Below are 72,089 nucleotides of genomic sequence, written 5' to 3'. Positions count from 1 at the left end.
ATACAGCATTATGCCTGGTGATGTATTGCACCGGTGCCATAACAGTACAGCCAGAAATGAGATGGTCCAACGTCTCTAATGCCGAATCACACATTCTGCACTGGTCGTTCTCCACCTGTTCTTTCATGATGAGCTTTTTATAAGCTCGGGTGGCGACCACGCCCTCCTGAATGGCACACATGAACCCCTCCGTTTCAGCAAAGAGCTCCCCAGCACACAGCCATCTGTTGGACAGATGCAAATCGACAAATGGCTCCCAAAGACAATTCACGTGTTTACCGTGCATTGCCTTGGACTTCCATTCATCGATCCGCTCTTGGTCCGATTTAAAGATCGATCCGTCAAGTTAATTAGAGTCAGCCCACAGCCTGCCTTACAGACAGCCGCATGCAACCACGCCCCTACCTCCGATGTCACGAGGCAGGTTCATCCGCTCCACAGCAGACTTTGGATGATGCATTCGGAATTTGGACATAGTTGTCCGTATCTGTCGCTGGACGTTTTCCAGATCGGTCTTCGTTCACGGCAATATTCCGAATGCATAGGCCAGTGAAGGGATAGCGAATACATTCAACGCGCTTATTTTATTCTTCCCCGAGAGATGCGATTTCAGCACCAGCTTTACATGTCGCAGGAATTCGGACAGCAGAGCATCCCTTAGATCACCAACTCGAGCATGAGTTCCTTGTAGAATTCCTAGGTACTTGTAGAAGTCTGTCTCGGTCATTGCTTCGATGTGGAGGTGATCAATGCTATGTCCGGCATGCGATTCGTGATGACCTTTGCGGATGGCTTGGATTCGACACTTGTCTAATCCAAACTCCATCCGAATATTACGGCTGAACATGTCTATTATTCGCAACAGACTTCTAAGATGGTTGTCAGTGCCAGCATACAGCTTGATGTCATCTAGGTATATCAAGTGTGTCAGCTCGCACTTAGCACGTAGGCCATATTTTATTGCAAAACCATGCCCTCTAGCATCATTCAGTAGCCATGAAAGGGGATTCAGTGCCATAAAAAACCAAAGGGGACTCAATGAATCCCCCTGGAAGATGCCCCGCCGTATACGGATGGGCTCTGAGGTATTAGCACTCTCAGATGTACGGACTGATAAGGTGGTATGCCACCCTTCCATGACTGTCGCCAAAAACTTTATTAGTTTCGGATCAATGTGATACAGATGTAGGATGTCGATTAGCCAGGTGTGCAGAACGCTATCAAAAGCCTTGGCATAATCGATATAGCAACTGAAGAGGTTTCTTTGGCCTCTAGTTGCTTGTCCTACAACTACCGAGTCGATAATGAGTTGCTCTTTGCAACCCCTTGACCCAACTCGGCAGCCCTTCTGCTCCTCGGACAGAATGTTGTTGGTCTCGAGGTGCGCATTGATCCTTCCACTAATAATGGACGTGATGAATTTGTAGAGGGTTGGTAACCAAGTAATCGGCCTTGTGTCTGCGGAGTTCTGCACCGTGTCCTTCTTAGGGATAAGGTAGGTAATCCCCGCAGTGAGGAAGGGTGGAAATTCCTCCGGCCGACTCATGACCGCATTTATATTGCGTGCCAACCGACTGTGTATGCAGGTAAATTTCTTATACCAGAAATTCTGCACCCGGCCCAGCCCTAGGGCCCTCCAGTTCTTCGAGCTGTTTATGGCTCGTCGAACTTCCTCTTCGGTAACATCCACAAAATTCATGCCAGGCGTATTGGCATGGCGGGTGCCTTCGGCGGTGATCCACTCAGCATGCTGGGCAGGTAACCCCCAAAGTCCACCCCAATACTCTTTCGCTTCCGTCACCGAGAACTGTATTGTCTGGACGCTCTGCTGGGATTCGTTAAGAGATCTGAAAAAGCTCCGCTGGTTCCTCGCGTATCTTGCATTCTGGACACGTCCGGAGTGACTTTCGCCATATCGTCGTAACCGACTGCCTATGACAGAAAGTTCCTGTTTTAGTGTGTCCAGAATTTCAACTACGGGTGTCTCAATGGGTATGGCATAGTTCCGGTAAACCCTCTGCACTTTATTTCTCACCCGTCTGCTAGCATTGCCAGTGCTGATCTGAATCAATCTAGCAATGTCCTGCTTTAGTGAGTCCCGCCGACGTTCCAAACGAATTTTCCATGGTGGATCTCTTTGGTCACTCAAACCAATAACACGAAAGCGAATCTTTTGACCGTGCAATCTGATAGCTGAAACGGCACAACAATACACACGTGATTGTAGTTGCAGCAGCGACATATCAGCACACAGCCGAGATGCAATCTCATCATCACCATTGATTTGAGATAGACTTCCCGGAGTTGCTGGAGATGCATAGAGCCTGGGAATACCTGGTCTATGCAAAGGATCCATATTCGAGAATTCTATACACGCTCTTTGGAATTCGTCCCGAACCTCAGCGGAAACCTCAGCTGGACGGTGGAGAAGAGTGCTTCGGCGAGTACTGAAACTATTGCCTGCAGTGCGGCGTGGTGTTGTCGATGCCGCCGCCTCTGCCCTCATTGACTCTCGGTCACGAGTTTCTCCGATGACCTCAAGTCGAATATGCTCCCTGATGATGGCCGGGATTGTGTCGCTGCGACTAATAAAGCGGTACTGGTCTGCGACTCGCTGCACAGTCACGTGCGCAAATTGCGGGAAACGCTCGACGAATCTCTGGTGCAACAAGGGGCGATAAGATGTTGTACCCGCCCCCGCCGTTATTTCGTAGTAGGAGCGGATGATGAAGAGGTTCATTTCTTCAATCCATTTCATCCGTTGCCTACGCGAACCTGCTGAAGTGGTCGCCAGAGATTGTGGCGAAACAGCTGCAGCAGGCGGAGCTGTGCTCCTGGTCGTCGTGGCCCCTAGACGTTGAACCGAATTATTTGTTTCATTATTAGATAATAACACTCGTACAGTGTACACAATTCTAAGAAGTATTCAGAAAAGGAGCAAAAGTAATTGTATATTTTTTTTAAAAAAAGTAATGTACAGCCTGTTGGATGCAATGCAAAGAAAATTAATGAAAAAGGATAAAATAAAACCCTTATCCTGGGTGCAATTTGAAACCCAGTGTGACGCAGGAAAGTAGGAGCTGAAATTTATCGAAACTTGTCAAATAATTTACGGGATGCCGGTTTATATATACGACGACGGCGCGATGGTTGTCTCAATCTCGCTGCTCTGAGTTCGAATCCCAGTCGTCATGGGTGTCTGTGTTGCTGCTGGGAGCTTATCACTGGTACAGTGTTAAATGTGATGATAGTGAAACTAATGTCTAACTGGGTGGATGCCCTATACTCCCCAAGGAGTGAACAGGAAACACTACTACTACTGTTTATATACATATCATGATTGTTTTCTAAGTTAGAATCTGATTTCTATCATGAATACTGAAAAAATGCAACAATATCTCCAAGAAGCTTTAAGAAAAGCAATTATTAAAAAAAAAAAAAAATTATGGCTGAGGACGAAATTTCTAATGTTGTATTACATCACCCTGCATGCGAACAGTCGCTGTTGCATTCGTTTCCTCGCTTCATAAAAAGTCACGGTGGGTCACGTCACCTTACCAAACTCCGCCTGAACTTGCGTGTGGCCTTACTGAGGGTGAATTACAAAAGAAACTGTATTTTCGTAGGCAAAATCCGAGCAGGACTAAAAAAAGTAATAATGGCATTCAAAACTCAAAACAAGTCGAATTACCAAAAACTCGCGCTTCGGATATAAAGGTTTTGTGTTCATCTTATGCGAGAAACTTCTACGTACATTTTCCCATCCGTATATAGCCACAAGTCCATAGATATTATCCTCACCCTAAACGAACAAACTGCCTATTATCGAATACTGTACGTATACATGCACGCATATAAATTTATCGTACCCATATAAACATCATTCCAAACATTTATGGCTTAAATAATATTAGCACAATATTTTATGTTGCAAAGTGTATACTTGGGGCAAACAGAATAATAAAATAAATATTGACAAAAAGCTAACTTTGAAAGGTGTGGTAAGCTAACAGGGTTATAGTTAAAAATTAATTACTATGCATTTTGGATGGGCCACTTTAGATACTTTTAGCTTAACTGAGAATTTTTCATAAAATATATAATAAATTTTTTTTTTCGATTTTCTACCAAAATTTTGGCAATTTCGACCATTGCAGTATGGCGACTTTTACCATCATATACGGCCTTCATCCATAGTGGCATGGATTCGGCCAAGCCCTCGACATATTCGGTTGAATTTTTTTCTCCATTCGTACCATCAAGTATTTGTTGCTCGAAATGCGATCTTTGCGAAGCCTATCGTCGACATAATTCCGCAGATTGTCAACAATATTGTAGTCCGAAGATTGTGGAGAAGTTTTTCAGCTTTGTTCGGATTTCAATTTTGCCTACGAAAATACAATTTCTTTTGTAATTCATCCTCAGTGAAGGTTTTATACTATCTTTTTTCGTTAATTTTCTTCGCATTGTATCCAACATTATGCACATTATGTTCTTATACAAAACACATACGACTCCTTTTAGCTCTCTCTCATTTTTGTCACTATATAATAGTTTTAATGGAATCACAATTCCTAAAATTGGCCCATAGGCTACATCCAATTGCAAACAATAACCGAATAATAAAAAATTAACTGAAGTTCACAGTCCTACGTTTCCCTTACAACAAAACTTTTATTTCGCTCTTACAAAACAACTTTATACAAAACATAATTTATTACTCTTAAAATTACTTTTAGGTACATATATGTTAATCAATAATTATAGGCTATATTTCCTATATAAACAATAATTTATCTATATTCGATATTATACTGAATTATATTCTTAATGGAGTCTTCTAGAGAAACAAAAATTAAAAAAAAAAATCACATCCTGGGTAGTTAATTTCTTTGTATCTTAGGAAAATCGGTTTTAAATTATCATAAATGTTGGTGGCTGATTTGATTACTTAAACGGATTTCTAAAAACAAACCTTTGAAGCTATATTATTCTCCAAGAAAAAGTCAAAAGGATGATATCCTCAAATAGCACGATAATATCTGTGGCTCCTCTCGCGACAATCGAGGTCAGAGCTAGCGGAAAATTCTCAACTTATTGTGATTATCTGAATGAAGTTCATGCATCCAAACTAAAGATATCCTTTTTGTATTCGACACGGTAAAATCAGCTCAGACTTGCAGATCAATTAATATAATATCTACGGAATTAGTTCCGGTTGTCGCTCGATATTTTCGATATCATCCAATCATATGATAAACACTAATACGACTTTAAATTTAAGAATCATATATAAAATATTGCGAGAAGGAAAAGTGGATTATCGATTACGGACATGATTTCGGGGATTTGTAACGACGAAATACAAGCGACAAAATTTAATTCTCCCTTGTCTCGGTGAAAATTGCGATTGCTTTCGTGTGTGAAAATTGCTATAAACGAACAATTTGAAAGCTTTCATTTATAAGATGTAATTTGTTTGCCACCAAATATTTTAAAAATAAACAGATCATAGTCGAAATTAATTTTTGAACAAATTATATAGGAAAAGCCATTTTATAGACTTTCAACAATTCCTTCGAAATTGATTAGCTATGTTCTTATTTTTGTCCTCATGTAAAGATTGCTGCTGATGTTGGTTTGTGCCGAGGTAAATATTCGATGTATTCGGTTGTTGATTACTCGTCACTTGCACTATAGGAGCCTGCTGAGTTTGTATGGTTGGTATGATGACTTGCTGAGCTGGCGACGTATTCGCACCGTTACCGAGTCCCATTCGCAACAGATTAAGTTGATTAGGTGTAATTGTAATCTGAAATAAAAATTCAAGTAATATGAATGATGAAATAAAGGGAAACAATACCGATTCGAACAAAAATTTTAACTCAGATATGTCTATGTGTATACGAAGATAGTTTCTATTTCGTTGAAGAAAATACGTGTGCGTATGTTCTATGAAAAGTAATTTTAATCAAATGAGCGCCTTGACCGAACTCCATGTTCAAACTTGTTGAAACATATTGATACACAGAAGGCGCCAAAATTAAAGAAAAAATGTATTTATCGATGATGATGTTTCCGAATGCTGGTGGAGCAAAGTGCACACGATTAGCCACCTAATGTCCAATAATACAAAAAGTTTTAATGATTTTCAAGTGCTGCTCAGCCAGGAAACAATTATTTCGTTCCGATGATGACAAAGCTGGAGCTTCTTGTGATAATAGGCAACCACTGCCCTGATAGCAATCACAAGAACGAAGGAGTTTTATGATTCATGCAAATTTGACTCACAGAAGTAAACTATTACATTTTAATCATCATAAAAGTTGAAATGTCTTCATGCCGAACAAAAACTATTTTGTTCTATGGACACCTGAATTACAATCAGAAATACGGTATAGAAAATTTGGGTATTGTCGCGATTTATTCTGATGAGCTTAATATTTGATATTGCATAAACAACTCGTCTCCGCCCCGAAGAAGCGTCGTGTCCGCTTTGTGGATTGACGGTGAACGAAGTTCCGGGATCAGTCGCCGAAACCCACCCCTAGGTTTCATCTGGGGGCGGAGTGATGTGGCGCGGCAGGATTCGCAGCATTCGAAATTTGTTTCGGAGATAGTGTGCCATGAGTTGGGGGCAGGAAAAAACACATGAAGAGAAATCGTTCTCTTCTGCCTCCAGCCTGGAATAACGTCGGATCTCTCGCGCTGTTAAAAGTGTCTCTATTATTCCTTTCGTAAATTAAGTTTGATCGTTTAAATAAAAGTTCAATTCATAACGACGTCATTTGAAATTTATGATTAATCCGTGCTCTGGTCTCTTCGTGTTTTTCCTTTCAAATAGATTGGAATTACACTGGGAAATCGTTAAGCAGTCTAGTGCAAATAGCACACAACTATTTCCAAATTTCGAATGCATCATCCAAAGTCTGCCGTGGAGCGGATAGACCTGCCTCGTGAGATCGGAGGTAGGAGCGTGGTTGACGTGGCGGCACAATATCATCGACAAGTCGACTCGCTGCGCGCTTATTTTTACAGCAAAGAGCAGGCGAGTCCCTTGCATGCGGCTGTCTGTAAGGCAGACTATGGACTGACTCCAATTAACTTGAAGGATAGATCTTTCAATCCTCTGAGTGGGGTGAAGTCGGACCAAGAGCGGATCGATGAATGGAAGTCGAAAGCAATGCACGGTAAACACATGAATTGTCTTTGGCAATCATTTGTCGAACAGATGGCTGTGTGTTTGGGAGCTCTTTGCTGAGACGGAGCGGTTCATGTGTGCCATTCAGGAGGGCGTGGTCGCCACCCGAGCTTATAAAAAGCTCATCATGAAAGAACAGGTGGAGAACGACCAGTGCAGAATGTGTGATTCGGCATTAGAGACGTTGGACCATCTCATTTCTGGCTGTACTGTTATGGCACCGGTGCAATACATCACCAGGCATAATGCTGAATGTAAGGTTATCCATCAAAACCTTGCATACAAGCATGGGCTGATCACGGGAACATGTCCGGTTTACCGATATGAGCCGCAAGCAGTAGTTGATAGCTCTGCTTACAGCATGTATTGGGACCGGCAAGTTGTGACTGATCGCCATATTGCACACAACAAACCTGACGTACTGTTAGTTGACAAGACAGGTCGCTCCGCGTATATTATTGATGTTGCTATCCTCCATAATAGCAACATTGAACGCTAATACGTGGAGAAAAAGGTGACCTATGAGCCATTGGCTCTTGGCGTCTCGAGCGGGTGGTTTTAGTTCCCATAATATTGCCAGCTACAGGTATTGTACCTAAATCCCTCACGGCTTCTCTTGATGTCCTTTTGCACAGTCTGGTTCAAACCATGCAGAAGTACACCATTCTGCATACGTGCTCGATGTTGCGGGGAGTACTCGACGGATTCTTTCACTGGCCACCACCACCAGCACCCCTTTAGTTTTTAAGTAGGTAGGATCGTCCGAGCCTAAATGGTTCGCACTTAGTGCTAGTATTAGGTAAAATCAGGCATCTGCCGAGATTGTGATAACTCGGAAATAATAATCGTTGGCACAACAATCCATATTGGATCAGGGCCTTGAAGTGTGTTAGAACACTTCATTCAAGATCGTAACGGTACACTACAGAACACTGCAGGAGGCAATGTGGTCAGCATTACACTTGCCCGAGATTATTACCCTGATTTGACCCAGGTACTCATTCACAGCTGAGTCGACTGGTATCCGACGTCAAATCACAATACAAACCCCACTGCCGCCAGCGAGATTTGAACCGCGACCTTCCGTACGACAGCCTTGTGCTCTAACCACTCAGCTATCCGGACACACACTATTAAAATTATGGTTGGTAGAAAATAACTGAATTTACAAGAAGAGACCTATTGAACGATAGAAATGAAAATATCAAACAAACAAGTGGAAATACGAACGAAAATCAGAATATGAACATGAATTGAGGAAATAAAAATCCAAGATTCTATGAGGTTCCGATGAAATGCAGACCTGACTGTAACCTCAAAGCACACGATCGATTTACTGTCAGCCTGTCTATCATACGCACTTTTCCCGAAAATAGCTATTCGCTTTTCCGATTTGACTATCGTTCTACAGTATCTACAAGTGTTTTGAATAATAATCGTTGGCGCGACAGTTCAATTGGATCAGTGCCTTGACTCGTGAAGTTGAGGCATTGGCAACAAACGATTGAATGTTTATTTGAAACAGACATTCGTCTGGAAAAGGGCAGAAATATTTGTCTAATAGTGTTTTTAATACGCATATCGTCCCAGTATACCTGGCAATATTCTGTCAAGCCGTACCGTTCTGAGTGGATGGTAGCCTCAACATACCAAAAGGAACCTACAAAATAATGGTCCAAACCAATCCCAAAAGTAAAAATGTTTCATCTATAGTGATTCAAGGTCCCTCAAAGCTGTCTGGCGTGCTGACCTACGCCATCGCTCCATCTCAGGCAGGGACTGCCTCCTCTTCTTTTTCTTACATAAATATTTCCCTTATAAACTTCTCGGGCAATATCATCCTCTTACTCGCCCACCGCAACCTGTTAAGCCGGGTTTTATCAACGACCAGACAGTCGTGGTATCGGTCATAGAATTTTCGTTATGTAGGTTAACAAAGTTATAGGTCAAAATTGCCTCTTTCGCGTTAAATTACTTCTCCTTAAGAGATAAAATGTCGGCTCCACATCGAATTGAATATCGGGTATATTCAATTTATGTCCACAACGAGCTATGTAGAAGTGAAATCATCGTGTACCCAAATATTCCCAAAATCAACAAAAGCTTCCATACCTGAAGCACTGAGCTTCCGGTTTCCAATCTAAAAATGTTGATAATTTTCCATAAAATAAACTCAAAAAATTTCAATTTGAAATACGAAATGGTTTTGAAGATTTAGCCTTGAAGGAGTCTGTCCCTCTATTAAAGGGATAGTGCCGACCTCCCCATATTCTCTCACATTCTGATTCCTTTTGGACGAATAAGTTATATCCGTAGATACATATGCACACAATTAGTGTACAGGTATATACCGACCTTGACGAGAAAAGAGTATGGGGTTGGAATCGCTGAAAAGCAGTGAGTCTTTACAATCAAAACACTAACTTGAAGTTAGGGTGCTAGATAACTCAAAAAAAAAAAAAACTTTTTTGATCTTGTTGAAATGTTCTGCATATTTTGTGTATACTAGTATCTACTAGTTGACCCTAAAAACGTGAAATATTATTAAAAGAAAATATTTTTCCAAGACATAATATTCTCACTTTCTTTATTACACTAAATTGTAGCATATTTGATTGTTTCAGATAAAAATTAATGACCTTAGGTTGCACCCCGATTGTGACGTCATTGGAGCAAAAGCAAATATTGCCGACATTATGTTTTTTAAAAGTAAAATAAAAATGAAAAATTTCATCTGAATGCATTCAATTCATCTTATTGAATAAGCAACCCCATATCGATTGCGGATATCCTTATTTCGGATGTGATAATGGCGTGTTACGCCACTGATCCAACACAATATCTTCGTTTCCATTACCGCAAGACGCCGTTCATTGTTTTTATAGTCCGCCGACACTTACAACCATTAATGACACTGACGACAGACGACATTGCAGTAAATTTTTGATTTGAGACGTTCATTCATACGTCGATCACAAAGAAATGCCACCGCTACTAAAATTTCATAACGGATAGCATTAACCCGAGATATTTAAATCGCTCAGTTCTAGGCAGGTTGCTGCCATTGACGGTGATTACGACTGGTTCATGGGAATCGGCCGGCAAAAGCTCTGTTTTATTCAGATTCAATATGAGACCGTGATGCATGTGGCGATCATTCCATTTTTGGGCAAGTTGCTGGAGATCATTTTGGATGTGGCATTGGATACCCCGCGTTAGTGTCCATAACAAGGACCAGGATGACCAGTGAGAGGTGCATCCATGATGAACACGGACCACCATATTGAAACGGTTGTGATTTCTTGCCAGTCAATTGGTGTTCTATCTTTCTCAGTAACCCAAATGAAGAAGAACTCACTAAGCCACAGTGTTATGTCCAAGCTCTTTGCTTTGCGTAGCTCAGATGCGACGTCGTCAGGTCTTGTTACTTTCCCCAATTTCATTCGTTTTATTGTTTCGTTCATTTCAGTTGTGCTGACAGATAGAATTGCTCCAAATGTCAGCAGTTCTGGTAAAAGTGGTAGATGAACAAATTCTTCCGATGAAATCTGTTCGAAATATTCTCGCCATATATCCATCGTAGCTTGTCGGTCGGTAAGTTAAGTACGGTTCTTGTCGTTAAATGAACAGAAATGTTCGATATCCTGTGAACCTTGGCGACGGATTTTGACAAGTCGATACGGATCTCTCTCTGTCTCTGTCCAGTTTATAGTAAAGGCCTTTGTAATGGACCGCACGGATAACAACGATCATTTTTCTTTTCCTCGTTCGCATTCTTGCAAATTCACCAGTTGCCCAGTATTTTATCTTTGAGGAACGTATGGTAGAGGCGTTTTGTTTTCACGGAGCTTTATTTGGACATCGTCATTCCAAAGCCAAGGATCTTGGTTGATAAACTACTTGCCAGGCTTGGTGACTTCAATGCGTTCCTCACGCCGTTTTATCGGTGGCTTGATTCGCAAGATGGCGATCAACGCGTTTGCGCTGTGTCGCAGATTTTACGCGAGATCATCGAGTTTCTTCTAGAGTGCAAATATCAATACATCTTTTCCGAAATGATTTTCTCCCGTCTAACCCGTGGGGGTGCCAACATTTAGCGTGCAGACACGTATTTGTTTTGCCCGAACTAATTTACTTTTGTCCTGATGCCGTATTATTTCAAATATTTAAAACATAAAGGGAAAAATCCTGAAACTTAGCTTATTTTTGGCAATTTACATGTATCTCAGCCCTTAATAACCACAGTTTATTTCTTTATTCTTACCGGTACATGCGTAATTTCTCCAGTGGATGTCACTACCTGCTGCAGAAATTGAATGGGCTGTGTTGACTGAATATTTCCCACAACAGGACTTGATGAAGTTGTAGTATTTCCAGTAGTTAAAATGATGTTTTGCGGGGTGGTTGCCGTGTGCGCTACTGAAACACTAGTATTACTAGCTACCGGTAGAGACTGGTTGATCATACCAGTTGATTGTGATGTTCCCTGTAAGGCTTGTTGTTGTGCTAACTGAAAGTAATAGTGCACTTGATCCGTTGATGACGATGAAGGTTTCGGAATATCCGATTCCTTGCGCGCCGGTTTACTAGTTTCTTCACGTGGGACTATATCTATCAAAAAATCAAATTGATCACATTTCGATATAGCAGTAGCGATATCACTTTTTTGTAAAGTTCTTCGCTTATTGCCTTGTGTATGAATCCAGGCACGTAACGTCAATTCCTGGATGAATATTTCTGCTGCTTTTGCAAAAAGTAACGGTGCCTCCGCTGCTATCATTTTGGCATTTTCATCCAATTTCATTATCTTTTTTATTCGAGCGAGGGGCAGAACTTGAGTTTTTGCATCTACTTGCTTTATATTTTTAACCTCCAGTTGAACATTAGGCCAAAATATTTCTAATTGATCTTCACTTAGTTTTTGGCCCTTATCGATCCCATTTTTGGCATCGTCGTCTATGTCTATTATGCTGTCTCTAAAAAGAAAAGGAAAATTAAAATATAAATGGAGGAAAAACATACTATCACTAGAAGGAAGATCTAGAACCGTTGTGTCATCGACCGTATCTTAGATTGTAGAATGCGATTATTAATTAGCGAATCTATAGAAATACATTGAAAAATTATGAACCACAATATAAAAAATGAATAAAACTTCATATAATATTTTTCAGGAATTCTTGGACAAACCTTACTACTCACTACGGTCCCTCATTTGAGAATCAAGGTTGAGAGGGGGACGAAGATGTTATTCCTTCTGCGACTCGGGGTTTTCCGGAATAAGGACATACAACGAAACTAGCTAAAAGGATAGATTGGGTCCCGCTTAATCCTCACTCCACAGACATCATCATCATCAACGGCGCAACAACCGGTATCCGGTCTAGGCCTGCCTTAATAAGGAACTCCAGACATCCCGGTTTTGCGCCGAAGTCCACCAATTCGATATCCCTAAAAGCTGTCTGGCGTCCTGACCCACGCCATCGCTCCATCTTAGGCAGGGTCTGCCTCGTCTTCTTTTCCTACCATAGATCAGACAAGCTCAATTTTAGGTAGGTTATTGACACGGACACTGTTCGTTCCACTTTCATTGGTGTCGGCGGTCAGAAACTCACTTTTAGGTTTAGTCATAGACCGCGCTGATCCTTAGCAGCTTGTCCAAAACAGCACGATCTGCGGCTGAATTTTAACAAAACAGTTTTAGACGATTGACCCCAATGAGACAGGCGCTACCACTGTCAATGACAGCGACCTGGTCAGAACTAAACGACTTAAGTTTCACAGATCAATGTTATCAGCCAACGATGAACTACGCTGTGAAATTGATTCACGCATCTGCGTGATCTGGATAATGAGACGTTGTATTTATTTATTTATTGTTCTATTCTATTGATCTTTGTAATCGATGAATCAACGAACATACCACGGTGTCTCGTGGTAATATGGACTAAGATGTTCTTTTGGATAAGTCGCGTTACCTTGCCACGACCACGTCCGAAATAAAGACATCCGCGATCGATATGTAATTGCACTTATCCGACAAAAGTTGCGAGAAAAGGCGTCTCCTATGATATAGTTATGTAAATCGCGCTGACCAGAATTAATTAGCTTAGATGGAAAACCACTAAAACGCCAAATGAAACAGCGATGGCATGATACGCTAGGTGGTCGATTTGAGACCGCCTGACTGCACCTGGACCAATCCTATGAACGAGAAAAGTGAAGAGCTCAATATAGATGAGTCGACACTGCTACAAAACGAGACAAACACTAAAGAAGAAAACCGTTAGACAAGGTAAAAAATTGATTAATTAAGATCCTGAATCCTCAAAACCATCCCTGTTATTTTCACGAATTCTCTTTTATACCTAAGCCCTCACAATGTTGATCTCTGCTTTCCCAGAACTATAATTTTGCGAAGTGGTGGTTTTGTCAACGTAACTTTCTCGGATAAAGTGCGTTCTACAGTTCTCAGTCAGTCTCAAATCCAAAATTGTCTCAAATCCAAAATTCGCCGTGTCACTCCCTCTAGTTCCAAGAGCTAACCAACTACCAAAAGTAGTAAACTCCGTGTTGCGACAATGCTGATGTTGCTTCGGGTCAGGGACATTACCTGCCATTCCTATCCTAGAAACACCTAAAGGCAAACTCAAATGACGATGGCTTGATCCCATAAACAGAGATTTAAGATCTATTCCACCAGAACTAAGCCTATCACCGTAGAAAGTGGCGAAGTCGATCTAAACGAACCGACCCTGCTAACGAATGGAACAGTTTAAAATAAAGGAGATAAAATTATGAACATAATTCTGTCCATGTTGGATTTGAGGAATAAGGTTATTTCACTAATAGAGAACTTTAATATATTCTCAACACCTATTGAAGTTATCAATGGCGTAAGATGGATTCTTGATCGTAACTTCCACAAGAATAACACTGAACAACCTTCTATTTGTAGTTAAGTATAAAATTGATAGACCAGTGGCTTACTTCAAACTACAATTTTATTTTATTGTGTATATATATATTTCGGGAGCAACTTACTCCCTTCATCAGTACAAAGCTACTGAACAACCAGCACCAAGAACCGCACAATTAGACCACGTTTTCGATGTGTCGGCCTTTTTAATAGAAAATGTGGAAAGAGGGAATTTCTCTCGAACCCGGATTTTTTTCGGAGGCCCGAAAAAAACAAAATAACAGATGGGCTCACATAATTTTCGGACTTGATTTTTTCGTATAATTTTCACTCAACGGCCTCGGTCTCAAGTTAAATGTTTGAAGGTCGGTTCGACTGTTCACGTTGAATTTGATAATACTCAAACCAGAAAAGACAAACCAATACAAATAAAACATAAATAATGGTAAAAATATCAACTATTGAGAATGATTGCATCCTGTGTTGATGGGATAAGGGCTACTCATACTAATAGCATTCACGGTTAAGGCTGGCTGAAGGTGCCCCGCTGAGGTAGTAGTGTCCCTATGATTTGGGGAACACGAACTGATTCCGCATCATCTCAAATTAGTGGCTACATGCAAGTAGACGGTAAGTCTGGGAGTTCCTCGAACGTTCGCATGGCATTTTGTTATTGCGAATATCATTAGTCCCACATTAGGCGCAGACTTTCTAGGCCACTATGGATCGCTGATTGATTTGCAGAAAAGCTTTCTTATAGATCCGTCACTTCGCTTAAACCTTCAAGAAAACTTACCATCTACTCTACTGTCAGTCCTTCCCTCATTTTTAAAGAAGTAGCCGACCCTCGCATTCGCGCGCTTCTTCAAAAATACAGCAACATAACTACCGCATAAAGCACCACATCCGCACTGCTGGCTCTCATATCTTCTCGCAGTTGCAAAGGAAGAGTTCGACACAATTTTAAAGCAGGGTATTTGCAGACCATCAAATAGCTGCTGGTCTTCTCCACTGCACATGGTTCCAAAGTCCAACGACAAATGAAGACCACGTGGCGATTACAGACGTCTGAATGCTCATTATTCCAGACTGTTACCCTATACCATTCATCCATGACTTTGGGTATAATCTCGCTAACTGCCGTGTTTTCACGACCTTGGACATAGCCAAGGCGTACCATCAAATCCGTGTAGCTCCAGAAGACTTCCGAAAACGGCAATGTGCTGACCTTTCGAACTGTTCGAGTTCACGCGTACACCTTTTGGTCTGTGCAATGCGGCGCAAACTTTTCAGTAGTTCATCCACTCTGTCATGCGAGTGTTGCGTGTACTTGGAGAATTTGAGCATTTAAAACATCTCGAATGGATTTTTCAACGTCTCTTTGAGGCAGGTTCTCAACGTTGGAAAGTGTAAATTCCCTCAACGGCAAGTGAATCGGATTTAGACAAGGTTTGGCCATCACAGACTTCCAACAGCTTAAAACGGCCAAGGATCTGCAAAGGTTTTTGAGCATGTTAAACTTTTATCATCGTTTCTTGCCTAAAGCTTTCCCTCAAACAGATGCCTCCCTAGTCGTATTCGTTTATGTCTCAGACATCGCAGTATTTGCTGCCCTTCACCGGCAGCTTCTTTTCCAAGAAATTCAATACAGTTCAACAGAACCGCAGCACCTACGATCGTGAGCTGTTAGCCGCGTACTGGCAATAAAGTACTACCGATATTCATTAGAAGGCAGATCATTCACATTGTTCACGGACCAGAAGCCTCTTACCTTCACTTTTAGGCAGAAGCCCGACAAAGCGTCCCCTCGCCAACTCCTGTACTCCTAAGCCAGTTTACTTCGGATATCCAGCACGTAGATTATGTAGTTGCAGACGCTTTTTCACGCATTTCAGAGGTTAAAATCCTTGCCACGGTCGATTTTTCGGCAATCGCCGAGGCACAGAATGATGATGCAGTGCTTCAAAACCTCAGTGACCACTCCAAATACAAATTTCGAGAGTTTCTCCGTCTCGACTCAACCTCCGAAATACTCTGCAAGACCATATATTCCGGCTACTTTCCGCAAGAAATTATTCCATGCAGTACACGATCTTGCGCACCCAGGCATTCGGACAATGAATCGGCTTATGTTAACTCTTGGGCTAAATAGTGCATCGCGTCCCATAAGTGTAAAGTCACCAAGCACGTGCAGAAGGAAGTAGGCTCATTCTGCTCGTCCACAAAGCGCTTTCATACGATCCACACCAGCACTATTGATCCCTTACGAAATTAGCATGGCTTCAAACATTGCCTCACAATCATCGATAGGTTCACCCCGTGGCCTGAAGCAATACCTCTGGCCGACTTTTCCGCATAATGGTGCACCAAAGCGCTTTGTCGGGAATGACCCCAACGCTTTGGAGTTCCGGCCGAAGTCATTACTGACCAGGGAATGCATTTCGAGTCTACCCTGTTCTCGAAGTTGGACAAACTTCTGGGCTTCAAACGCCACCGAACGACGGAGTACCACCCGCAATCCAATGGGATGCCGGAACGCTGGCATAGGACACTGAAGGCCGCTGTAATGTCACACTAAGCTTTACTTTTTTTTCTGTTGATTCTGTTCTTCCTCATGTACTACAACACCACATTATTCTGCAAAATGAAACTTTACTATTCTCAGCGGACTTACAAGATTTTTTCTATGATGAAAATGTTTACTGGAGGAAGAAAATCAACAAATATTATTTACTCATGAGGAGGATTCTACTGATGTAGTTTTATTACTTTACCCCCTTTTACCATTCCGCAGACGACTTCACTATGAACAAGTCGGGAAACCGGAAGCTAGACGCTTCAGGTATGAAAGGTTTCGTATATTTCTTCATAAAGACATTTGAGTGTGCATTTCTGTCATTAGTAAGTAGCGCGTAATATATTAAGTGAAAATATCCACTTTCGTGTGATATTGACATTCAAAGTCTTGAATTTGCACAGAAGCGACAAATTTGACCTATTGACCTTTGTTAGTGATAGTGCAATTTGCAAGCTCATGCTTTATGTTATATCCTACATTGTTGCAAAATTTCGTGGTGCTAGAATGAACTTAAGGGAATTTTCCGGTCAATTACTAAAAATTATAGTAATATAATATTATTAACTTTATTTGAGCAGATATCGGCATATGGCTACCATATAGTGGCAGCCTCATGATTTTTTTCAGATATTTCAGTTGGTCAGTTTCTGAGAATGGGTATCTTAAAGAAATGATCACTTTCAATCCTCCGCACTCTCCACCTTTCCAACAAATGTCAACAATACCGGATTCAGAAAGTACTAGCCGAGTCCTTTCATTTTATACCCCTCTTTTGTATGTATGGGGACCCCCCTTAAATTCGATGTAGAATTATGTAACTCACTGTATTCGTCAGTGTTCACAGTTCCCACCTTTTCACCAAATTTGGTGTCAATCACCACAACCATCTCTGAGGAAAATGGATGTGACGGACAGACTGACAGTAAACCGATTTTAATAAGGTTTTGTTTTACACAAAACCCTAATATACTACGTACGAGTATGTACAATGCCTGGGACACTTATATCTAATATGGCGGTGACTTCATAATACCCATTGAATGCCATACAATGCAGTTCTAGGAAAAATTGATCTGCGTTGTAATTATGTTTTCGACTTGCTACAACCCACATTTCAACTTATAATTCTTTACACATACAACATTAAAATGCTGAGTCGGCACACTTACATCAATGCAATGGACTGATTAGCAGAATTAGTTGCCCATTTGTACCAGCGGTGTCAAGATGTTTGCAGATGATATTGTTCATTGAACTCTCCACGTCGTCCAGCCAAGGCAGTAAGAAGTGAAGACGACACGATGAAAGTTGCAGAAATCTACATCCATTCATCATTTTTGTTACGATCATCAAAGCTATGACTCCACAAAACATGTCCGAGCAGTGCTGTCGGAACCAACTTTGGCATTCAGATCATCCATCATGATCACAATGTCGCCGTAGGAGCTTCTCCTGAACAGCCTAGAAAACTGCTCTCATTTATCCAAATATTCCTATTGATTCTTTCTTTTCCGCCGACTTTGCGTTTATGCTCCTTCCTGTTGTCTTACTTGTTAAAGACTGCGTCGGATTTAACGCAAACATATGATGGGAGACAAATATTCATAATCAAAACTTCCATACCGGTGCGTTGCTCAAGTTGGCTGAGCGTCAGCCTCTCGATCTTGTTGTCCCGAGTTCGAGTTCCGGTCGTCATGGATGTTTGTCTTCGTCTCTATGTTCTCCCGCTGTTATAAGCTTATCACCTGCACAGCATTGAGTGTCATGATAATGAAACTCAGTTTCATTGAAAATCAAATAGGGAAATAACAATAAAACAAGTTAAGAAACTAGAAACCATACAATTCTAACACGAAAGGATTTAGTTATATGAACAACTTTCAATATACTTTCTTCCATTTTTACATGGCTTCAAATTCAAAAGATTCCTACATGGGATCTCGTAATCTCAGACGGTTCACTTGGTGGTGGCTATACATATAGAATATGTTCTACGTATAATGCTTTGGAGGACACTAGTGTCACAAGAAATAGAAAACTTTGTTAATAATGCTTCGATTTCCTTCACCCATACATCTTTGGGTTCACAAATATGCTGATTTTTGAATCTGAAATATTAGCGAAACATTTGTTCTTATCCAAAGATACTTAACTTAGATTGTAATATTGATGGAATTACGTTATGACGATCGACTAAAAATATTACTTTTATAACTACTTTCTCAAAATAGGCTACTTTCAGATAATAATAATCGTCGATGCGACAATCCGTTGGGATCAAAGTCCTAGAGCGTGTTAGATCACTTCATTCAAGACCGTAATGGTACAATGCCCCTGCATTATAGCCCTCTATTTTACACGGTAAGAGGCAATGAGGTCACATTAGCATTGCACTCACCCACGATTATTACCTTGATTTGGCTCTCGTACTTCACAGCTGAATAAACTGGTATCAGATATCCACTCACGATACAAAGCTGCCACGGGTGAGTTTTGTACCGTGACTTCTCGCTGTGATAGCCTAGCGCTCTATCAATTAAGCCATCTAGATAGGTCATACTAGTTTCGCGCAAAAATCTTTCACAGTACTTGATAAACCTAATTTTCAAGCTTAAAACCTTTTTATTATCCATTAGAGGTGAAGATGTTTTCAAATTCCTGTTTGCAACAAATTATTGTCTAATTCACCCCAAGTAAACAAAATTGAAGTTTTAAACTCTTAAATTGTTGGGGTTTGAAGATAATTAGCGTACACAAGTTTAACAAGGATGACAAAATTCTCCCCAATGGGATTTAGATCAGAAACTACGCATGTTAATTTAATAACCCCATGCCATTATCCTGCTGAAAGCCAAATGAAATAGTATTCCCCTAAGAGTGTTAGTAAGGCATCATCGAAAAGGTCCTAGCATGCGCACTTGCCTATTCGAGTCGGAGGAAAACCAGTCGAACTATATAAGGCATACGACCAGCAGGCCAAATGATAAGACTGTCACTACAGACGTTACAATCCGAAAATATCCTTCGACAACTCACGGCAACAATCTTTAAATCCATCTGTTCCATCCTGGGGGCGGTGGCGCCGCAGCTGGCACTGTCGTAAATTCAGTTATGAACTAGGCGACTGGGAGGGGGCATGTAGCAAAGCTCGCTGCTGGCAAGATCTGGTCGACGACGTGAATGGGAATCCGTGGGGGCTCGGTTACAAACTGGTAACCCGAAAAATTGGGGCTCTGCGGAAACCCTGTTCACTTAAGGCCGATCAGATGGACTCTATAAAAGAGTTGGAACAGACAGTCCTCTCTATGAAAAACAAGAAGGCGCCAGGACCCAATGGTATTCCAGCAGAGGTCTACAAACTGGTATTCCAACACCGGCCAGACCTACTGCTCGGCGCATTCAACGCTTGCTTGAAAGAGGGCATTTTCCCTGCTCGTTGGAAGGTGGCGAGGCTCGTGCTGATCCATAAGGGGAAAGGCGACCCCGAATTGCCGTCTTCATCCCGCCCACTATGTACGCTTGATACTGCTGGGAAAGTGCTCGAAAAGCTCATCAGAAGTAGACTCGTTGAACCGATACGCGCTACCGGAGATTTTAGAGCAGACAGATCCACAATTGATGCTGTCATGCAAGTCGTGGATGCCGTTCGACGAGCAAAGGCATATAGCCGCCGAACTCGACTCGTAACACTTGAAGTCAGAAACGCCTTTAATTCCGTAAGACATTCTAGGCACACTAGACAATATTTTCAACGTGCCGAACTATCTCTTACGGATATTGAGGGACTATCTGAGGAACCGCTCCCTGCTCTATGAAACACTAGAGGATCAAAGGAGGATGGAGGTCACGTCGGGGGTAGCATCCTAGGGCCGGACCTCTGGAACGCTACCTATGGCAGTCTACATAAACTCGACATGCCAGAAGAGTCGCGCCTGGTCGGCTGGTCGGCGATTGCTGGACGCACTGTCGAACAGGCGCAAAGCAGAATCGGCATATTGATGCGGCGGGTAAGCGGATGAATGACTACTCATAGTTTGAACCTTGCACTGGAAAAAACCGAAGTAGTCGTGCCGACTAAGAAGATATTTTCGACCCTGCGTCCCATATCGTTCGGCGAGTCGATAATCGAGTCAAAATCAGCTGGAAAATACCTCGGGTTAACTATTGACTCAAAGATGAGCTTTTTTGAGCAAATCAAACCAGCATAAAACAAGGCTGCAGCTGGAGTTTCAGCGTTAAGTAGGCTAATGGCAAACATTGGGGGTTCTACGTCTAGCAGGCGACGTCTCCTGATGAGTTCAACGCAGTCGGGAGTGATCACCGTTGCCCTTCTTGCTAAGGAGCGTCAAGTCATATACGAGCGCAAGGGAGGTGGTTGCTCGCGAAGAACGACAACACACCCTAGACGAATGGCAGCTCTCGTGGCAAAATGAAGCTGGAGGCAGATGGACTGCGCGGCTCATCGGCAGCTTAGGTGCCTGGCTGAATCGGAAGCATGGTGAGATTGACTATTTCCTTACCCCATTTTTAAGTGGGCATGGAAGTTTTCAGTCTTACCTGCACAAGATTGGAAAGCCGGGATTTCCGGATTGTGTGTTTTGCAATGGAGTTTTGGACGACGCCCACCACCCTTTTTTTCTTGTGGAAGGTGGAAAGGTGTTCGTCAGCAGCTCTATTTAAACACATAGGATCTCTCTCCAGACAACATTGTCGAAGAGATGCTGAGGAGTGCTGGCAGGTGGAGTCGTGTTGCCCATACGGTCGGGCCCTTCTCGTTGCTAAGAAGATAGAACTCGACCGGTGGAGAAGCCGGATGGCAGGGGGTTCCTTGAACTGACAGTTCACTTCCTCCTCTCCCCTCCCGTTGGTGAAAGGAATTCCCTGATTTGAAGGCTCCGCAAGGCGGGAGAGTTCGGGGACTAGCCCGAAGTAATGTGACAAACGGTTCCAGGCTAGCTCTCTGACGATGGGGACGTGTCTAGTTGGAAGTCCGACGACGTACCGAACCGGGAGTCCAACATTGTGCGTAAATGCATTCACCTACACTACAAAAAAAAACTCTGTCCCATCCAGAATCTATAATATCTGCTATCACCTGACTAAGTAATCTAATTAGTGAAAACTACAAGTAACCCTCAAAATTACATTTAAAAAAATTCGCAGATTCTCGCAAATTCTATGTTGTCTTCTCTAAGCTTCCTTTTCATTAGTTAACGCAGGAGCTTTCAGCATTTTAAATGTTTCGATAATCATGCTATAGCAATTCGTTTGTCTTATAGGGTCCATACACTGTCAAACAATTTACGCAACGGGACTATGCGCAACGTTCCGTTGTGCAATTGCATTTCCCATGCACTTAGTGAAATTTTGTTCAAATATTAGTTACAAGATGGAAACGATACGAGTAACATGCCATTAAAATGGTATTGCATCTGCCTGTATTGTTATCGGGAGGGTAGGAAGGTAAGGGAGTGGCCCCCCTCTGTAGGTCTCTTCCACATTGGGACGATAATTACTCTAACAGTTATTTTGATTTGAAACTCTCCCTTTTTCGGAGTGCCGTATCTTAAAGAGAAGTGAAAAGGAGGGACATTTTTTTTTCCTTCTATATATTCTCTTTACAGTCTTGCTCTCCGGGGGTAAGGTTGGCAAACCCAACTTTACCATGATGATATCAAAATACTCCTCATGGGCATGCTGATGTAAAAGGAACCCCACCTTGAATATTGCGCAACGAAGCACAATATGCCCATACACAACACATCGCGTTGCGCAAAAGTTTGAAATTCGTCAAAAATTTGCGTGATGCATCAAACGTGCCCATACATTAGCAAATTGTCGCGCAACAGCCTGCGTTGTTTGTTGTGTTTGATAGTATATGGGCCCTATTATAGTCTCAGTAAGCATATTGTGTTCGGTATTGGCATTAATTTCGTTACAGCGAGTTGTCGAATTTGACTTTATGTCCATAATGCAATATTTATCGCATCTTCGATGCTGACTTAATGCTTTTTGAACGATTGGATTGCGCATATTTAGGATAACCAAAAATTTTAGCTTTCTCAACGCCACTAAGAGATTTACGCCGATCCATCTTATGCAGGACGAAAGGATATTTTCCCTTTAGGCAACACTGACACAGTACAGTACAAAACAGGAAGTTGAAAGGCAATTCAACCCATATACCTTAAGCACGAAAAACAGTGTGTACGTATCATTTTTTGGAGGTCATTTTTACAATTATCTCTGTAAATCAATATCGAGTATTAATTTTGCTTTATGCACTAGTAATCACCAAAAATCCTCAAGAAATTAAAATTTGTTAAAAAGTTTCGAACAATAAGAGTGGATGAATAATATTGTGGAAGGGTGTACATAAAATTATGGAAACGAACCAAAGGCGGGCCGAAACAGCGATGGTTGGAAAAACGATCGAAATGAAGTCCTTATTGTACCCTCTATTTTTATGCCTACTTAATGAACCCTACATACGTATAACAAGTCGGGAAACCGGCAGCTAGACGCTTCAGGTATGAAAGGTTTTGTGTATTTCTTTTATATAGAGATTTGAGTGTGCATTTGTCCCATTAGTATGTAGCACGTAATATATGCATATACCTACTTACAAGTAATATTGACATTCACAGTCTTGAATTTGCACTGAAACGACAGCTTTGACCTATTATAACTTTGTTAGTAATAGTTCGATTTTCACAAAATTTGGTAGGATCATGCTCTATGATGTAGCCTACATTATCGCATTATTTTGTGATTCTAGGGTAAACTTAAGGGGGGTTTTCCTGCCAATTACTAAAAATTATAGTAATGTACTATTATTAACTTTGTTTGAACAGGTATCGGTATGGAGGGTATTTCGGAGCCTAGGCACCATTTAGTGGCAACCCCCTGATTTTTTTCAGATTTTTCGGTTAAGTAGTTTCTGAGAATGGGTTCGTTAAAAAAATGATCAATTTGAACCCCCCGCACTCCCCACATTTCTAACAAACGTCAAAACTAAGATCGGCTTCGAAAAGTACTAATCGAGACCTTTCATTTGATACCCCACATGACTATATTTAATGAAAAAAAAATGTACACCCCCCTTTTGCATGTATGGGAACACCCCCTTAAATTCGACGTAAAAGGATGTAACTCACTATATGCGTGAGCGTTCACAGTTCCCATCTTTCTACCAAATTTGGTGTGAATCGCTATAACCGTCTCCGAGAAAAATGCGTGTGACGGACAGACAGACAGTTAACCGATTTTAATAAGGTTTTGTGTTTACACAAAACCTTAAAAACTAACTAAAACCCCGTTTTCGTCATTCTTTCGGAGGTTACCGGAAATTTGAAGACAGTTTTATTTAAAGAGCCGCCAATAAAAAGCAAGGACAAGCTGGATGGAGTTATCGTGATAAGAACAAAACTACCCCTTTAGCATGACCTAAAATGGCCCAACAGAACTACCGGAACTGTTTTGCGGATGACTAAGAAATCGGCCTTAAATTGAGGGTATCTAAGCAGAAAAGGCAATGATAAGCATTAATAAACGGCGTAAATTCGTTTACAGGAGACCATCAAACCAATACCATATTTTGTAAAAAATAGAGTTGCTTTGAATCGATGAACAGCAACTCATCATGTCTAAACCATTCCCAGTCTCGTAGTTGTAATGTAGCTTACTTTTAAGGACGCGTACGTTGGCTACATTAAACGAAAACGTGCGAAATATGCGGTTGTTTACCTTGTGAGAGGATCGAATTGTATTCACCTGATATTACCTATGATCGGAACGACACACTTGGGCTTCCCATGATTATTTGAAGATTTTTCTAGTCTAGGGAATCAGAGTGCATCCCCACTTCACTTCCAGCGTCTTGAACTCACCCTCATTCCGTAGATGTTTTGGTAAGTTTGCTTAAATTTGGGGTGACTCGCAGCGCCTAAGTTAGTCGCTCTATTTACGTAGAGCGATCCCGTAAATCAGGCATATACAATGCTCAATTACTGACTTCTTACTTACATACTTCTGACATATCCTGACTTCTAAATACACTTCTCTCCAAGCCTAAGTCGTCTTTACGATACTAGAAAGCGAAATAGTGCCATCTAGTATTCGATAGCAATTGTCAAAAACCATATAGCCTAACGTCGCATTCCACATTCAACTCAGGCCTACACAAAGCGACACATTACCGACTCCTGCTTACCCGTTGACGTAGAGCATCTTCTAAGCGTGCGTTCTCCCACGGTTTGGCAGGGTTTAAACTAGATGTTCCTCTCTAAGCCGGTCATATGCAATCGCAACACTTGATATTTAATTTTCATTTTAAACGAGCAACTCATTGCACCATGTCATACTCTTCAATTGATAAACGAAATGGACTAATACCTCACTATCATTGAATAAGGCTATTGCCTTAACTTTATTAAGTTTCACTGTCCGACATACAACTGCCGCCTTTTATCCAATTTCTCACTCACGAAATATTTCAACTGAAACTGCAGACCGTAAACAACTGCACGTGCTATTTTTTGGGGTTCAAACAGTCGCCCAATTGCAGGGTGACCAAAACAAGTGGGCAAAGCAGCCTGAGACCAATAAGCGAATTTGTCAAAAGCGTCCAATCTCCAATGAAATTGCTTTGTTGGCCGCCATTGATCTTGATTGGCTGACGGCTTATATCGCGTCCATTCACGTCCCATTCACAGTTATTCATTCACATTAGGCTTGCCCGATTCCTATTTTCGGAGTGTCAACTTGGGGCGCTAGTTTCGAAATTTTCAGATTGTAAAAGATTGTCAAACATACTTGTTAGAAATTTATGTTATTCCACATTAAATGAGTTTCATTTATAGGCAACATTCATTTCAGCCACCAAGTCATATTTTAAACATTTAACCTTATCGGAATAAAACCGCCCGGAAAGAAGCAATACAACCAGTCACTTGACGCCAATAGCACTCGGCGAAATTAATTTCGGGAATTATTCTATTATAGTTTCCACTTAACCCTTAACTGGTGTCGAGACTTTTAGTCACGTTGTTGGAGTCGTCGGTTCAAATTGACTCCAATTGGGAAGAAGCAAATAAATAGTGATACAATGTTTCTGAAAAGTTTTCTATTCTCTTTTTGAAATGTGTAAAGAAATACCAAACGTTTAATATGTTTTTTGTGAATAAATGCCAAATCCTAGCTGATCTTTCTTGGTGACGGCATCGAAGGTCGTTAGAAACAAGATGATCGGATCGAGTAACAAGCCTCGGAAAAATGCTAGAAAGTCCACCTCAGTCGACACGACAGGATGGGCCCCGGTGCTGTCGAGAAATGGGCAAGGGCTCTTGACGCATCAAGACGTAAGTTAGTCCGAGCAAAACAAATACATGTCTACACGCTAACTATTGGCACCCTAATTGGAAACACCGAGGAACTTGCAAGAGCCCTTCGGAAAAAGTGCATTCCGCTCTGCAAGAAACCCGATGGTCTGGTGCCAAAAGCAGCGACATTGAAGGTGAACACGGTAAAAATGGCTATAAACTTCTCTATTTTGGTAGCCCACACACTCATTACGGTGTTGGCCTTGCCAACTCAGAAGGTTTCCATGATGTCAACAAAACGGGTATATGATCAGCTGATGAAGCTCACCATTATATCAACTGATCATACTATTCACTTCTTCATTGCGTAGGCACCACAGACAGGTCGATCTGATACCGAGAAACATTCCTTCTGGCAACTTCTAGATGGAAAGACCTACAACGTGCCTGCTGATAACTGTATCATCATTGCCGACGGCCAAGGGTAGTATAGGTCCCAGGGCGAAAAGTGAATTGGTACCCACAACGGAGCATACAACCTGGGAAACGCCTATGGAACCAACGCTAACAGTTCTACTACCAAACCTTATCTCCGCATTTTCCCATGGAACGTGCGCTCCCCGTACAGATCGAGTGCTGCTGAACAGCTAACCGATACCCTGTCCCAATATAAGGCTGATGTAACAGCGTTGCAACAGATGCGCTGGATAGGGACCAGTTTCCTAGAGAAGAGCCATTACACCATATATTATATCGGCCATCCAGTAAACCATGTGTTCGGAGTAGGTTTCTTAGTCAGCAAAAAATTACTGTTGAGCGGACCCTCGAAGCCCTCCCCAAGTATGATAGCAAAACCATACTTGGAGGTTTTAACAGTCAAGTAGGGACGGAGCCCGTATTCAGGTGATACGTCGGCTCCTGTAGCTTACATAGGGATACCAATGATAACGGACTACGAATTATTCAGTCAGCAATATCGCATGAAATGGTTGTTGGAAGTACCTGGTTTGTGCGGAAAGTGGTCCAAAAACATACGTTGGCCTCTCAGAAGGGACCACTTTCAACCAAATTGACCACGTGCTGATCGAACGCCGCCACCTCTCAGCCTTGATAAATGTAATAACATATAGGGGGCTAATATAGACTCGGATCACTATCTCGTTGGCATAGTGCTCCGAGCTCGAATTACGACACTACATACAATCCCCTCTGACAATCAGGTGAGAGTGAATACCGAAGCCATTCATAACACAGCCCTCCGTAAAACCTAGAGGGGGGAAGTGGATACCACAATAACCGCAGTCAACAGATGTCCTGGAGATGAAGCATCAACAAATGATCTTCACAACCACCACCACCAAAGATACTTGGCCCCAACCGCAAGAAAAGTCTGAACGGTTGGTTCGACCATGAATGTAAGCTAGCAGCGGAACGGAATAATGCTGCAAAACGAGTAACGCTGCATTGTAAAAGAACGGGGGCACGCGCAGAGACTTATCACGAACTCCATCGAGCGGAGAAGCGACTTCACAGACGGAAGGAGGAAGCAAGGGAGAGCCAACAGGTCTGTGAACTCGAAAAGTACACGAAGCAACCGCACCAGGCGCAGAAGTTAACCAACAAGTCAGCAGGATGCAGCCTTATACACCACGATGCTCATCCTGCTGAGATAAAGAGGAAAATCTTATTTCCGACAGAATGGGCATAGTGGAGCGATGGGTTGAGTATTTTGATGAACTGCTCAACAACCACAATATCCGCGAGTTGGAGGTCCCATTAACTGAAGACGACGGACGAAATTGATAATACTGCCCAGGCTGGCCCTGACCAATCTGCGAGGTCGGATAAAAGCAGCAGGATCCCTCTCGAGACCATTCAACATCAACAACGGTCTAAGACAAGGGGATGCCCTATCATGCGTCCCCTTTAACCTTGCCCTGGAGAAAGTGATTCGCGATGCAAATGTAAATGCGAGAGGCACCATCCTCTTCAAGTCCACCCAACTACTGGCCTACGAGCTGCACGTTAATGAAAGCAAGACGAAGTACATGGTGGCAACGTCAGCGCCAAAAACCAAAAAATCAAGAACAAGGAATCCCACTGGTCAAACGAAAACAATGAAGATAGGAGAATACAACTTTGAGACCGTTGAAAATTCCTCCTATCTAAGGTCGAAAACCACAACTGATAACAGCTACGGTGATGAAATCCGCGCTCGGTTGTTTGCAGCCAACAGAGCCTATTTCAGGTTACGAAAACTATTTCGCTCAAAACGTCTCACCATAGGGTCAAAGTTCTTACTGTACAAGACTATGATCTTGCCAGTCCTTATGTATTCCTCGAAGACTTGGGTTCTTAACATAAAAAACTGCGAACTTTTGGCTGCGTTCGAGAGAAGAACCCTCCGAAGAATTTGTGGTCCCTTACATAAGGATGGACAATTCCGAAGCATACTTAACGATGAAATCCACGATAGCACGACTTCCAGGTTGTGGATAAAATCCGGCTCAACAGGTTGGGGTGGGCGGATAACCTAATTCGTATGGGTGTGACTGATCCAGCCCGAAGGTCTATAAGGGCAATATTTACGGTAGAAAAAGAAGACGAGGCAGACCCTGTCTGAGGTAGAGCGATGGCGTAAGTCAGGACGCCAGACAGCTTTTAGGGATATCGAATTCGGTAGAACTCGGTCTGGAGTTCTTTATTAAGGCAGGTCTAGACCGGATATCGGTATACGCTATTCACTTCTTCACCGCGTACGCACCACAGGCCGGAGGGGGAGGAGGTCTTCCCGATGTCGAGAAAAATACTTTCTGGGAACTTCTCGATGCAAAGACCTGCAACGTGCCTGCTGATGACTATATCATCATTGCCGGCGACCTTAATAGTCATGTGGGTGAAAAGGCAGACGGTAACAGGTGCCATGCGGGAAAGGGTTTTGAAGCGCTCAATGAGGGTAGCGAGCGTATAATCGATTTTGCGGACAGCCACGATCTTCTACTTATGAATACATGCTTCATCAAATGATTGTCTCATCTTCCAACATTTTATAGTGGAAACGGTAAAACGAAAATCGACTATATTCTCATAAGACGTTGACATTTTATCACTGTCACTGATTACAAAGCCGTTTCCTATGAAACCATCGCCCTTAACATCGCCGTCCTGCGAATTAAGCCACCGGTAAAACCACATGACGGACGTACTGGCCTACGGCGCATTAAATGGTGGCGCTTTCGGGCGAAGAAAGAAGAAATGATCTCACTTACGCGACTACCAACCATTACGAATGTGGAAGAATCGTGGAACCAAATCAAAGACACGACCCACAAAGTGGTCTCTGCAATCCTCGGCGTCCCCAAGCCAGGTAAGCGGTACATCAACCGAGATATTTGGCTTTGTAATGACGATGTTGATGGTATACTCGGCACTGCTCAACATTCTACACGCAGATGTTATGTGCTGGATGGTCTCCTCTTCACAATTGCATAACCTACAACTGGAGGTGGTGATTGAGGAGTCATAAAGAATGTACCATTTGTAATTTTTCGTTGGGAGCGAAGCATCCTGAATTTAAGTTAGGAATGCTTCGGTCTCATAGTCCACCATTTGTCATACACCATTTGTCAATTTGTTGAAGGCTTCGATGTCATACCTGACAACAACAAATTTTTTATATGACCTCCGCGAATGGGCTTCTCTTTCTACATGTCGACCTGCTGTTGGAGTGAAGTGACATTTGACATATGATCCCATTCTCTGCTTCTCAAGTTCAAAGAAGATAATTTATTACCTGCCATGACGGTAGTCTGATGTAATCGGCTAAAGAATTGTTTCTCATAGAAAAACTTTCGAAGAGAATGCACTTGATTCTAGTGCAATGTTTTTAAATCAAGTGTCCCCCTCCCTCCCTGATGACGTGGAATGGTGATCCTTAATTTTTCGGTAGCTATATTGTCCATGTTGTTGTTTGCAAGAACTACCCTTACCCATCTATTGACAGATTCTAAATCCGTATTACTCCACTGTATCACACCGAAAGTATAAAGAAGAACGGAAATGGCGAAGGTGTTGACTGCCATTATTTTATTTTGCCCGAATAGCTCAGTTTTAAGGGCAACATATAGACATCGCTCCAATTCCCCCAGCAACTTAGATTTCATTATTGCCAGAGCAGGTGTTGTTGCTTACAATATGCCGAGATATTTGTAGACGTCGTCCGAATCCATACCCTCAATTCGGATTTTATTATGGCTGTATCCTTCGTTGTCGGTGTGTTTTCTCCGAACAATTGTTTTTATGCGACATTTCTCCAAACCTAACTGTATGCCGATATCCCGGCTGAACTGGATGGTGATGACTAGCAATGTGTGCTTAATGTATATTTCGACAATTTGCCATGTCTGACTTGGAACCCACATTAGTGTCATACAGAAGATGGGATTGTGGATTCAAGGTCAAAGTTTAGAGAATCGCCTTGGAAGATGCCACGCCTGATTGAAAACTCCCCTGATGTTTGTGAGGATACCGATAGCTTCATGTTCCAAGTTTTCGTCAGTGCTCACAGCGGAAGAACCACATTCGGGTTGATTTTGTACAAACGTATCGTAACGTATCAACGATTTATAATCGGCTATATATATCGAACGTAAAGTTGCATGTGTCCAGGTGTGTCTCATGGGTTGCGGGTAATCACATAGCCTAACGGGTCAGCTTCAAAAATCGCAAGCAGAACGTTTCAATTTTTATTCATCTTCCCTTACCTATTTTTCCCTTCTAGGGGGAGAACGTCTCCTTAAAAAACCGTAATCCGAGGTGAAGGAATCGACGCAAATATCGGACGAATTGCAGGGAAGTTACATTGTATTTTAGCGGCTTCCCTCCAAACACCTTCCGTACTTTTGGAGGTAACCATGGGGCATTCCACATTAGGGCTCCACTGCAGGGTTTACTGCTTTGCCAATACTCGTGGGAACATTGTAAACAATTTTATTGGGACCCCCCACGAAGACAGTACCCAATACGGTTGAGAGTCGCTAAACAATATCAGAGCGGCTCTTCACCCTTGGATATTTTGGCAGTTATGCCGGCAACCACGAGGGGCCGAAGACCTAGGCGCCGTATGGTTTGGACGAATCTATTCAATTAATTTATCGTCCGCACATATTCCTGTGTCACGGATTCGGAACGGAATCCATCAGGGTACAGACATCGACTCCATGACGTGTTCATAACCCGATTTTCGGATCTAAGTCATTTTCCGGAACAGAACATCATGAACCAGTACCGGGAGATAATGAATAACAACCAAGTTTCCCTATCAACTAGGCAACAAATCTTCCAAGAGTTTTCACTTGAGCTCGATCTGGAGTCATCAACTTTCCCGAATAGTCAAAGGAGCAACACAAGTACTCAACCAGTCAGGCATTACATGAACCCAATAATCAGGAGAAGCTTAGCAACTGGGGATGTAGATTCAGTTTATAATGATGCTTTGACCGCATTCCAGGTCGCATTCAGAGAATATGCTGAAATTCTCTCAGACGCAAGGCGTAAAATCTCAAAACTAAAGTTCACTCTTACAATTACTAACATGAATGCTGCCGTTGACATTGTTTTGGCTGATTGTTTGGTTAGCGAGATTACTGCAACAGAAGTTCATAGTCCGGTCTCTGTTCCAGCTGCCACGGTTATTCGTCTCCATGATCAACAATTTGAAGCGAATAACAGAGCTATGCGCAGAAGAAATTTACCGTTCTGAAAGGGTTGGTAATTGGAAAGGTTGGTAATTGGAAGGCGACAGGAGTTGGCAAGATTCAAAACTTCTGTCTGAAGCAATTCAAGAGCACTCACAGGGGATTGACAAATCATTTTAATCAGATGATTGCCGGTCCTAAATTAGTTCCAGAATTCACCAAGGGGATAACTTTCCTCATACCCAAGGAACAGGGTGCCTCTTGCCCTTCAAAATGTCGACCAATTACTTGTCTTCCTACCATCTACAATATCTTGATGTTCATAAATTGATAGCTGAGGAGCAAAAAGGATGCGCAAAAGGCTCCCGAGGCTGTAAAGAACAACTTATAATCGATACGGTCGCTGTAAAGCAGGCTATCCACCAAAAACGAACTATCTCGACAGCCTACATTGATTATAAATTAGCCTTTGACTCCATATCACATTCGTGGTTACTACAAGTATTACGCTTGTACAAAATCAACCCAAATGTCGTTCTTCTCCTGAGAACAGTGATACAAAATTGGAGCACGTGCATATTTAAAGTGAGACAGGACTCATTTTCAGAAACTGCCCAACCCAAAAATCCGCGTAAAATCAGGGTTGCGCGCTTAGATGATATCTAGCTCTTAAAATATGTCCCATTCTGATATATGCTCAAATAAACTTACTAATAGTATATTATCAACTTTTAAAAATTGACCACAAACCCCCCTTAAATTCATCCTAGGACTTTCAAATTTCGCACACGCAGAGGACAATATTTTGTATACACGTGCCAAATTTCATGGGAATCTGGCAATTACCGACAAAGTTGTAGCAGTTGAGAGAAGTTTCGAGCGAATTTACTGCTTCCAAAACCATGCAAATAAGATACTGACGTCATAATTAGCGAGAATAATTGGCATTCGCGTGAAATATTAAACTTGCATTTATGAAGAATCTACTTCTCCCAGCCCTTTTAAGGTTTTCTGTGTGAAATCTAAGCCTCGAGAGATGTCCCATTCCGATATCTGCTTAAATAAACTTACTAATAGTATATTGCCAACTTTTAGAATTTGACTGAAAAACTCCTCTAAGTTCATCCTAGGAGTACTAAATTTTGCACCGGCATAGTGGGCAATATCATATCATACGCATGCCAAGTTTCCTGAAAATCCAACTATTAGTGTCAAATTTATAGCAGTTCAAACTTATCAATTTCATGCAAATTAGCAGCACCCTAACCCATACAAATAAAATGATGACGTCATAATTAACGAGAATAATTGACATTGGAGTGAAATGTTCCATTCATGAAGATTCTATTTCTCCCCAACCCTTTTTAAGGTTTTGTTTGCAAAACAAAACCTTTTTAAAATCGGTTCAATGTCTGTCTGTCTGTCTGTCCATCACAGGCACTTTTCTCAGAAACGGCTGTACCGATTGACACGAAATTTGGTGAGAAGGTGGGACCTGTGGACCCCTAGACATGCAGTGAGTGATATCCTTCTACGTTAAGATTTAGAGGGGGTTCCCATACATGTAAAAGGGGGATGTAAAAATTTTTTTCACCGAATATAGTCATATGGGATATCAAATGAAAGGTCTTAATTATTACTTTTCGAAGCCGGTCTTAGTTTTGAGATTTATTAAAAAGGCGGGGAGTGGGAGGGGTGGGAAGTGATGATTTCTTTAACGGATTCATTCTCAAAAACTACCTAACCGAAAAATCTGAAAAAAAATCATGAAGATGCCTCTATATGGTGCCCAGGCCTCAAAATACTCTCTATATCGATATCTGTTCAAATTAAGTTAATAAGAGTATAAAAGTTGGTAGTGGTATAAAATATAATATGAAACATATTATCTCCAAATTTGATCAAAATCATACTATTAGTAACAAAGTTACAGTAGCTCAAAGTTGTCTTTACCGTGTAAATTTACAACCCGAAGTACTAAATCTGACTGCTAAATGCATATTCTTAACGGGCTACGTACAAATGGGATGGTTTTACACGCAAATATACTCACACAAGAAGCAAACAAAACCTTTCATACGTGAAGCGCCCAAGCTTCCGGTTTCCCGACTTGTTTATATCTGATGTAGGCTAAATTCTTCACACTTGCTAATAATATTAAACTGAGAGTTTGAAGCGTATGAGGTTGACTATTATCAATACAGGGCTTTCCATCAAATGATTTATTTAAATCGTTTTCTAAAAATTCGAGGACAATGGAATTTTTAGCTATGTGACACGGAGCTGTCATGCACTTGTCGCTCCTCACATCTTCTTCTTTTTCTTCAGCCTTTGTCCCGTTCACAAGTGGAGTCCGTTCGTTTTGATCGATATCGCCATTTTATTTTATCAAATGCCTGTCCTGGATATAATCGCGAGGCCCATCCAGCGTATCAAGCCACCGTTGTTTCGGTCCCATCCAGCGTATCAAGCCACCGTTGTTGCGGCCTACCTTTTGGTCGCTTACCATTGATTTCGCTGATCAGAACAATCTTGGCAAATAAATTCTCGTTAACGCGAATTTCGAGACCACACCATAAAAAACGCAGTTTCTACTCGTTCGGTGCAACCTCATATCGATCGCGGATATCCTCACTTCCGATGTGATCAAAACGTTTCACGCCACCAGCCCAATGTAACATCTTAGTCCCCATTACCACAAGACGCCGTTCATTGTCTTTTATAGTCGGCCAACACTTAGAACTATTGAGAGTGGCAGACGAAAATCATTGCGGTAAATTTTAGATTTGAGACGTTCGCTGATATGTCCATCACAAAGAACACCAGCCCAGCTCTGGGCAGGTTACTGCCATTGACAGCGTTATACTCCACACATAGGAGAACACAAAGCTTTTTATACCTGGAGCGTCAAGAATCATACCTCCAAGTTTCAAAATGGTCGATTTATTACTTTTTGAGCTAGAATTCCCGCAAATGTGAAAAACGTCGTTTTCAGGAAAACGAGATTGAAGAAAGAAAATTGTTTGAAAAATCTCCTTGCGGATATCAAGACATTTATCACTCTTAATTACGAACAAAATCCAGCTACAAAAAAATGCACTCGTACAAGAGGCTGGCGCAAAGTATTGATAAATACACTATTTACTTAATGCTTCCAGATTTCGAAAGGACGTACAGCGAATACCTCCTGGACCATAGACTCTGTGGCTGCACCCGATATTCGTTCGCTTCTACCCGTATAAAATCTAAAGGAATTTTACTTTGAATTTTTTGCAGCGTATTCTGGGATAGCTAAACTAACAATATATGCAATAAAAAGGTCGGAACTGAAAACATCCTAATGTGTGACAACTGCGCTGCTGGTTATGCCATGCAATAGAATCCACTATTCTAAGATCTCCGACGAGTGGGGCGCCTCAGAATCACTCTTCATAAAACTGCCGGGAACTTTGTAAACTCCCAACAAATCAAGGGTCCATATGTTTCCATTATTGTTATTACTACTAGTGTATCAGCTGGGCCACAGTATATCTAATAGTTATGCAATAGTTTCATTTATGAACTGCGTACACCACGAGAATTCCATTCCAAAAGTTGATAATTTAAAATATAGGTTTCATTGTTTACTTCAGTGCAAATAAAAAGTAAACAAAGATAATACAACGAAGCGTAAGTTTCGAGAGGTAATGTAAACAGGATTTTTTTTTTTTGAAAAGGTTTAATTTATTTCGAGTTAATTGGGTTTTTATTGAAAAATTAATGAAAATGGGGTTAGTTTGTGTATAAAGAGCGTTTCTTACGGTAAAGTTTCAATGTAATGGCTGAAATTCTAGTAGATATGCATCATTTATAAATGCTCACAACGCAAAGTTTCCGATAGTAGGAATAAGATACCGACGATACAGTGAGAAAGAAGCTTTTCGAAAGAAAAATAAGAGCCAGAGTATTAAACAAAGGTTATTATTTTTATACAATCATTTTCATTTTATACACCAAGCCAAATTAAAAGAAAAAATAAACATCAAGTTGAAAATTTGCAATTGTTCTGTTCTGCTAGTATCAGTAATTATGGTCAATAAAATAAAAAAAAACTTTCATATATAGCGTCTCCATTCGTGAACTTTCCAATAAAGTGTTCGTTGCCGGAAATTAAGTATAAAGCCAATCGAAGACTGAATGAAGGTTAGTTATGCTTTTACTAGATTTATAATCGACATGCAGAATATAAATGGATAACCATTTAAGATACATAGTTTGCAGTTTATAGAATTATTATACTATTAATTATTTAGTTAATTTACTACACATTTCATTTCGTCCAAAATTTTGATGATACCTGCCTAGTAATATCGCATAATTCATTCGATGAAAAAAGTCAAGCGACGACGGTTTTACGGTTTCTTACCAGGGCAGAGGCAAATCGTCAGACGCTGCCTCACCTCTGCCCTGGGAGCAGCGTGACCGTAGCGGATCGCAGATGTTCAATGTTCCTTTATATAATTCGTAGAACACGACATGCCTACGAATTATATTGAGCGCAAATCCGCCTTATTGACCAGAGCTTGGCCAGAGCTGAAATATTCGTTTTGAGAATGATGGGGTCATAAGTAAGCATCAACTTAATGCAGGACCGGACCAAATGGGGAGCAACTTACTTCCTCTTTCCTGGTCCACGGACCCCTCGCTTAGGGCTTGCACCCAAACTTTTAAAAAAAGTCAAGCGACGACGGCTTTACGGTTTCTTACCTGCATTAAGTTGATGCGGACTTAGGACCCCATCATTCTCAAAACGAATATTTCAGCTCTGGCCAAGCTCTGGTCAATAAGGCGGATTTGCGCTCAATATAATTCGTAGGCATGTCGTGTTCTACGAATTATATAAAGGAGCATTCAACATCTGCGAGCCGATACGGTCACGCTGCTCCCAGGGCAGAGGTGAGGCAGCGTCTGACGATTTGCCCCTGCCCTTTTAAGAAACCGTAAAGCCGTCGTCGCTTGACTTTTTTTAAAAGTTTGGGTGCAAGCCCTGAGCGAGGGGTCCGTGGACCAGGAAAGAGGGAGTAAGTTGCTTCCCATTTGGTCCGGTCCTGCATTAAGTTGATGCGGACTTAGGACCCCATAATTCTCAAAACGAATCATTCGGTTAACTTTTGCTATTCTGGCGCTAATGCCGTGCTCATCCATATAACTATAATAAAAGTAATTTCACATATTCCCTTACCCATAGGTAAAAACATGTCAATCTCACCAATATTGGCAAGTCCGGGGAGCCTGTAAAACACAGCTGATCCGGTTTCCTTTATACCTCGTTCATGCTCAAGGGCAGAGCGATTTGATTTCCTTTTTTTGAGGGGCAAGGGGGAGTGTGGTAGTTGTATAGTATCTACCTGTGATCTGGGCCATGGCCGGAACACTCAGATCCCGAAACATATCGTCGGTAATCTTCTTGTCGTTAACGTAACAATAACGGTAACGGTGTCTGCTTTTGGCAAGACGATATACATCGATCTTGTTATTCCGAATGTACAGTTTATCATAAAGATCTTTGTAATGGACCGCTTCCTTTACGTTCAAGGATTTTCATACGGGGGTCGCCATTTCGCTTGATTAGCCTCCTGCAGGGTTTGGTAATCACGAGGGTACGTAAACCGCTTAGTGTACCGTATTTTTCAGTTGGTTCCACATTTCTTTGACGTTCGTAATAATCAATTGTCACCATTTATTTCGGAGAGGATAATGCATTTGTCACATTGTTTTAATGGTGGTTTGATTTGCAGAACAGCAATCAATGACCGATATTGAGGTGCGATTGTTTTATAAGGAACGGCTTTGCAATCAATGACGGTAAGAAAACGGTGACGTATAAACTATTTGAATTTTACTTTTTCCACTATAAAATATAGGACGATGAGACAAGCGCTTAATGAAACATGTACAAGAATGTGAATGTCGGCAAAATCTTAAGTCAAAGCATTTTCCATCATGAAATCGGTTACCGTCTGCCTTTTCACCAACATAATGACGAGATAGTTATCGACAGTCATGTCAGCGATCTTTATGTCAAGTAGTTGCCAGAAATCCCCTTTCTCAACGTGGGGTCCTGGTGCATATACGATGACGAAATGAATCGTGTGTCCAGGTGAAATAATGGTGAGTCTGATCATTCGGAAATCAAATCGCGCTATCTTTTTAGTTGCGTTACGGAAACCCGCAGAAAGCCTGTCCTGTCGAGTGAGGTGAGCGTCTTTTTCCAAGATGATTTAGTAAATGGCATCGTAATTTTTATAACGACATGGAATGCGTTTTCTGTCGCCAAGAGAGATAAAGTAGAATTAACATAGTAGTCTGGGGAGACGGAGAGCGAACGGGCGGCCACGAGGCCGGTCAAAAACGGGACCTGGTCAATCGAGCAATACCCGGCGGAGAGTTCACTTGGGAGTTACTTTTTCTTCTTGCGTGCGTTTACAAATGGAAAAACGTGCATGGGAAATTTTTCACATAAAATGAACACAAAACCTTTATACCCGAAGCAGCCAGCTTCCGGTGAAATAGGAATCACCATGCAAGCCAAAATGGCAAATTGAGCTGCGCACAAATATACGTGTCCATGTGAGCTGGACTATTGTCCCTTTAAAAACTTAAATATTTATCTGCGTGTATTTCATAAGTCATCATCATCATCATAAACGGCGCAATAACCGATATCCGGTGTAGGCCTGTCTTAATACGGAACTGCAGACATCCCCCGTCCTACCCTACGCCATCGTTCCATCTCAGCAGGGTCTGTCTCGTCTTCTTTTTCTACCATAGATATTGTTCTTATAGACTTTCCGGGCTGGATTATCCTCATCCATACGGATTAAGTGACCCGCCCACCATAACCTATTGAGCCGGATTTTATCCACAACCGGACGGTCATGGTATCGCTCATAGATTTCGTGGTTACGTAGGCTACGGAATCGTCCATCCTCATGTAGGGGGCCAAAAATTCTTCGGAGGATTCTTCTCTCGAACGCGGCCAAGCGTTCACAATTCTTCTTGCTAAGAACCCAAGTCTTCGAGGAATGCATGAGGACTGGCAACATCATTGTCTTGTACAGTAAGAGCTTTGACCCTGTGGTGAGACGTATCGAGCGGAACAGTTTTTGTAAGCTGAAATAGGCTCTGTTGGCTGACAACATCCATGCGCGGATTTCCTCATCGTAGCTGTTATCGGTTGTGATTTTCGACCCTAGATAGGAGAAATTGTCAACGGTTTCAAAATTGTATTCTCCTATCCTTATTCTTCCCATTTGACCAGTGCGGTTTGTTGGTTGGTTGGTTTTCGATGCTGACGTTGCCACCATATATTTTGTCTTGCCTTCATTGATATTCAGCCCAAGACTTCGCGCCGCCTGCTCGATCTGGATGAAGGCAGTTTGTACGTCTCGGGTGGTTCTTCCTATGATGTCGATATCGTCAGCATAGGCCAGTAGTTGGGTGGACTTAAAGAGGATCGTATCTCTTGTATTTACCTCAGTATCACGGATCACTTTCTCGAGGGCCAAGTTAAAGAGGACGCATGATAGGGCATCCCCTTGTCGTAGACCGTTGTTGATGTCGAATGGTCTTGAGAATGATCCTGCTGCTTTTATCTGGCTTCGCACATTGGTCAGGGTCAGTCTAGTCAGTCTTATCAATTTGGTCGGGATACCGAATTCTCTCACGATCGTGTACAGTTTTACCCTGACTATGTTATCATAGGCGGCTTTAAAGTCGATGAGTATATGATCAACTGGTGTCCATATTTCAACAGTTTTTCCATCGCTTGCCGCATCTGATCTGTTGCTGATTTGCCTGGAGTGAAGCCTCTTTGGTATGGGCGAATGATGTTCTGGGCGTATGGGGCTATCCGGCCTAGCAAGATAGCGGAGAATATCTTATAGATACTCAGCAACGTGATACCTCTATAATTGCTGCATTGTGTGATATCTCCCATTTTATGTATGGGGCAAATAATGCCTCTTTGTCAGTCGTCGGGCATTGGTTTGCTGTCCCACACCTTGAGCACAAGTTGATGAACCACATGGTATAATTGGTCGCCCCCATACTTAACTAATTCGGTTGTAATTCCATCAGCTCCTGGCGATTTATGATTTTTAAGCCGAAGTATTGTACGGACTGTTTCTTCTATACTTGGTGGTAGCAGTATTTTTCCGTCGTCTTGAGTTGGCGGTACCTCCAACTCGTTGATGTTCTGGTTGTTCAGTAGTTCATGAAAGTACTCAACCCATCACTCCAATATGCCCCCCCCCCCCCTCTTTGTCTCAGCAGGATGAGCACCGAAGTGTGTAAGGCTTCATTCTGCTGACTTGTTGGTAAAACTTCCGCGCCTGTTCCGGTTGCTCCCTGTACTTTTCGAGTTCACAGACCTGTTGGTTCTCCCAGGCTTCCTTTTTCCGTTTGTGAGGTCGCTTGTCCGCTCGCCGTAGTTCGCTACAAGTCTCTGCGCGTGCCTACGTTCTTTGAGAATGCAACATTACTCGGTATGCGGCATTCTTCCGTTCTGTTGCTAGCTTACATTCATCATCAAACCAGGCGTTCTGACTTTTTTCTGGGTGGCGTTCTTATTCAAGCTCGGAGCACCATGCCAACGAGATAGTAATCCAAGTCTATATTGGCCACCTTATTTGTTCTGACATTCATCAAGGCTGAGAAGTGGTGGCGTTCAGTCAGCACGTGGTCAATTTTGTTGAAAGTGGTTCCGTCTGGAGAGGCCCACGTATGTTTGTGAACCGCTTTCCGCGCAAACCAGGTACTTCCAACAACCATTTCGTGTGACACTGCTAATTGAATAATCCGCAGTCCGTTATCATTTGTATTTTGATGTAAGCTATGGAAGCCAATGTATTGCCTGAATACGGGCTCCGTCCCTGCTTGGCTGTTGAAATTTCTAAGTATGATTTTGATATCATACTTGGGACAGGCTTCAAGGGTTCGCTAAACTGCTTCGTAGAAGGTATCCTTCTCCGAATCATCAGTATCCTCTGTAGGGGCGTGAACGTTATTGAGGCTTATATTTTTAAATTTGCTTCGCAAGCACAGAGTGCATTGCCGTTCGCTTATGTTCAACTATCATAGATGGTCACTATAATATATGGTGTACCGACTCTTCTGCGAAAACCAGTAACTGTCCAACGCATTTCCTACAATGCTATTACATCAGCCCTATATTAGGACAGGGTATCGGCTAGCTTCTTGGCAGCTTCATCTCCCTACAGGGAGCGCACGTTCCATGAGAAAATGCGCAAATCGTTATTCCTTTTTCGTTGCTGGGTTTATCGTTGAAAAATCCATCCAGTCCGAGACTCCTCCTTCGTAACAAATTTTTTTCCCTGTAGGGTTGTCAGCCAGGTCCATGTGACCTGGACTATTCTCCATTTAGAAACTTAAATATTTATATATGCGTATTTCATAGGTGGCAATTATTTATATGTACATACTGTGTAACTCAATTGCCCAACCACCTATTTACTTCAGAGCGAGACATTTGTCCACCGGTTGTCTAATACAGACTACCTGATGTCTGAGACAAACGCAGATATTTGTCTGATACCGAAACAGACATTTAGCTGAGGCAGGCTGAGACATTTGTATGATACAGAAGCAGACTTTGTTTAAAACAGATATTTATCTGAAACAAAGATTGCTCTGACACATTTGTCTGTCTGATGTTTGACACAAACACAGACATTTATCTGATACTAGCAGAGAAGGAGAATATGTTTTTGCTTTGCAATACTTCAGACTTGCAAATGTCTTTTGAGTTGATATGTGCATACATTTTTTGTCCACACCTAAACCGCGTTTTAATTTTCTTATTGGATATTACCATAAGTCCGACCCCACCATATATTCGTACAACATGATCAGATCATTAAGGCTCTATCACCAGGCATTTCAATACAATTATTAATATATAATATTAATCCAACAGAATTCGTATTCGTACTGGTAAATACGAATACTTGTGTATTGACTTTTGGACGAGAGAATACGGCGTATTCGTATTCACTTGTGAAGATATTCACTTTTTCCAATACGAATGGTTTCGTTTTGCTTTGAAATTAGTGTTGTTACAGAATTCTTCTTGAGAGCACTTCCAATTAAACTCAATAAGAAATTAAATCTATCTTTATTCCTTCCACATCTCTACAAAACATCCACTGGATCGCACTCTTTCATTTTATGAAATGTCGCTTTAAAATGACCATTAGTGTTCCGATCGCGATTTAATTTACGGACACTGCATGACCCTCCTTCTTTTTTCAGTTTCTCCATTTCACCAATTACTTCCACTAAATTCAAAATTCCTAAATATTCTATTATTAATAATGATTAACACACGATAACAGCACAATTCAAAATTTCAAATTAACGTCGTCGTCTTAAAGTTTCTGCCATTGCATCGGAATGTACCAAGTGAACTATGTTGAATTTTATTCGACTTTCGCTCAGTGCTTTGTCTTTCGCTCAATCTTTAGCTCTCGGCCAACCTCTGCACCAAATGTTCATCAGCTGGCAGTTCCGTACGCAATTTAAATTGTCATTTGTAAACAAGTTGTCAAACGGGTTTCCTAGGTAACTTTGACTTTGCAAGAGTAAGTTGATTCATCAACTCCATTTCCAATATAACATTGAAATAATTTTAATAGTCATATTTATTAGCTGTGTCTTTTACGGTTTACTGGAAGCTGGGCAATCTTAATGATGAGTGATTTCGGTATTCGAGCGCTTCATTATGTTTTCAAAATAGGGGATCGGGCCAAAAATGCATTCTTCTACCGGAATATTTTAGGAATGCAGGCAAGTAAGAACAGTATCTAAAAAATTAAGAACCCCATATTTAGTTTTGCTTGTAGGAGATAAGTATATTACAAGTAGTTATCATCCGGTTGACTCTTTATTATTAGTTAATTCGTTGCAGTGTTATCACATAATTCGACGACCAGGGAAGCCAATTAAATCATCATGCAAGATCGGGGTGTACAGCACTTCGGTGGACATGCTATAAATCAGCATATCGGAAATTTGTGCCATTGTCTAAGCCAGTTAGAGAGAGGAGGAGAGAAGAGTCGCTATATTCTGAATCATCGCATAACAACTAAGTATCTGCATGTAAGCAGAGTACACCCAACTCGAGCTAATCACATCTACTATTAAGTAGAGAACTAGATGCCCTGTAGAGGTAGTGACTCCTCTGTCAGCTGGGGATTGAGAATTTATTGAAAGTTTTCCCTGCTTGTCGTAAAAGGCGAAAAAAAAGGACAAAAATTTGTTGTGGGTTCCCAACCTGCGAATCTCGAAACCATATTATGTTTCGGAAACGATTCATTCACAACGATAAGGAGTTGAAAGAAGACTTCACTACCTTTCTTGAAATTCCCCTATTTATGAATGAAATGGCAACTCATCATAAAATGCGAATGCGGACTGCTTCTACAAATATAAATGAAATCATCTATGTTGTCTTTGTAGTTTTCCCGTAGTTGTTACTTACGATTATCCATAAATCCTAGAAGTCTGTTTTTCACAGAGAATGGAAAAGGGCGATCATCGTTAAGATTCCGAAGGGGCATTAACCTCCTTTCTGTTGTCGCAAAGGCAATAGCTGAAATTACCTTAAGACGCCTTCCCAACCTTCGTTGGACGAGAGCTGGTTGGTTCTCGAGTTCAGATCATTGTGCATCCATTGGAGTGGAAACCAGGATCCTCTCTCATTTTTTGGGATCCTAACGATCATCCCTTCTCCTCTTGCTAGATTTACGAATAAGTGAAAGTAGTAGCTCGGTGGAAACGGCAGGGGCTACAAGGAGAAGGCTTTGCCGCGTTTGAGCTCATTGATGGCAGTTCGTATCCACATGTAATGGTGATTTACCACACATCCAAGTGAAATTTCACAAAATGGTATGTGATTGGGAATCGTAATGAAGTGCTTCTTCTATCTCTTCAGCTGCTCGTCACCATTGCCGGACCATCAAAAGGCTTGCGATCGTGAAGGTATCTTCGTCTGAGATCGTCTGGGGGCAGCTGCATAAAAAGTGCAGGGTCGTCTCCTCCTCTTTACATTGGCTGCACACAGCCGAAACCACTACCCCAATCTTTTCCATATGGTAGTTTAAGGGGCAGTGTTCCGTCAAAAGCCCTACTAGGGTTTTCATGTCCCACTTCTTAAGGGACAACAAAAATGTCGCTCTAGTGGCCCTAGGCTCCTTCACAAGGATTTTCGCTTGCCTGCAATAGTCCAGATTTCTCCACTCGGTTGCGGGAATCCTTGCAATTTCACCCTTCAGAGTAGACTTGACAGTAGATGGTCGGATTCCAAGAGCTGGTTGTGGCCCCACCATTGTGGATCCAGACCCTCGGCGAGCCAGTCTGTCAGCTTGATATGTTGTTGCCATTTAGCGCCCGACTGTCGGAACAGATTCGAATGGTGCGACCCCTCCATTTCTGTCGCAGACATTCTTCTGCTGCCAATGAAATGCTATATATCTCCGCCTGGAATATGGTCGTCATTTTTCCGAGGGGTCGGGCCAGTTCTATAATCGGATTCTCCGAGAACACCCCTGCGCCCGATCCATCCTCCATGACTCACCCGTCGGTGAAGATTATTAGGTCTGTAATCTGAAAAGACTCACTTGTCGACCATTCTTCTCTTTCGGTGATTACGACAGTGTATGTCTTTTCAAAGACGAATTTGGAAACCATATGATCGGTCGGCATCAGGGCTGCCTGATGTTTTTCAAGGAATTTCCAAATAGACGCATGACCGTCTGATTGGCCGCCTTTCCACGCCCCAATGGCATCGAGCCTATATGCGTCGTTGGCCGCTTTCCGTTTCACCTCCAAGTGAATGGGGGGTAAATTTAGGATAGCTTCAAGTGCCGCAGTCGGCGTAGGACTCATTGCTCCAGTAATACTTAGGCAACCAAGTCTCTGAATCTGCGTTCGCAGCTTCCTGCTGTTAGCAAAGTTCAGTCTTGGCCACCAGACGATGCATGCATACATCAAAATGGGTTTTATTATGGATGTACACATCCAGTATATCCATTTAGGTGAAAGTCCCCAGGTCTTACCTATCGCATTCCTATAGCAACAGAGCAATCTGCAGGATTTCTGATATTGTTCCTGGATATGATTCTTTCACGTTGACTTGGAGTCGAAATGTACTCCTAAGTACTTGACTGTTTGTGCCAGCTGGATTCCCGCTCCTGCTAAGGTGGGTAGCGTATAGCTGCCCCACCTGACGTTCCTAGTGAACATAACTAGTCCAGTCTTCCTAGCGTTCACCGTGAGTCCATTGCGGAGGCACCAGCTGTGGATTACATGCAGAGTTGCATTCAAGCGGTCACATACTGTGTCCGCAAACTTGCCGGTAATTATTACGGCTAGGTCGTCCGCAAATGCTTGCGCGAAGACTTTTTTGTCCTCCAGGAGCCACAGCAGGGTATCCATTACCAAGAGCCATAACAGTGAAGAGAGAACCCCTCCCTGTGGACAGCCCCTGAGACATCTTGCTTCAATAGACTTCTGGCCGACCGATATGTGGATTTTTCTCCACTCTAGCATGTGAAGGATCCAACTGATTAGCAGCGGTTCGATTCCATGCTGTCTTGACGCATCACAAATTGCCGCGAATGAGGCATAATTGAAGGCACCTTCGATGTCCATGAATGCGCCTAAGGTGTCTTCTTTTTCGGACATCGCCTTTTCAATTTTTGCCGTAAGTTCATGGAGTGCTGTCTCCGTGGATTTGTCTTTCTGGTAGGCGTGTTGCCTATGGTGAAGTGGCCATTTAGGAATGTGTGTATCCCTTATGAACCGATCTACTAGTCTTTCTAGTCTTTTTAGTAGAAAGGACGTTAGACTGATCAGTCGGAAGCTTTTTGCTTCTATGTTAGTGGGTTTGCATGGTTTGGGAATGAATAATACCTTTACATCACGCCATTTAATTGGAATATAAGAGTATGCTAGGCATGCGCGATATATATTTCGAATGTGTAGACCCAGGGCATCCATTTCTTTTATTGCTAGCGCAGGGATGATGCCATCCGGACCTGCAGACTTGTATCTATGGAACGAGTAAACTACCCATTTCACTCGCTCCAGTGATACTACTTTGCATGCCAGATTCCAGTCTCTCGGTTGAGGGCTGTATGCATCTGTTGGCACCGAGATTAGATTTTGGATGCTGCCTGGGTAGTGTACTTCAAGCAAATGATTTGCCGTTTCTTCATCGCTTTCTGTGTACTTCCCATTCTGTAAACTACGCTACGTAGTTCTTTGACCAGAATCCGCTTCAGCTTTGAGGTTGCCTCAAGAGAGTTAGTCTCTTCGCAAAAGCGTCTCCAAGATGATCGTTTAGCCGATCTTATGTTCTTCTTTAGAGCCTTCTGCGCCTCTTTATAGCGATTCCAGCTAGTGCTTGATTCACCCTTCAGAGCACGACTAAGGAGCATCCTTGTCGTTCTCCTCTGTTTTGCCAAAATCGAGTTCCACCATGGTGTTTTACCCTTCTTTGGCATCTTGAGTGGACAGCTTTCTTCGAAAGCTTCTCTCATGCTAGTTGTGATCATCTGGGTTGTCTTCTCAATTCCAGCAATGGATTTGATGCGCTTCCCAAAGATCGTGACTCGGGCGCTCAATTCTATTTGATACATCACCCAATCTGTCTTCCTCGGATTCCGAAATGGAGTGGGTGGAGGTGGATCCATGCCCATAACGAAATCAATGCGTCTGTGATCCTAGAGTGTGACATCGTTTGATACTCTCCACTCCCCGATCAAAGCCGCGATGTCAGGAGATGCCACCTTGATGTCGATGACCTCTCGCCTGACCACGTTGAAGAAAGTGGGTTCATTACCCACATTTAGGATCTGCAAATCGGTTCCTACTAGATACTCCATTAGTCTCGATCCTCTTACATTGATGTTCGAACTTCCCCAGCATATGTGGTGAGCGTTGACCTCACATCCTGCTATTACCCCCATGCCTCTACTTTTGTCATATTGGATAGCTCTGATGAATGTTCTACTGGGAACGTCTTCTGCGTCGTAGGGAAAATATGCAGAGCACCATAGTATCTCTTTATCTCCCTGTTGACTTTTTATGGTTAGCTTAGCTGATGTGGTGTCGCCATCACATAGGTCGTTAACCAGGTAAGCCTGGAAGTCTTTAGAGACTACCATGCGGGGTCAATCGCTTCCATTGGCATACAATAGGTCAGCCCCTGACTGCCCCACCAACAACCCACGGTTCTTGTATAAGGTATGTAAATGTCTTGCAGCTATTGATCCGACGACTGATAAGTGCAGTCGCCGCTTTACAATGCTGCAAACCAGAATGCAACAGTTAACATTCTGGCTGATATCGGTTGCCGAGATATAAGGGCGAACGCTGCGCGGGCATTAATCATCAACTTCCGGCAGACTTGCCAGAGTAATTATCGTTGAAATTGGAAAAAGCGTGCGTTCTGGGGAGCTTCGTTCCCATATTCTACAATCTTGTTCTCATATTTTAGAATCCAATAATGAACCGTTAACAAAAGCAAAATGTTGTAGTCGAAACAACAGTCCGTCTTCGATGCTTGGTAATTGTTTCCGAAACAAATAAGGTTAAAGACGTCTAGGTTAGCAGCCCACAAATATCTATCATTTTTAGTCGCTTTTTACGATAAGCTTGGGCAGCAGCTTGCGGGCTTAACAGTGAATGCTTTTAGCCGAGATGAAGTTTCAGTCCAGTCACTAAAACTTTCAACCTCCGAATTACTTCAATCAAGACCGATTGGCATGAAATTTGGGCTGATGTACGCCTCCCTTCAGAGGGGTGTGGTAACCCCTCTCTGGATTGGATTTTTTTTTTTAAAATAACCACAGAAGTCGATTAAGTAGTCAATGTTTAGTGAAAATTCTTTGTACAAGCAGTAGTTTACAAGTTATTTATGTTTAAACATGTCATTTTTTCATTGCAAAAAAAAAAAAAAAACGCAGGTTCTTTATTGGTTTTACGTAAATAACTCGAAAACCATGGATGTAATCTATAAATAATATTAAGCAGAAACAAATCATATTAAATAAAAAATGAATGGCTTCCTTTTTTTATAGGTATTGCACCTATGGACTGAGTTATAGCTCGTTAAACCTAAATTCCTAATATCTGAACAAAAATTAATACACTCAAGGTCAAAAAACACAAAACCAGTAACGTTAATGCAAATTGATATAAAGCTCTTTTAAAGTGTTTGAGAAGACCTTTAAATATGATGATAGAAGTCTGTGCGATAAACAGTAACAGAGCTATGATCAAAATCATATAATTACCTGAATTTTTGATATAGAAATAAAAAAAACGAATCCCTTGGGAATGTACTGTATTTAAATCCTCACAATAAATTCTAAAAATTTGGTGGATATAGAGTGCGAACTGGACTCCAGTCTTTATTCGTACTGCTTTCGATTAACATCAATATATCTATGCAGTTTAGAATATATTTTGTGTTGGCACTTTTTAACTATATATAACTCAAGTGAAATTTCGTGGAAAATTTGTTGCTTAGTTGGTAGAGCAACTCGATTACTTTTCACTATCACCCGGTATTGATTTACGACGTTCTGTACCTTAGTTCCGGAAAACGGATTATGAACGCGTCATTGAGTCGGTGCCTGTACTCTGATAGATTCATTTCCAAATCCGTAGAACGGTAATAGGTGCGGACGTTAAATTCGTTTAGTTGATTTATCCAAACTATCCGACGCCTAGGTCTTCCGTCCCTAGTGGTTGACGGTGTAACCGCCAAAACATCCAAGCGCGAAGAGCCGTGTCCCTGGGGTCCCATTAAAAGAATTTAAAATGTCAACCCTGGATCAAAGCCCCAATGCTGCATTGTCTCACGGTTACCTCCAAAGGTAGGGCAGGTATTTGGAACGGAGCCACTGAAATACAGTGCAACGTCACTGCAATTAATAGGCGCATCGATTCCTCCACTCCGGATTTCATTATCATCATCATCAACGGCGCAACAACCAGTATCCGGTCTAGGCCTGCTTTAATAAGGAACTCCAGACATCCCAGTTTTGCGCCGAGGTCCACCAATTCGATATCCCTAAAAGCTGTCTGGCGTCCTGACCCACGCCATCGCTCCATCTTAGACAGGGTCTGCCTCGTCTTCGTTTTCTTTTTCTACCATAGATATTGCCCTTATAGACTTTCCGGGTGGGATCGTCCTCATCCATACGGATTAAGTGACCCGCCCACCGTAACCTATTGAGCCGGATTTTATCCACAACCGGACGGTCATGGTATCGCTCATAGATTTCGTGATTGTGTAGGCTACGGAATCGTCCATCCTCATGTAGGGGGCCAAAAATTCTTCGGAGGATTCTTCTCTCGAACGCGGCCAAGAGTTCGCAATTTTTCTTGCTAAGAACCCAAGTTTCCGAGGAATACATGAGGACTGGCAAGATCATAGTCTTGTACAGTAAGAGCTTTGACCCTATGGTGAGATGTTTCAAGCGGAACAGTCTTTGTAAGCTGAAATAGGCTCTGTTGGCTGACAACAACCGTGCGCGGATTTCATCATCGTAGTTGTTACCGGTTGTGATTTTCGACCCTAGATAGGAGAAATTGTCAACGGTCTCAAAGTTGTATTCTCCTATCCTTATTCTTCTTCGTGTTTGTGTTTGACCAGTGCGGTTTGATGCTGTTGGTTGCTTCGTCTTCGGTGCTGACGTTGCCACCATATATTTTGTCTTGCCTTCATTGATGTGCAGCCCAAGATCTCGCCCCAATGACCGCCTGCTCGATCTGGATGAAGGCAGTTTGTACGTCTCGGGTGGTTCTTCCCATGATGTCGATATCGTCAGCATAGGTCAGTAGTTGGGTGGACTTAAAGAGGATCGTACCTCTTGCATTTACCTCAGCACCACGGATCACTTTCTCGAGGGCCAGGTTAAAAAGGATGCATGACAGCGCATCCCCTTGTCGTAGACCGTTATTGATGTCGAATGGTCTTGAGAGTGATCCTGCTGCTTTTATCTGGCCTCGCACATTGGTCAGCGCCAGCTTAGTCAGTCTTATCAATTTCGTCGGAATACCGAATTCTCTCATGGCCGTGTACAGTTTTACCCTGGCTATGCTATCATAGGCAGCTTTAAAGTCGATGAACAGATGGTGCAATTGTTGTCCATATTCCAACAGTTTTTCCATCGCTTGCCGCTGAGAGGAAATCTGATCTGTTGCTGATTTGCCTGGAGTGAAGCCTCTTTGGTATGGGCCAATGATGTTGTGGGCGTATGGGGCTATCCGGCCTAGCAAGATAGTGGAGAATATCTTATAGATGGTACTCAGCAACGTGATACCTCTATAATTGCTGCACTGTGTGATATCTCCCTTTTTATGTATGAGACAGATAATGCCTCGTTGCCAATCGTCAGGTATTGATTCGCAGTCCCATACCTTGAGCACAAGTTGATGAACCACTTGGTGTGACTGGTCGCCTCCATATTTAACCAATTCGGCTGTAATTCCATCGGCCCCGGGCGACTTGATTTTTTAGCCGATGAATTGCACGGACTGTTTCTCCTAAACTTGGTGGTGGCAGTATTTGTCCGTCGTCTTGAGTTGGCGGGTCCTCCAACTCGCTGATGGTCTGGTTGTTCAGTAGCTCATCAAGGTACTCAACCCATCGCTCCAATATGCCAATTCTTTTGGAAATCAGATTTCCCTCTTTGTCTCGTCAGGATGAGCATCGAGGTGTATAAGGCTTCATCCTGCTGACTTGTTGGTAAAACTTCCGCGCCTGGTGCGGTTGCTCCCTGTACTTTTCTAATTCATAGACTTGTTGGTTCTCCCAGGCTTCCTTTTTCCGTCTGTGAAGTCGCTTCTCCACTCGACGGAGTTCGTGATAAGTCTCTGTGCGTGCATGTACATGCGCATAATACATCCGCCGAGCAATCCCTTATCCGCACCTAAGGACGCGCCTGAGGGAGATTCGGGAACTACACAGAGGATATATGTATATTCATATGTAGTTTCTTTATTCCTAAGACATCATAGGGCTCATAATGGTAAAGTTTGAATTTCCAAACCTACCACGGGAAGAAAAGAAGCTGAGTATGATACAAAGCAGAAAGGAGAAGGTCACCCCTTGCTAATCCCTTCGAAGAATTGTAGCGGTCTCCCCCTCAAAAAGTCATGCCGCCTCAAGGTCGGGTTATTTTCATGTCAAAACGGTTGGGTTTAGCTTTGAGCCCCAACACTACAAGGGAAAAGGAGGGAATGAAGAAAGAAGCGAGAGATCCCCTCTCTCAAACTCCGTTGCAAAATCGTGACAGTCAGCCCCCTTAAGACGTGTCGTCTAAAATGCGGGGAGTGGGTTTGATATCCGTGTATGTCACTAATCAATATAGCACAGATAAAATAACTTTTTTGCTGTGGTGATTATATATAATGATGGTGTGGACTTCATTGTATTGTTCGGCAATCTAACCGCCCTATTGCGTAGAGTTGTCAGCATTAACCAGTCGTATGCCGAAAAATGTTGATATAAGAAAATCGCAAAAGCTTCCATGTCTATGTCTGCTTTGCTTTCCATGGTTTTTATTGATATTTAAATGACTATGTAATCTTCACAAAATGTTGCTTTATGCATTTCCCAAATCAAATGGCTATTCGTTGATTAAATATTTCAGGTACTGCGACATGAAGAATTCACTGAAGGATGCGATGCACAGTGCAATGGGTAACAATTCAATACCATGAACTAGAGAATTTGTTTATAAGTATTTATTTTGGTAGACCTTACGATAACCGGTGGAGCAAAACAATGGTCGGTTATGGCCCAGAATCGACACATTTTGCAATTGAGCTGACTTACAATTACGGTGTAACATCCTATGAACTCGGTAAAATTAATTTAATTAAAGTGTAAGCGACCTGTTCTTAATAAAAGTTCATGCAGGTAATGATTTCGGCGGAATAACTATACGATCAAAGGAGATAATTGAAAGGGCCAAACAGCATAAGTATCCTTTTGCTTCTAGTGGCTCACAGTTTATTTTAACGGCACCAGACGGATATAAGTTCTATATTTTGGATGAAACTCAACCAATAGATTCTGATCCGGTTTACAAAGTAACCTTGCATTCATCGAATCTTGGAAAATCCCGGAGTTATTGGCATGATACATTGAAAATGGCTATATTGGAAGAAACCCCACACTATTTATTAATGTCGTACGGTGAAAAACAAGCAAAACTTGAAATTCGGGAAATTGCAGCTCCCTTAAATCGTGGGAAAGCCTACGGAAGGATTGCTTTCGCAGTTCCATATGAAATTCAACCTAAAATTGACGAGCTTGTGAAGAAGATAGCCGGAAAAATATTGACACCACTGATTTCGTTAGATACACCGGGGAAAGCAACAGTTCGAGTAATTATACTGGCTGATCCGGATGATCATGAAATTTGCTTTGTTGACGAAGAGGGCTTCACTTTATTGTCGGCTGTTGATCCCCAGGGAAATGAATTACTTGATAAATACATTAATAAAGATCCCTTCCAAATTAAGTAAAATAATGAATTCAAAATTATTTTCTAAAAAATTGTTACTATACATATGTATGCACATAATTGTTGACTTATAACTGTTGGGCAATTGGGGTATTAAATAAATGGGGCATCATATTTTAAGTCTGCTTTTATTAAAATCCCTCTGTTTGTAGCACGCAGTTTTCATAGAAACGGTGAATTTTGACATGTGTTGTAAAGGGAGTGTAGTGATATCATTCCAAACGATAAATTTAATTCATTAATAATACGAACCCCAAAAGACAACTTACCCGACCTCACACAAATTTTCAATTAAAGTTACGTAAACAATAGCAATCAGTCATTAACCGACCCATATTTCCTCATAAGTCACTAGAGTTCACTTTGTATCTACCGCCGAACAAAACACATGAAATAAGACCCACTTGAGTCACAACATGCCGTGCATACATCACCCATCTACATAGCTACATGACTATGCATAAGAAATGCATACAGGCATATGACCATCTACATAGCTACATGACTATGCATAAGAAATGCATACAGGCATATGACCAGCACGACCCGTATGTTTCTAGATTTGTAAATTGAAAGAAAGAGAAAGTTATGACGTCACAATCATAGTAGAGAAATATTGTTATGTACAGAACAATTTTTGGTCAAGAAAATTTGCAAGTAAGAAATTAAATGAATTTGATTGGTTAGAAAATGTAAGCGCACAGAAAAAAGGAATTTACATATGTTAGAATGTAAGTAAGAATTGTATAAAAGAACTAGAGCCCCAAGGCTTGACAGACTTGATTAGTTGCTTTCAATAAAGATGGATAATTGCTATACAGTGATATCTATCCTAAGCTCTTCCTGTGTCGATTAGACCAACGGCAGACTGCTGCTGATTGTAGCTTCCGCAGATTGTTGCGGAGTTAGGAATCCTCGAAAAAGGATAATTTCATGATGTCGACTTCACTTCCCTACAGGAGGAGTTCGGAGTTAAAACTAGACTATCGAAATGGAAAATCTGAAAAAAGGGTAATGCTACTCCTATTCGATATTTATGCCTCAAAGTGTCCTCCATACCAAAACAAAGTTAATAATAATATTATATTACTATATTTTTTGGAAGTTGACCGGAAAACCCCTTAAATTCATTTTAGCGTTATAAAATTCTGCGATAATATAGATTACACTACTAAAAAGTTTAGTTGAAACCCTACTTTTACTAATGAGTAGATCAAAGTTCTCCCTTTTGTGTAAATTTACAGGGTGACCGGATATTAAATAACAATTTTATCCTAAAGTGAATAGTATGACATTTCTGGCTTTCAAATCAGCATGCAGTGTAGTGTATCAAGCCACCGTTGGTTCGGCCTATCTTTTGGACGTTTTCCGTCGATTTCGATGTTCAGACCAATCTCGGCCAGCGAATTCTCGTTAGCGCGAATAACATAACCATACCATTGGAGATGCCTCGCAATTTTTCAACGATCGTGTGAATAGTCTGATATATAGTATCGACCCTACGTACTTAAAAATCTATGGGGGCTTTTGTGGTAATGAACGGTGTTAGTTTAGTGAGAAAATCCATCGAGAGCTCCTCGCAACATCGAGCACTTTTGCAGGATGGTGTATTTCTGGATGGTTTGAATCAAGTTGCGGGGGGGGGGGGGGGAATACAACCATCTTCTCGAGATGCCAAATTACTTTGATTTCCCGAGCCAATGACTCATAGTACACCTCTTTCTCCACATATTTCCGTTCAATGTCCTACTATGAGTTACAGCAATGTCAATAATATAAGACGGAGCGGCGACCCGTCTTGTCACTAACAGCACGTCAGGCTTGTTGTGCCATATACGGCGATCAAACTTGCCAGTCCCACTACATGCCGTAAACATAACTATCGAATATTGTCTGCGGTCCATATTTCTATGATCAATCAAGTATCGATGGAAAACCTTACATACACCAGCCACGCTATTCGCGAAGTGTGCGGGACGCTGTGAAAAGTCTTGGTGTAATCGATATAGCAACAGCTTATTATTTGGCCTGTCCTACAACAACCGATTGGTAATGAGTTGGTTTTTGTAACTCTCTGATTTGATTTGGCAACTTTTCTTCTCCTTGTTGATCTTGAGCTACACATTTACACTTCCACCAATAATGGATGTTATCAATTTGTAGAGGGTTGGTAAACAAGCAACCAGCTTGTATCTGCCGGGTGTAGCACCGTGCTCTTTAGGGACATGGTAGGCAATCCTCCTTCCCCGATTTGTAGATTTCCGCAACTTTCATCACCTCGTCATTGTTAGTGTATTGTTCGTACACAGCCCCCCGCCTTCCATAAGGGCGGCTGACCGACTACGAACATTTAATCAAATCGACTACATAGCGAGTTCTCTTCCGAATGTGCATTACAAAATAGGTGTTGATATCGGCCTCGAAGAAGACTACTTTCTGATGGCCATTTCCCTTCGCTTGTGGGTCCCTTTTGTGTTTGTTCTAAGGGGGTTTTGTGTGAAACAAAACCTTATTTAACCGATTTTAAATCGGTTTAACGTCTGTTTGACTGTCACATGATTTACTCGAAAACGGCCGAACAGATTATTAAAACATTTGGTGAAAAGATGTGGTCAGTGTGTGCCTTTACATGCAGCGAGTGACGCCATTTTTTCTTGAGTTTGAAGAGGGGTTCTTCATATATGTGAAAGCCGGGTGAAAACTTTTTTCATCGAATATGGTCATGTGTGGTATCAAATGAAAAGGCTCGAAACTGATATTATTTCCGGTATTAAGTGAAACATAGGGGAGATAGGGCTCAAAATGTCCGCCCCAAAAAGCGAAACAGGTCTCGTCTTCAGCACCTAGTAAACCAAAAAATCTTAGTGATGCAACCATATGAAATCTAGGTCTCAAAATACATCCCATTCCGATATCTGCTCAAATAAAATTAATAATGGCATATTACCATGTTTTAGAAATTTACTGGAACCCCCCGCCCTCCCTCTTAAGTTCAGAAGTACAAAATTTGACACCAGTATAGGCAATAATATAGCATATAATTCTGAAAAGTTTGAAGGTAATCCGACTATTATTAACAAAGTTATAGAAGGTCAAATTTTCGCATTTCAAGTAAATTTATGGTACCCTATGACGTGATCATCATATAAAGTGAATTTATATGAAGGGCGGGGTTCATGGGGACGTTCAATTATTCGAGGTAGGCATGTGCATGTATATGTATGCGCTAATAAAGCTTGCGGGCAGTAACTAATATAATAGCCATGTATGTGCCTGGTTACCAGCGGTTTTTAATTTACGTACATAACGTATACGTATGATTTTGTGCACGTGATGCGTTAAATCAATTTAGATGCGTACATTTCTATGTATGCATCGTCATACGGTAATAGACAATGCTTGTTTAACTTGGAGGATGATGGAATATTTTATATTCTTACCTATGTACGAATGGAAAATCGTGCATAGATATTCCCTGACATAACACAAAACCGTAATATCCGAAGCGTCCGGTATCCCGACTTGTTTTTCTTTCGGAAAGATACGAACACTGTTTTTCGAACCACACTTAGCCAATATTTTCGTCCACTAGTCGAAATTCTCAAAACATCAATTTATATAAAACTAGTCGAAAAAAGGAAATTTTCAAAATATAATAATATACTATCATTAACTTCAATTGAGGAGATATCGTAACGGAGAGTATTTCGAAGCCTAGATAACATGAACATGTACCTTTTCAGATCGGATTGGGTAATTTCTGAGAACGTTTCCTTAAAGTATTTGATCCCTTCGGATCCGCGAACTCCTCCCCTTAGCGACCAATGTCAAAACTGCCTGCTTTGGAAAGTGCTCTGAGGGAAAAAACCGGTTTACTGTCTGTCCGTCTGCCTGTCCGCGTATTTGTCGGTCTGTTAGTCTGTCTGTCAAACCTATTATCTCAGAAACGGTTGCTTCTGTTAAAAATGTAGGGACTGTGGATCTCCTCGCATGCAGTGAGTAATATAGTTCCCCCAAAAGGGAGGTGTAACGTTTTTTTCATCAAATGATGAGTCTCGATGAGGGCTGGCATCAGTAGTGATGTGTGATGCAAGACGGGGGAGTGCGTGGGCTGGAAATTGGAATTCTGCTTAGACCTTCAAATGCTCTCCACACAGACACATGTTTAAATAAAGTTAATAATATTGTTTCTCAACATGCCAGGGGAAGTGTCAACTTTCAGACTGGAAAATGGCTGAGCCAGTTGGATCTGGCCCGGAATGCAAAAGAAAAGTTCAAATCTATGCAAACTTTGCCAGACTCTGCATGAGCGAAAACTATTTTACGTTTCGTTAGTAGCGATGGGGAACTTACTCATATGTCATCAATCGAAAACGAAAATGGTTTGAGGGGAATAATGCGTAAAATATGGTTTAGGTATGAAGACGACGTATTTGGGATTGCGATCTCCTCTATAAACAAGATGCGTCATAAAATCCAGTTTTCACTAGAGGTAGAAAAGGATGAGGCTTTACCCTTTCTAGTTCTGAATACCGTCAACTCTAGTGGGAACCTTAAGTTCGAGATATACCGTAAGCCCACAGCAACACAGAGAACGATACCAGCAACTTCACACCATATATTTTCCCCGAAAAATGCCAGCATATAATTGCATGATTCACCGACTGATCACATACCCTCTTTCGGAATACAGCTTCGATAAGGAGCGACAGTGTGGCGCAGCAGAGTTAACAACATTAGAAATTTATTTCGAATGTTGTTAATTCGACTGACGGATGCCACCACCGGTGTTCTCCGTGACGAAGTAGGCTTTGATTTTTAAAATGTGAAAAATAATTAAAGTTAACAAGTGGGTTGACATTGTTAAATAGTTGTTAAATTTTTCTACTAAGAGATTCTCGTTAATTATTCCTTAACTTTCCTTCATATCAATAAAATTATTCAAGTTGTGATTTCTACGTTTATTTTAAAATGTCAGGGCTCCGAATCGAAAACAGTTGCTAGCGATATTCATATCTAATATCTAGAAGAATCTTACAATCAATATTCCATCTGAAATGTTTTGTGACTCATGGATCATGTTGACATTCTCTGGATTGATCCAAAGAAAAAAAAAATTAAACGTTAGTTCCTGTGCAAGAATTTGTCCCTGAAGGAAAACAAATTCTCAGATGCCATTACTTGTGTGACTGAGAGCAGTTCGTTTGAAGTGACTGAGGCCGCTCAACAAGTGGCGAATGCGAAAATTGAAAGTGTCGGCTATTCGCGCTGTCAGAAGACTCCACCACCGTTGTTGCAATCCTGACTCGCCGCAGCGAACCCATCATTTTCTACGTATCCAGACCCACTAGGAGAACCGGCGCATCAGAAGTCCAACGAGCGCGAGCACCTTTCAACATTCGCAGCAGCAGCCTAGACAACGAACAATTATTTGGCAACCGCGGCCTCAAACTCAAATAAGGCCACAATTAACTTCATCTCAACAGCCACAGCATCATTCGTGGTCACAGATGCAAAAACAGCAGCAGGTTTGACGTCGGGCGATGAAAGGGGGGCAATTGGGTGGGAGCAAGATCGATGACGGTCTGTTGAAGTCGCTTTGGCTGCGACGTCTTCCGGAGGACACCCAGGCGGTTCTCGCGTGCGTCTCCGGTTCTTTGGAGGCGCTGACAGCTGCGGCCGATAAGGTGCATGTGGTGCACGCGCGTCCGAGCTGAAGCGCGAGATGGCCGTTCTTGTGGCCTCAGCGTTCGCGTGGCAGGTCGCGAGTTCGCTGACGGTCTACTGCTCAAAAAGGGCGATCGGGTAGCAGGTCTTCAGGGAAACCTACGAACCCAAGCATTTGTTGGTACCATCGCAGATTCGGCGAAAAAGCTACCAGATGTACGATCCCGTGTAAATTTGCGCCTACCTCAAAAAACTACGTCCGCGGGGGGTCCTGGCGACGCCAACCCGGAACGCAGCGCCACGTCGCCTAACAATTTATGACCCTCTCAGCAGGCCCAGTTATCTTGGAGATACTGGTGCGGAGGTTTCGGTTCTTCCCGTACTCCGGCACCATCGGCTATCCCCTTAATCTTTGAAACTTGCGGCGGCAAATTCTTCGTGTATTAACATCTACGGGTACAGACAAGTGGACGTCAGTCTTGGCTTGCGTAGGACGCCCCCGTGGCGATTCATCCTGGCGGATGTCAGCTTCCCCATTTTAGGCGCAGACTTCTTATGTCACTATGGGTTGCTAGTGGACTAGCAGAACAGGTCCCTTATAGACTCCACAACCAACCTTCATGCGTCAGGCCGAATCTCATTTCTTCCCAACAACAATTTTTCCGTACTTTTGGAGGGCATTACTGACTCTCGTGTTCGAGTGCAACTCCAAATGTAGTCTCTCTAAACCAGTGAAGCACAATGTGCACATTAACACTGCTGGTTCCCCTATCTTCTCGAAGGTGGGTCCCCTACCACCCCAGAAGCTGGCTATTGCACGGAAAGAATTCGAACAGCTTATGCAACAGGGTATCTGCAGACCCTCAAACAGCTGTTGGTCTTTCCCACTCCATATGGTCCCTAAGTCAAATGGCGAATGGCGCCCCTGCGGGGATTATAGAAGGCTAAACGCACAGACTGTTCCTGACCGATATCCAATTCCAGTCATCCACGACTTTGGGCATCATCTCGCAAACTGCCGCATCTTTTCAACCTTGGATTTAACCAAGGCGTATCTCCAAATCCCTGTAGCTCCAGAAGACATTCCAAAGGTACAATATGCTCATCCTTTGGACTCTTCGAGTTCACACGGATGACTTTCGGGTTGTGCAATGCGGCGCAAACCTTTCAAAGGTTCATTCACTCGGTACTGCGAAACCTCGACTTCTGCTTCGTGTCTTTGGATAATGTTTTGCTCGCTTCTTCCTCAGATTCTGAACACGTAGCCCATCTCGAGTCCATTTTTCAACGTTTCCTTGAGGCCGCTTTAGTCCTAAACGTTGATAAATGCAAGTTTCTCCAAACACAGGTAAGATTCCTCGGTCAATGCATTTTCCCTGACGGAATACAGCCCGACCCAGACAAGGTGCAAGTAATTATAAGCTTTCTGCGTCCGGAGACAATGAAGGATTTGCGGAGGTTCTTGGGCATGCTAAACTTCTATCGTCGTTTCCTGCCCAAGGCCGCCTAACACCAGTCTGTTTTGAAGGCGTACTTGTCTGGCTCCAAAACAAAAGACAGATGAGAGATTGTGTGGTCTGAAGAGGCTGTCCGCGCGTTTGATAAATCCCGACAACAACTGGCTGATGCTACACTCTTGGCATTGACTCGATAAGATGTATCTCAAGCCGTTTTGTTGATGCTTTGGACATTGCAGTAGATGCTGCTCTTCACCGAAAGGTGAATCAAGTCTGGCAGCCGTTGAGTTTCTTCTCCAAACTATTGAACCCCGCTCAATCGAACTACAGTACCTACAATCGAGAACTGCTCGCCGCGTACTCGAGCATTAAGTACTTCCGTTTCTCCCTAGAAGGCAGGCCGTTCACAGTGTTCACGGACCATACGTCTCTTACATATGCTTTGATACTGAAGCCCGACAAAGCATTCTCTCGTCAGCTTCGACACCTGACCTGTATAAGCCAGTTCACGTCCGACAAATAGCACGTGTCGGACAAGGACGACATAGTTGCTGACGCATTGTCACGTGTCTCCGAGGTTAGCATCCCCGCCTCACTCAACTTCTCGGCTATCGTCAAGGCGCAGGAGGATGATGCAGTGCTTCAGAGCCTCAAATCCAACCCCAAATATAAATTTCGGGAGTTGCGTATCTTCGGCTCAAACCTCTCTCTCTGTTGCGAATACTCGGAAAAGGGACCCTGGCTATACATTCCGGCCACCATTCGCAAGGAAGTGTTCTACGTAGTTCACGACTTAGCGCATCCAGGCATTAGGATGTCAAATCGGTTAGTCATCGAGAAATACTTCTGGCCCTCCATGAATAAGGACATCATATCCTGGACCAGAGAGTGCATCGCATGCCAGAAGTGTAAGGTCACCAGGCATGTAAGAAAAGAAGTGGGCTCATTTCCCTGCAGTACCAAGCGGTTCCACACCTTACACCTCGACATCGTAGACCCTTTGCGAGACTCGCACGGTTTCAGGTATTACCTCACAATCATCGACAGGTTTACGTGGTGGCTTGAGGCAAAACCTCTGAAGGATATGCGCCGAAGCCCTCCATCGAGAGTGGATCCCTCGCTTTGGTGTCCCTGCAGTGATCATCACTGACCAGAGAATGCAATTCGTGTCCACCCTTTGCTCGGAGTTAGGCAAACTCCTGGAATTCAAACAATACGGCATACCAGCCGCGATCCAATGGTATGCTAGAGCGTTGGTACCAGACGCTGAGATCGGGTCTCACAGACTCGGGATTGCTACGCCTGCTGAAAGACAATCTCCATCGACATAAAACTACACCTCCTACTCGACACACATCCGTACCTGCCTGCGCTCCCAAAGAGCCGGACACGTGTACGCACGTCCTGGTCAGGGCGGATGATGTCCAGAAGCCGCTGCAGCCTCCTTACGAAGGCCCGTACCATACCGCGGGGAGAACATTTTTTCCAGCTCGAGATCGGAGGACACAAAAAGGCTGTCTCCTTATCAACGTCGCGTTCGCTTCGCAGAATGATGGCGAACGCAGTTGCGGGTTCAGGCGCTGAAACCCCTAGGTTTCCTCTGGGGGCGAGGTGATGTGGCGCAGCAGGGTTAACAACATTCGAAATTTGTTTCGAATGTTGTTAATTGGACTGACAGATGCCACCGGCGGTGTTCTCCGTGGCGGAGTAGGCCTTGATTGTTGAAATGTGAAAAATAATTGAAGTTAAAAAGTGGGTTGACATAGACAAGCAAAACTAATTATTGAGGTTGTTAAATTTTTCTACTGAGGGAGTCTCGCTAATTATTCCTTAATTTTTCTTCATGTCAATAAAATTATTTAAGCTGTGATTTCTTTGTTTATTTTAAAATGTCAGGGCTCCGAATTCATATACTACCAATATTCATATCCAATATCTACAAGAATCTTACGTACCAAGCCTAAAACAGCATATTTTGACACAGCTATTAAGAATGGGTATAATCCTCAGACTATTGAGGAGTTGATAGTAAGGAAAATTAAGCAACACAATAGACATGCCTATACAACACTATTCTCGCAGCATAAGGAGGCCACCACCTATTTAAGAACATCAGGAATTAGATAAAAAAGTTTCAACTGGAAATCGTAGGTTCAAATTGATCGTCCTTGCGCAATTTACTGGGAAGCATCAAGGATCCGGGGAGGAAAAAGCGGCGATTGTTAAAAGATATACATAGGACGGACTAAACGCCTGATAAGGACTAGATTTGATGAACACATCAAGCAAGCGATAAATAGTGTTCGGAAATAAAACTCGTGCATAAGATCATCAGTTGCAGCGCACATAATCGAAGAAGGCAAACCTTGGGCGTCATGTAAACCGAACGACAACATTGGAAACTTGGGAAAGTTTAGAAATTTTGAGAGAAGATGCATGCGATTATTATACACAGATTCAGGTAACTGCCCCTGGAAATTAATGACTTACCCAGGTGATTAGCACGCAGGCAGGATGATTAAACATTTTTAAAAGTAATTAAGTAACTAGTGAATAAGTATAAAAGAATCTTATAATCGCAATTGTTTAAGTAGCTTTGGATTGATGAAGAGGGTAACTCGCTCGCGAAAGATATAGATATATAAGATTCAGGTAACTGCCCCTCGAAATTAATATGACTTTCTGTGGTAATTAGCAGGTAATTAGGACGATAGTTTAAACATTTTTAATAGTAACTAGGGAATAAGTATAAAAAATATTATAATGGCAATTGTTTTTATTAGCTTTGTATTGAGGAAGAGGGTAAGTCCCTCCCCAAATATATATTTACGTTTAAAACCAAAAATTGTAGATTGGAGGAAACTTCCCCTTGTCTATTAATTTTAGGCTGGGCAACAAGTAGCAGACGAAAATTTAATCTCTTGTATGCAAGGTTTTGATGGATGATGGATTCATGTTCGTATATTGGACTGGTGCCATGATAGGGCAGCCAGAAATGAGATGGTCAACCATCTTTAACGCCGAACCACACATCCTGTACTGGCCGTACTGAATGGCACACGTAAATTCCTCCGTCTCAGCATCCAGCCGTCTGTTCGACAAATGGCTTCTAAAGACAATTCACGTGTTTACCGTGCATTGCCTCCGACTTCCATTTACCGATCTGCTATTTGTCTGACTTCACCGCACTCAGGGGATTGAAAGATTGATCCTTTAAGCTCCAGCCAGCCAGTGCAGTCTGCTTCACAAACAGGCGCATGCAAGGGACTGGCCTGCTCTTTGCTGTAAAAATAAGCGTGTAGCGAGTCGACTTGGCGATGATGTTGTGCCGCCCTGTCAACCACGCCCCTCCCTCCAATGTCACGAGGCAGGTTCATCCACTTTGGAATTTGGACCTAGTAGTCCGGATCTGCCGCTGAGCGTTTTCCAGATCGGTCTTCGTCCAAGGCAATATTCCTAATGCATATGGCAATGAATATGTTCAGTGCACCTGTTTTATTCTTCCCCGAGAGAGGAGATTTCAGTACCAGCTTTACTGGTCGCAGGAAGTCGAACAGCTGAGCATCCTTCAGATTACCAACTCGAGCATGGGCTCCTTGTAAAATTCCTAGGTATTTGTAGAAGTCTGGCTCGGTCATAGCATGGATGTGGAGCCCACCAATGCCATGTTCAGCATGCGGCCGTGATGATCTCTGCGGATGGCGGTCCAAATTCCATCCGAATATCACGGCTGAACATATCTACTATTCGGACTTCTAAGGTGGTCGTCAGTACTTGAATAGAACTTGATGTTATCTAAGTACACCAAGTGTGCCAGCTCGCACTTAGCCCAATAAAAGGGCCATGCCCCCTAGCATCATTCAGTGGCCGTGAAAAAAGGTGAGTGCCATGGAAAACCAGAGGGGACTCAACAAATCCCCCAGGAAGATGCCATCCCGTATATAGATAGGCACTGAGGTATTGTCATCCTCAGATTATTTCGACCTGCCTTTTGGTCGCTCACCATCGACTTCAATGTTCAGACTAATCTTGACAAGTGAATTCTCTTTGGCGTGAATTATATGACCATACCATTGAAGACATCTCTATCTCGTAATTTTTCCAAGATCGGAATAACCCCATATCGATCGCGGATATCCCCATTTTATATGTAATCAAGGTGTGTCAACCCAACAATGCAACATCATCGTCTCCGTCGGTCGATGTTAAGGTGCGATGGTCACAATTACCCAATTTAAGTAGTAGCACTGAGAAAGGAGGCACGTGGTCTCCGAAACAATTGTATGCGGATGAAAAATAAAAATATTTACAGTATAAGGAACAATACCCAATTCTTTTCTTAATTTAAATACAAGATCCCCGAAACGAACGTTGTAAAAAAGGAAAGGTCAGTATGTTGTTAATGTATATTAATTAATAGTGGTGTAATGTTGACGTGAATATTTGCCTCTACCGATGGCTTCAAACATATTCTCTATTTTACAAGTGTGAGAAGCTAAATTAATGCAAATCTTCGACATATTGCTATCATAATAGATTTGCAGATCCAAAAGATCCAAATTTATATGACACAACGCAATGGGGAAAGTACAGTTAATACGTAAGGACAATGTTTGCAGGGTTTTGCGGTAATAATGCCCCAACGCAAGGTGCACAAGAAACTTTACTCGCATCATTACTGGGATGGCGATGGACGTTTTTTGATGGATCCGTCCTGAGCGAGAACCGAAACTTGGGCCGGTTAAATATTCTATGATATCCCTTCTGTGATATCATTTGTATTAGGCTCATATATTTCCTGCAAAATGCTTGCTAAGATACCCTTCCTTTGCAATTTAGCAGCTGAAGTATGAAAAATTAATAATAGCGACACAAAATTCGAAAGCAGCCATATATTATTAATTAGGATTGGAGCTTGAGTTTATAAAATGTTAACTCACGTTGAAATGATCATCACAATATGAACCGGGGTTCCTGTGGAATTATTTGTGCAGCAAACCACAGTTTTTTTTTCAAACATGTTCTCTGTGAGTTGTGTTAAATTGCTCTGTAGAAATTATTTCTATCATTAGTGAAAACAAGACGGTGAGTCTATTGACCGAGCACGGTCGGGTCATGGCTATACACAGCTACTCCTTCTATGGTGTGGTGACCATGTTGATAGCCGGTGCTGCGTTGATGTTGAATTGCTTCAATTTTCGGAGGACCAGACCAAGCAGAGTAAACATTCAACTGGACCCTCTAATTCCATTGCACGTGATCGACGTTCCGGAGCCAACACCAATAATAAACTCCGTTTCGTGATGATCTTCATTTTCATCCCTATAAGATGGCGATAGTGCAGGAACTTTCAGAACGTGACTTCAATTCTCGGATGAACGCGTGTGAGCTTCTTCTTGATGTCGTTCCCGAGGGTGCTATTGTTTTTTTAGCGATGAAACCCATTTTCATTTGTATGGGTTGGTTAACAAACAAAACATGCGCTACTGGGCTGACACCAACCCTCGAGAATTGCATCAAAAGCCTTTGCATTCACCCAAAGTCACAGTGTGGTGTGCAATTTCCTCAGCTGGAATTATTGGTCCCTGGTTTTTTGAGGAAAATCAGGTTACAGTGACAGTGAATTCAGACCGGTATGTAAACATGTTACAGATTTTTTTTCCCACGGCTAGAAAATTTGGATTTGGGGGACACTTGGTTCCAACAAAACGGTGCAACAGCACACACTTCAAGAGCATCGATGGCTGTTTTGAGGGAACACTTTCCAGAGCGCCTTATCTCAATTAGAGGCGATTTGGAATGGCCGGCACGTTCTCCCGATCTGTCCCCTTGTGATTTTTTTCTATGGGGGTTTTTGAAATCCCGTGTTTATGTGAACCGTCCAAGAACCCTACAAGATTTGAAGACCTACATCCAAGAAGAAATTGCCAACATAACACCTGCTATGCTAACAAGAGTCATGACAAACGCCAGAAATCGGTTTACGCAATGTATGGAGAATGGGGAACGTCACCTAACAGATTTGATCTTCAAAACAATGTAAATAAAAACTTTAGACATGTACCTACATTATAAAAAATAAATAAATATTTTCCGATGCATACAATAGTTTTTATTGAGTTTTGAAAAAAGGAAGTTATGCTGCCGCACCCTGTATATAAGCAATGAAAGGTCTAAGGCATACATTTCATATAACAATTATAGTAACTAAAAAACACAAAAATACTACTCTTTTCAATTTAACTTGTGGAATTTTTATTGCTAAATGATGAATGATTTTGTATTGTATTTTGTGTTCTATTTAAATCTGTAAATCTGGTTTGTGTCATATATTTCTAGTAGCTTTAGGAGAGCCCCTGAACCACTTTACAATGATCAACTGTATAATAGGCAACTCCGTAGGAAAATTCAAGTTGCCTATAACATAAGAACAATAAGAATACGCGAAGGAGGTATCAGAGAAGAGTACGATAAAAAGATGAATCCCATTCAGGAGCACATTGGTGACAGTGTGCTTCTGAGAGACAAGCGAAGATCTAGTAAACTGGATTCAATCTTCCTCCTATCTTCCGTGGCCAATATAAGGTCATTAATGTCCGTTCTCCTGAAAATATATCTGTTTCATTGAATGGGAAATTGGCAAGGGTTCATGTGATCCATGTTAGAATGTTTAACACATAGGCAAAAGGAGAATGTAACTTTCTTAACTAGGGCAGTTTTCTTTAATAGACGAGCGGGTGTTCTGGCAACGGATGCTGTAATTGTGGTATAATGATTTCCCATTTTGAATATATATATCTAACTTAACTTATTTTTTTACTCATTTTATTATTTTTTTTTCATTTTGCAGGAATCAGGTACTACCTCTATCATTATCTGTAACAGAGAACCTAAAGGTTGATATTGTATACTAGTAGGTTTTATTAAAAAAAATCAGTAATTAGAAAGGTGGACCTAGGGATTGTTATTATGATACATAATAGCAAACTTAAGTAACAGAAAGAGCAGAAGAAAAGCATATAAAGCTGGTGCGATTAGAAATTGTAGTTGCTAGTTTTAAGCCTTAAATTCGGGAATGGATGCCGTGGAATTTGTGGAACGATGAAGTAATGTAATTGAGCTCTTTTTATAAGTTCAGTTGGAGGTTCAAATTTTGTTGGACTTTCAACGAACTCTGACCGAGATCCCTGAGTAAACATGGAAGGCTACATCCTGGTCTACTTCATAACCAGAATCTTCTGGCGCAGTTGAAGCAGTTATCGAATCGGTGAGAGTGCAGCGCGGCATCACCTTAGTCCCAACACACTCACCAAGGCTGTCAACCAGCCAAACTCCCCTAACAGGTTTGCCAGTCGTGAACACCGACTGCGCGAGATAATATATGGAACCGGACGGCATGTGCTGGAACTAGCCCGAATGCTAGCAATTCGGTGAGATGAATCCCGTGGTTCTTCAATATTACCTGTCAGGACACAGAGATTTTGTCACGTGCCAGACTATTTGGCGGTTAGCGGTGCTGTCCAACATTTGCCCTTAATACACTTTATACCCACATTTTGCCGGTAGCTGATAGGACATGTGTATTGTATCCGTTGAAACGATGTTTGTGACTAGTATTTTTGTCAAGGTTGGTAAAAGGGGTGGCCGTGGAGTTTGGGTTAACCCTTGGAATGGGTTACTAAAAATGAGCACACGTAACCGCTCGCTCTTCATCCTGAGAAATGTAGTTGCCGTTGCGCTCCATAGCTCAGATGGCGAAGGAAAATATCGTGCCCTCAGTGGAATTGGGGTGTTAGTTCTCAGGGAGCTGATAGTTTTCGCTTGGCGTAGCAGGATATAATTGAAAAAGAAGACGCGTTACTTACGAGTCATTGCTGTGACGCGATTCAATCGTCGTCATAGGGAATTTGTGGCTTATGCGGCTTAATCAAACAAGGTCGTTGCACCTATTAGGTGCCGAAATATTAGGTGAGTGGTGGCCCATCATTACAAACTTCATTTATGCAGATATTGAAACGGGATCTATTTTCTTCTTCTTCTTTTTCTTCAGCCTTTGTCCCGTTTACAAGCGGAGTCGGCTTGTCGTGATTGGCCTCGGAATATGGCTCGATCAAATGCCTGATCTGGATGCAATCTGGAGGCTTTTAAATCCCCATCCATGGCATCAAGTCACCCTTGTCTCGGCCGGTTTTTTGGCCGTTTACATTTCGGATGTGATCGAAACGTGTCACGTTACTAGTTCAACGCAACGTCTTCCTCTCCATTACCACAAGGCGCCGTTTATTGCCTCTTATAGTCGACCAACATTCAGAACCATAGAGAGCGACAGGACGGACGACATTGCGGTAATTTTTAGATTTGAGACGTTCGTTGATACGTCGATCACAAAGGGCACCTGTTGTGGAACGCCACTTCATCCAGGTTGCGTTAATGCGTGAAGCAATTTCATAGCGCCGTCCTCTATTTGCTGATAGCATTGACCCGAGGTATTTAAATCCCTCAGTTCTGGGCAGATCACTGCCTCTGACAGTGATTGTTTTTTGTTTCATGGGGATCAGTCGTCAAAAACTCAGTTTTATTCAGATTCAGCCTGAGATCGTGTTGTATGAGACGTTTCGTTTTTGGACAAGTTGCTCGAGATCATTTTTGCTATTAGATGCAAGGAAAACATCATCTGCATAAAGCAGTGTATAGGGCGCTGGACGTTGGATGTCCCGTGCGTCCATAAGAGGGCGTTTCCATGATGAACACCAACAGAGACACGAAGCGGGTTTAATACACCCGCCACACTTCAAATTTACTTTTCGGATCGTGATAGAGCAATTGAACCCAGCGCTCGAGTTTTTTTGGCACTAAGTGTTGTCGTAGAGCATACCAGATGATGTCGTGTGGCACACGGTCAAATGCTTCATTTAGATCCAGAAATACAAAGAGGGCGATGCTTCTCACGGTGTTTCTCCATGTGTATTGCGTCAGTAGTTTTACAGTTCTTGACAAATCCGGCTTGGTTTACAATTATTCGCTTTCGCGAATACGGTTGTCAAGAATGCATTCAAAAGTCTTCATGGTATGGGATAGTAATCGGACCGGACGGCAATTTGAACATTCTGCTGGACTACCTTTCTTTTTCCAAATTGAAACTAGGGCACTTACTTGCAAATTAGATGGTGTTCTTCCTTCCTGAATAACCCGATTAAAGAATTCACTGAGCCATAGTGCTGGGTCCCAACTCTTCGCGTTCCAGAGCTCAGAGGCGATATCGTCAGGTCCAGTGGCTTTCCCCGATTTCATTCGTTTTATTGCCTCCTCGACTTCAGTTGCGCTGATAGGTGGAATTGAAATGGAGGATGAGCAAATTTTTCAGTTGAAATCTGCTCGAAATATTTTCGGCATCTATCCGTCGCGGCCCGACGGTTGGTAAGCAAAGTACCGTTCTTGTCATTAACGCAACAGAAGTGTTCGATATCCTGTGTGCGGTAGTTTCGTTTCCCGGGTGTCCAGTTGATCGTAAAAAGGTAGGCACTCTTTAATTAATTGTGTCGTTCACCTCCCTACTCTTTTGAGTATATCTTCGATCGAAAATTTATATATTGAATAAGTGCTTGTCCCTATCTGCCAAAGTTGTGCAACAGCTTTGGTTTCTCTAGTTGTACAAATTTTCATCTAATGTCCAATTATTCCAATTGTCCTCAATCTCGTTTAGTGATTCTTATTCTCATTAGTACCTTCTTGTCCCCTACTCATTTTTACAATTCACTGTATCGGAATGAACTTATAGTTTTTCTTTTCATAGTATCTATTTCTCCCTGTTCCATTTCGGAATAATTAGTTTTTGACTTATTAGGTCATTCTTCTCACTATATTGATTTGCATAATTTTCTAGCAAAATTGATTTTATTTAATTAATAGGTATCCGTTTATAGGGTCCGGATAGCTGAGTGGTTAGAGCACAAGGCTATCGTACGGAAGGTCGCGGTTCAAATCTCACTGGTGGCAGTGGGATTTGTATCGTGATTTGACGTCGGATACCAGCTGTGAATGAGTACCTGAATCAAATCAGGGTATAATAATCTCGGGCGAGCGGAATGCTGACCTCATTGCCTCCTACAGTATACTATAGTGTACTGTTTCGGTCTTGAATGAAGTGCTCTAACACACTTAAAGGCCCTGATCCAACAGGGATTGTTGCGCCAACGATTATTATTATCCGTTTATAGGATAATTTAGCTTTTTACTTATCTATTGTTTCTACTTTCATTTGTCATATCAGTTAAAGCCTACTGACGAGATCCTAGTGGGATAGAATTGAAATACGTATATAGCTGTCCACAATATTAGGTTTCCAAATAGGAGTGGTGGTCAAAGGGTAGTATAGGTCCCGGGGCGAAACGTGGATTGGTACCCACGATGGAGCATAAAACCTGGGAAATGCCTGCTGAACCAACACCAACAGCTCTACTACCAAACCCTATCTCCACCTCCACGTGGTGACCGCTGGGAGCTCTTTCTTGACGAAAAGCTGCAGACGGAGAAGGATGAAGGCGAGTCTTCAGCGCCTAAAAACGGGACAAATTATACCAACTGGTCCTCCAGGTTGCGGGTTGGGTAGGGTTGACAACCCTACACGGAAAACAACTTGTTACGAAGCCACAACAGGAGCTTCGGACAGGACGGATTTTAAAACGACGGACCCGGCCACGACAACGGAACAACGATTTGCGCATTTTCTCATGGAACGTGCGCTCCCTGTACAGAGATGAAGCTGATGAGCAGCTAGCCGATACCCTGTCCCAATATAGGGCTGATATAACAGCTTTGCAAGAGATGCGATGGAGAGGGACCGGTTTCCTGGAGAAGAGCCGCTACACCATATATTATAGCGGTCATCCAGTAAACCATGTACTCGGAGTAGGTTTTCTAGTCAGCCAAAAAATGAAACTTCCTGTTATCGGCTTTGAAAACATAAGCGAACGGCTATGCACTTAGCGCTTGCGAAGCAAGTTTAGAAATATAAGCCTCCTAAACGTTCACGCCCCTACAGAGGAGACTGCAGAGTCGGAGAAGGATACCTTCTACGAGGCAGTAGAACGAACCCTCGAAGCCTGTCCCAGATATGATATCAAAATCATACTTGGGGATTTTAACAGCCAAGTAGGGAAGGAGCCAGTATTCAGGCGATACGTTGGCTCCCATAGCTTACACGAAAAAAACGGACTGCGGACTATTCAATTAGCAGGGTCACACGAAATGGTTGTTGGAAGTACCTGGTTTGCGCGGAAAGCGGTCCACAAACATACGTGGGCCTCTCCAGACGGGACCACTTTCAACCAAATTGACCACGTGTTGATGAACGCCGCCACCTCTCAGCCTTGATGAATGTCAGAACATATAGGGGGCCAATATGGTGCTCCGAGCCCGAATAACAATACCACCTAGAATCCCCTCTGACAATCAGGTGAGAGTGAACACTGAAGCCATCCACAACACAACCCTCCGCGACACCTATAAGAGGGAAATGGATGCCGCAATAACCGCAGTCAACAGAGGACCTGGAGATGAAGCATCAACAAATGATCTAACAATCACCTGAAGAACGTTATCATGGATACGGCCACAAACATACTTGGCCCCAGCCGCAAACGGAGTCGGAACGGCTGGTTTGACGATGAATGTAAGCTAGCAATGGAACGGAAGAATGCCGCATACCGAGTAATGTTGCATTCTCAAAGAATGCGGGCACGCGCAGAGAATTATTACGAACTCCGTCGAGCGGAGAAGCGACTTCACAGACGGAAAAGGAAGCCTGGGAGAAACAACAAGTCTGTGAACTAGAAAAGTACAGGGAGCAACCGCACCAGGCGCGTAAGTTTTACCAACAAGTCAGCAGGATGAAGCCTTATACACCTCGATGCTCATCCTGCCGAGACAAAGAGGGAAATCTGATTTCCGACAGAATGGGCATATTAGAGCGATGAGTTGAGTACTTTGATGAGCTACTGAACAACCAGAACATCGGCGAGTTGGAGGTCCTGCCAACTGAAGACGACGGACAAATACTGCCACCACCAAGTTTAGGAGAAACAGTCCATGCAATTCATCGGCTAAAAAATCATAAGTCGCCAGGAGCCGATGGAATTACAGCCGAATTGGTTAAATATGGAGGCGACCAGTTACACCAAGTGGTTCATCAACTTGAGCTCAAGGTATGGGACAGCGAATCAATGCCTGACGATTGGCAATGAGGCATTATCTGTCTCATACATAAAAAGGGAGATATCACACAGTGCAGCAATTATAGAGGTATCACGTTGCTGAGTACCATCTATAAGATATTCTCCACTATCTTGCTAGGTCGGATAGCCCCATACACCCAGAACATCATTGGCCCATACCAAAGAGGCTTCACTCCAGGCAAATCAGCAACAGATCAGATTTTCTCTCTGCGGCAGTCGATGGAAAAACTGTTGGAATATGGACAACAGTTGCACCATCTGTTCATCGACTTTAAAGCCGCCTATGATAGCATAGCCAGTGTAAAACTGTACACGGCCATGGGAGAATTCGGTATCCCAACGAAATGAATAAGACTGACTAGGCTGACCCTGACCAATGTGCGAGGCTAGATAAAAGCAGCAGGATCACTCT

The 72,089-nt window shown here is 42.3% G+C and overlaps 2 protein-coding genes across 4 annotated transcripts; one reads left to right on the top strand and one right to left on the bottom strand.

The window, feature by feature from the left end:
- Window positions 1-4,654: 4,654 nt before the first annotated feature.
- LOC119657484 (nuclear transcription factor Y subunit gamma) lies at window positions 4,655-25,391 on the bottom strand. Its single transcript, XM_038064406.1, has 3 exons — window positions 24,911-25,391; window positions 11,466-12,177; window positions 4,655-5,812 (listed from the first exon to the last, which is right to left on the bottom strand). The coding sequence occupies exons 1-3, from the start codon at window positions 24,925-24,927 to the stop codon at window positions 5,567-5,569; spliced, it is 975 nt and encodes a 324-aa protein (XP_037920334.1). The 5' UTR covers window positions 24,928-25,391; the 3' UTR covers window positions 4,655-5,566.
- Window positions 25,392-42,225: 16,834 nt separating this feature from the next.
- Window positions 42,226-52,440, top strand: LOC119657779 (glyoxalase domain-containing protein 4). 3 transcript variants are annotated; one of them, XM_038064847.1, is made up of 5 exons: window positions 42,226-42,354; window positions 42,422-42,559; window positions 51,442-51,491; window positions 51,548-51,654; window positions 51,711-52,440. In XM_038064847.1, exons 2-5 carry the CDS (start codon window positions 42,461-42,463, stop codon window positions 52,319-52,321), a joined length of 867 nt encoding a protein of 288 aa, XP_037920775.1. In that variant the 5' UTR covers window positions 42,226-42,354; window positions 42,422-42,460; the 3' UTR covers window positions 52,322-52,440. The 3 variants fall into 3 exon arrangements, with proteins under 3 accessions (XP_037920775.1, XP_037920777.1, XP_037920776.1); XM_038064849.1 differs by having other exon boundaries at window positions 42,240-42,334; XM_038064848.1 differs by having other exon boundaries at window positions 42,242-42,354; window positions 42,409-42,559.
- Window positions 52,441-72,089: the final 19,649 nt, after the last annotated feature.

The sequence above is a fragment of the Hermetia illucens genome, chromosome 5 (assembly GCF_905115235.1).
Source record: "Hermetia illucens chromosome 5, iHerIll2.2.curated.20191125, whole genome shotgun sequence".
NCBI classification, from domain to species: Eukaryota; Metazoa; Arthropoda; class Insecta; order Diptera; family Stratiomyidae; genus Hermetia; species Hermetia illucens.
The sequence above is the reverse complement of the archived record's forward strand: the minus strand, read 5'-3'. Positions and strand labels throughout refer to the sequence as shown.

Excerpts from the sequence above, each read along its gene's own strand:
- LOC119657779 (XM_038064847.1), top strand. The coding sequence starts at position 42,461 with ATGATGAGTGATTTCGGTATTCGAGCGCTTCATTATGTTTTCAAAATA. Across the intron at positions 42,560-51,441 it reads GGAATATTTTAGGAATGCAG|GTACTGCGACATGAAGAATT; the intron begins GCAAGTAAGAAC and ends TAAATATTTCAG. Across the intron at positions 51,492-51,547 it reads TGCGATGCACAGTGCAATGG|ACCTTACGATAACCGGTGGA; the intron begins GTAACAATTCAA and ends TTATTTTGGTAG.
- LOC119657484 (XM_038064406.1), bottom strand. Across the intron at positions 5,813-11,465 it reads GAGAAATTACGCATGTACCG|ATTACAATTACACCTAATCA; the intron begins GTAAGAATAAAG and ends TTTTTATTTCAG.